Source organism: Nicotiana sylvestris, chromosome 2 (genome assembly GCF_000393655.2).
Source record: "Nicotiana sylvestris chromosome 2, ASM39365v2, whole genome shotgun sequence".
In the NCBI taxonomy this organism is placed as follows: Eukaryota; Viridiplantae; Streptophyta; class Magnoliopsida; order Solanales; family Solanaceae; genus Nicotiana; species Nicotiana sylvestris.
This window is the reverse complement of record NC_091058.1, coordinates 186,217,421-186,278,368: the sequence shown is the minus strand read 5'-3', so window position 1 is coordinate 186,278,368 and position 60,948 is coordinate 186,217,421. Positions and strand designations below refer to the sequence as shown.

The following is a 60,948-nucleotide window of genomic DNA, read 5'->3' as shown; positions in this document are numbered from 1 at the left end:
GTTCTTTTCAGTGAATGAGTTTCTTCGAGTACAATGAGAATGGTGTGATAGCTCAGTTCCTATGTCACTCGTCTCTTTTGATACAATGCCTCACCAATGTTGTTCTCTCTTTCTTCTCTAACTTGTTACACATCAGGTCTTAGAGAGCTACAATGTTTGTTTGCAGTAGAACAAAGAGAGGGTGTTTGGTTCAATCAAAGTATATGTGCTAAGGTGTGATTACAAGTTTAAATACTTTGATAGAGGCTTAAATTCTGGAAAGATTTGCTAACCCAATAGATTTGATCCTTGGAAAGAGATTGATTCTTTCCAAGAATAAATTTGTTCTGCAACGACTCCTTTGAATAAGAGGCTGTAAAGCTTTTCCTTGTGTGTGAACCCAGAATCTTGATCCTCCATATTTAGACGCTTGATTGAATATTCGGCAGGATCTTCAATATACTTGATTTATTTGAGTCCTTTAGTTTAGCCTTGATTGATCTCGTCAGTATCCTCTGATTGATTCCTTTCCTTTAATCGCATCTCTTATCCTTGATGTCCTCTGATATATTCCATCAATCTTGTATATCAATCCATATGTTCCTTGATCATTGTTGTTTGATTTCGCCAATCCAAGAGTTCCTATAAAAAGAGCAAATATATTATTTTCATCATTAAAATTAGATCTAACAGCGGGTACTTGTTCTTAATGGTAACTTTGTTCAACTGGTGGTAATCAATGCACATCTGTATAGTCCCATCTTTCTTTTTTACAAATAACACTAGTGACCCTAAGGCATACACTCGGTCTCAGTAACCCCTTTATTAACAACTCTTCAAGCTGTTCCTTTAACTTTTTCGGAGCCATCCGATATGGTGGGATATAGATAGGTTGGGTACCTAGATCCAAATTAATATAGAAATCGATATCACGATATGGTGGCATGCCTGGAAGATTAGAAGGAAACACATCAGAGAATTCCCAGACTACATGCATTGAATCAATTGTCGGAGTCTCTGCAGTTGTATCCTGAACATAAGCTAGATAAGACAAATAACCCTTCTCGACCATATGTTGATCCTTCATAAAAGAAATAATTCGACTAGGTGCACTGATAGGTGAACCCTTCCACTCCAATCTAGGCAACTTTGGCATCACCAAGGTAACCGTCTTGGCATGGCAATCAAGGATAGCGTGATATGAATACAACCAATCCATGCCTAGGATGATCTCAAAGTCGATAAGATCGAGCAATAGAAAATCCGCTCTAGTATCATAACCAAAGAAAGTAACAATGCAGGACCTATAGATCTGATCCACAATAACAGAATCGCCCACATGAGTGGACACATAAACAAGAGTACCCAAGGACTCACAAGGAATACCTAGGAAATGAGCAAACAAAGATGAAACATATGAATATATAGACCCTGGATCAAATAGCACTGAAGCATCCCTACTGCAGATAGAAATAATACCTGTGATCACGGTATTTGAGTTCACTACATCTGGTCTGGCCGGAAAAGCATAGAACCTAGCTGGAGCGCCACCTGACTGGCCTTCACCTCTAGGACGGCCCCTACCCATCTGCCCTTCACTTTTGGGCGGCCGGACGGCTGATGAGGCAGCTGGTGTTGTAATCATAGGTTGCTGAGCCTGCTGCACTACCTTGCCTCGAAGCTTGGGGCAGAACTTTTGCACATGACTAAAATCCCCGCACTCGAAACAACCTTTCAGTACGGTGGACTATAGACCTGAAGTCTGACCCTAATGGCCTGAATACCCACTGGAAGACCCCTGAATAGCTAGTGGGTGGTAGGAACTCTTTGGCATGGCACTGAATTAGGGTCGCACTAGAGCACCCCGAGGAGGCGGTAGTGCTAGATATGTGGGCATGTTGGACTGACCTCTTACGAACTGATCTCTACCCCCAACCGGGGAACCTCTAAACTCTCCAGAATATCGAAATCGGTTATCCCTCGTAGCCTGCACTTGGCTACACTGACGCACACTCTCGATCCTCCGAGCTATCTCCACAACTAGATCGTAAGAAGTCTCCATCTCAACCTCCCGGGCCATAGTGGCCTGAATACTAGTGTGCGAACCTGCAACAAACCTCCACACTCTCTTTGTATATGTAGGAAGAATCATAAGTGCATGGCGAGACAACTCAAAGAACCTCGCCTTATAGTTGGTCACTGACATCTGACCCTACTTGAGCTGCTCAAACTGAAACCGTAACTCTTCCTTCTGGGAGGGTGGAATACACCTATCCAGAAAGATATGAGTGAATCGGTCCCAAGTCTTGGGAGGAGAATATGCTGGTCTACCGAGGAGATATGGCTTCCACCACCTACGGGCCCTACCCTCCAACTGGAAAGTAGTAAACTCCATCCCGTGGGTCTCAAATATCCTCATGTTATGCAGTGTGTCCCTGCACCGATCAATGAAGTTCTGAGGGTCCTCATGCCGCTCACCTCCAAAGACAGGAGGATGAAATTTGGTCAATCTATCCAATAGCTTATGCAGCTCACTGGCCACAGTTGGTCTGGGCTCAGGTATAGTTGTTGTAATTGGCTGGGCTCCGCCCACGGGTAGTGCGCCCGGGGTCTAATACACGACAGTTGCATGCCCTTGAGTCTGAGCAGTAGGGGTCTGTGCTCCCCCTCCTGCCTGAGATGTGGCTGGGTCAGTTGGAAATAAACCAGCATGAGTCATAGAATCCATAAACCGCATCATACGACCCATGACATCCTGGAAACCTAGCGCGGACATGAAATCCGCTGGGGCTGGCTTCACTGCAAGCACCTCGCCCTGCTTCTCAATAATAGGATCCTTTATTGGATCTGCTGGTGGCATAACTGGAGCAACTCTAGGACGTCATCGTCTCCTACCACGGGTTGGAGCCCTCCCTGGGCCTCTAGCAACGGGGGGAGCAGCTCCTCCATGGTCTGAAACATCCGTTGCGTGCGTTCTCACCATCAGTAAGAGAATGATATAAAGATATTTAGTACCACATCAACTGCACGATAGGAGATGAAGAAAGAGTAGTTTCCTATCACCCTATAGCCTCTCGAAGATAAGTACGGACGTCTCCGCACAGATCCACAAGGCTCTATTAGGCCTGCTCATAACTTGTGAAACCTACGTGAACTTAGTGCTCTAATACCATGTTGTCATGACCCAATTATCTTATATGCCATGATGGCACCTATCGCCGCCGCTAAGCAAGCCAACAATGAACTAACCACGTGATTTCTCCTTTTAATAAATTTTCAGGTAATTAAATTTTTCCTTAATTAAAAGATTTAAGAAACAACAAGTTTAAATAAATAAAACCAAAGTAGCTAGGTGAAATCATAACCATAGTAATATTCCAAAATCACAAGTCTGCTAATGTGTGCCAAGACCTGGTTTCACAAATGTATGAGCATTAATAGATTATACAAAACTCTAACTACTATCTGAGAAGAAAATAGACAAAAATGAATGCAAAGGAGAGACTCTAGGCGCTGCGGAACGGCTCAGGAAGCAGCTCACCACTAAGCCTCCGGGTAACGGGGATGCGTGCCGGTGTGATCGCGAGATGCACTTGCCTCAGCTTCTGCACGGTCAGTGCAGAACCTCGGAGAAGTAGTGACGAGTGGTCGACTTCGACACTTACTATGGGCTAACAATATGAAATACAGAAATTCTAAATAAACATGGGTTATGTAAGTAATAATAATAACTCATTAACAAGCAAAAACAAATAATTCTTTCACAACTTAATAAATTCCAAGTAAATTCCCGTCATTAATAATTGTAACCTAATAATCCACAATAATATCAAGTATGATTAGGCTCCGAGTATTATTAAGCACGATTTATACCGAGGTCATACGGCCCGATCCAGAATAACGTGTACACTGCCGAGGCGTTCGGCCCGCTCCACAAGAAATGAGGATACTTTATAAGCATTTGACTTAAAACGTTATATGCTAATACATAATGTAATATATTTTCCATTAACGGTGAAGTAATACACTCTAAATTCAAGAAAGTAAAATTCGGTCTTTTACAATTTCTCTAACAAGTTCTAATATAATTTAGGCACTTAAATTAACAAGCAGGGTGCAAACAATACAAATAATTCATGATTTGGGTCCTAAACTACCCGGACATAAGCGTAAATAGTAGCTACACACGAACTCCCGTTACCTCGTGCGTACATAGTCCCACAATTAGAAGCAAATATTAATTTAAATCACCTATGTGGTTAATTCTCTCTTATGAGGGTAGACTAGAGACTTACCTCATCTCGAAGCTCACTTTTCGGTCTCAAATTCACTCTAAATTCTCAATTCGGTGCTGAATAATCTGAAACTAGTCAAATATTGTATAAATTAATCAACACATGTTCAAAAGTTCATATTCTAACTATTAGAGTGATTACCCAACCCCAATTGAAAGGTTCCTAAAATTCATCCCCAGGCCCACGTGCTCAGATTCCGAAAATTTTCGAAGAAAGTCGTTACCCATAGCCTCACGAACTCAAATATATAATTTTCACTCAATTCCATAACTATTTTCGTGGTTTAATCCCATTTTTATCAAAACCTAGGTTTTTCATCTAAACCCATAATTTTTCATAATTTTACATGTTAAAATCTACTCATAATCTATATTTTAAACTCATATTGTATAGAAATTACTTACCTCAAAGTGCTAGGTGAAAACCCCCTTCCAAGAGCTCCAAAATTGCCCAAGAGATGAGTGAAAATGAGCCAAGATAAACTAAGTCCTGCATTAAATGGACCATTCTGCCTTCAGGGATTCTCGCTTCTGCGGAAAAATCATCGCAGATGCGTCCCTTGCCCAGTTGGCCTACTTTCGCATCTGCGGACCATTGGCCCACTTCTGCGGGTCCGCTGCTGCGACGCGCGTGCTGCACCTGCGTCTTTGGCCGCTTCTGCGATTTCCTCCATCGCACCTGCGCATTCGTAGGTACGCACACTAACCCGTATTTGCGGTTCTTGGGCTGCTCCTGCTGGGCCGCTTCTGCGGCTGCTGGCTCGCTTCTGCGAGCTTGCACCTGCGGCTGGCCCTCCACTGGTGCGATTACACCAGAAGTTGGGTGCTTCAGCCATTCACCCAAGGTTAAACGACCTTCGCGCATTGTCCGAAAGGCATCCGGTGCCCGCGAGGCCCCGTCTAAATATACCAACAAGTTTGAAATCATAAAACGGACTCGCTCGCACCCTCAAAACACGAAAAATAATATCAAAACTAAGAATTGCAACCAAAAACCAATAGGATCAACTTATGAACTTCCAATTCTTCCAACTTACTCCTAATGTGCTGATTCGTACTTAAACTACTTGTAATGACACCAAATTTTGCGTGCAAGTCTTAAATCACCATACGGAACTATTTCAAGTCCCGGAATCCCAAACGGAACTCAATAATACCAAAACCTACTCCAAACCAAATTTAAAAAACTTAAAAACCTTCAAGGTGCCAACTATCAATATTAAGCGCCAAAACGCTCCCGGATCATCCAAAACCCGATCCGAACATACGCCCAAGTTCAAAATCATCATAGAACCTATTGAGACCGTCAAATCCCCATTCCGAGGTGCAATTTGTGCATATTTGTAGTTGCTATAACTATAACCATGATAATGTGATAATAATGATTTTCAAGGTGCAACATATTCATTGGAGTTAATATGACTGATTTATTCACCAAATCTCTGCCAACATCAACCTTCAAGAAGCTAGTGCACAAGATTGGGATGCGAACGCTTAAGGATGTGAATTGATGTTCTCATCAGAGGGAGTTAATACGAGTTGTACCCTTTTTCCCTTAAAAGGTTTTGTCCCACTGGATTTTCCTTGCAAGGTTTTTAACGATACAATCAAAAAGTCGTATTGTTAGATATGTGTACTCTTTTTTTTTTTTCAGTGGGTTTTATTTTATTTCAAGTTTTAACGAGGCAATAGACACGGAACAAGCTTCTTCCCCTACAAACGCACCTTGAATGTCTGTCTTAATAAAACATGAAATTTATTAGAACATATTAAATTACATTTAAAGATAAAAATCAAGTGTAGATAAGTCAAATCTTTAGCTTATTTATATGCACATCTCAAGCAGCCTTTCAGTTCGTTGCCCCAAGATAAAGGAGGAGTAGAAATCTCCTAAAAATGGCGGATGCCTCAATATCTATTCTTTAAAATATCCATAGGCGTGGGCGTGGGCGTGGGCATGGAGGATATAAATGGATAATATATAGTAAGAAAAGAATGGGAGAGATGCTGACATAACAAGCAACAAGCTTAGGGTGCCAGCGAGTTTGACGGGCAAATCACTAACTCCTATTTATGGCGTCATTGGCACCAATATTTCATGATCATTATTTGCCTCGATTTAAGCACCATTCTCATTCCAATAACAATTCCTTCTTATGTTCCAATCCATATTCCTTCTCTTACCCGTACTGTTGTTCTTCATCGGCGTCCTTTAATTGGAAGAACTTTGTCATCGTTTCTGGTAAATTATTTTCCCTCCTTTTACAGCTTATATCAAATTCTAATTGAAATTTGTGCTTGCTCAAATGAATGCTAACATGAGGTGTTTGTTTGGCCACGCTTATGCATTTTAGTTTGATCATTAATTGGATGCAGTAATGATTCCTTTAAAATTCATTCTATTAGTAAATTGGTTAGTGCTTGAAGGCTGAAGCAACCGATATATGGATTAACACTGTAATACTAAATACAAATGAGATCTTTGTTTTGAATTCTGTGCCTTGAGCAGATATGTGCAGATATTCTGTTGAGGCTGAAACATTCAACTCGTCATCTATAAGTTGAAAGCGATAAACCAGAAATACATATCTGTTTTAATTTGTCTTATTATTGCCAAGAAGCTTTCGTACACCTCAACTATTCCATCAGGGGCCACGATTTAGGTAGATGAGAAGAAATCACTCAACCATTTTGCCTCTGCTGGAATTCAGACCTTGGTCTCTCATGGTCTTCATCCTAGCTTCATTGATCGCTAGGCGGTACCCTTGGCTGCAACTACCTTTGCTTGGAGTAGCTGTGTAGTTCTTCATTTGACTCTATGCCTTATTCTTTAGGTTGTCTTTTGGGACCTTCAATATCAACTACCTTTGCTTGGAGTAGCTGGTATATCATTATAACCTTATTCTGTAAGAAAAACTCTAAAAGTAAACTTGGGTGGGTCAATTCCATAGAGCACCCTAAATGGGGTCATTTGCAGGGTTGGACGAAGCTGGTGTTATACCATAGTCAGCCTAGGACAACCATTTGCACCACTAACCATTTGTACAGTCTCCCTGTTTGTCTACTGGTTCGTGGATGATAGGTTGAACTAAAGAGAATTTCGGTCTGTGGTGCCTTAAAACAACCCTTTCCAAAATATGCTAAGAAATATCTTGTCTTGGTCAGTCACGATACTATCTGGGGGAACCATGTAACTTGTAGATATTTTCTAAAAATGGCCTGCTCACTTGCTGAGCAGTGGAAGGACCTGACAATGGGAGGAAATGAACGTAGTTACTATATCTATTCACTACCACAAAAAAGTATCCATACTCGCAGATTCAGGAGCCCTTCGTGGCAATGTTCGTCCAAACCTTATGAAGCATAAGCTAGGGATACAAGTGAAATTTAAGGAACATATCAACAATCTTGTATCTACTTCTTAATATCAGTCAACATTGAAGGCCAGTAGAACACACCTGTCATCATATGTTGACTAGCAAGGATCCTTGAATGACCCCAACCCTAAGAGATGAGGGGTGTGTAGCACTAAGTAGCTGTCCTCCAAGCTTACAAGTGCTGCCAATCTACGTTTTAACATTCATTTCTGCAAAGTCAAGGATTGCATGCGGGTTAATATTATTGACTGCAACTATGACTTAGCCTGTTTGGTCAAGCTTCTCCGATCCTAGAAGCACTTTTTTTTCCAAAAAAGTGCTATTTTTCCAAAGTTGAAGTGTTTGGCCAAACTTTTGGAAGAAAAAAAAGTGCTTTTGAGGAGAAACCGGAATGGTTTTGGAGAATCAGAAAAAAGTAGCTTCTCTCCAAAAGCACTTTTTTGAAAAACACTTTTGAGAAAAATACACTAAGAAGCAGTTTTTAAAAGCTTGGCTAAACACTAATTGCTGCTCAGAAGTGTTTTACAAATTAATTAGCCAAACACAAACTGCTTCTAACCAAAAGTACTTTTGAGAAAAGCACTTTTGAGAAAAAGCATTTCTCAAAATAAGCTTATTTTTGCAGTTTGGCCAAACAAGCTATTAGTCGTGTCCACATCACCTTCATATCTAGCTAGAACCTCCTGTGTCCAAGTAGGTTGTAATTGAGATATGTTGCTGCATTAATTAAGTTCTGCATGCCTGTGAGATAGAGCATCAGTAGATGAATAGTCCACTCCTCCCTTGTAATGTATTTCATAGCTCGAATCCATAGTTTAGTGAAACCCTTCTACTATGGTTTAGTGGTGATCTTATTGCCATTGAAGTTTCTCAAACTAAAATGATTGGTCTTTGCTGTAAAATCAGTAGGCTGTAAATAATGCCTTCGTGCGTCTATTACAATCCATAAGACAATTAACTTCTTTAATCTGTAGGCAAACCTTGACGTGTAGCACTTAGAGCCATCAAATGCCACAGCAACTAATTCAGGATATTTCTGGTTCATTGTGACGCATAGATAGTGCTTTTATAATTCACTCCCCCTATGTTAGTGTGTAGTTTGTCAAGAAATAATTTATGAGCATGTCCGCTGATATGTGAGGATTGAAATTGCTCTGGGAACTCGATCATTTGGCTCTAGCATGTAATGATAATGCTACGTTCTAAATAAATGGAAATGAACTCTGGTACTCTACTTTAGTCAATGCCATGTTGCTTGTGGTGTCCTTCCACTTGTCGGTGCTGTAGCTTGCTTCCAGCTCATCCTCCTATGCAGGTTGTGTGGATATCTGCTAAATGATAAGAGTTGAAGCTGCTTCAGGGACTTACTGATATACTGAAATCTGCTTTAGGCAGTTCTATATTGCTCGTTATGTGCTTTCAGGTGTCAGCGATATGTACCTACAGCTAGCTTCCTCCTCTACTTTGGGTAGGTTGCTTGATATAAAGGGTGATGTCAACGTTTGAAGTCTTATGTGTTTGTGGTGTCCTTTGGAAAATAATGAGCGTCAAGTTGCAACAGTTTGCCCCTGCTTATTTTATGAATTTGGAATATTAACTTTCTATATCATAATTCAGATATGATGGCAATATGCTCTTTTGCAACCTCCACATCTTTGTTTATGCTACAGATGTTTTGGATAGTATTGCATTCTCTCTTTCTTTTCTTTTTTTTTGCAAATTGTTTTTCTACAGTTTTGAGAAAGTTACCCGCCCTTTCAGCAGGCATAAATAGTTTTTGGAGAAATCGAAGCCTTAGAGCCCAGGTGATGAGTTCAACTGAAAGAAGTGTTTTGTCACCAAGTTGGTTGTTGGACATGGAGGATAAGCCTGAGCATCTTCTTGTTCTTGTTCATGGCATCTTGGCAAGGTAGGCAAATTCTTTGCTCACCCAATGAGGGTAGCATACCTATATCTACTTTCTAATTGAAGTATAAAAGAGTACTTAAAAGAAGGATCAAAAGAGAAAAATAGAAAGTGAATAATGAATGAGTCACTGTTGATATCAACAATTTGAGATGGCAAATGCGTAGGATAAAAGTTAAACAAACTAGTGTGTCACCTGTTTCCATGTTCATCCAAGCATACGTTCGGGCTTAATTGATGTTATCCTTCTGCAAACAGAAAGCATTAGCATTTATAGGGTGCATGTGGTAGAACCTAAGAATAAGTTTCAAGAGGTAATAATGCATGTATCTTCTACATAACTGATAGAAGGTGTGAAGTCTTGAATGCAGTAACAGTTATTAATGGTTCTTATCTCTCATACATATCTCTTAATTGGTTTGTTTGATAGCAATATTTTTTACTTTGGTCAGGCCCAATCTTTGTCATTCTATATTGCTGAAGAGAAAGTATCAGCAGGGAGAAATATCTTTGCAATCGGATAACAAATGAGTACAGTCAGACCTCTCTATAACAACTATCCTCTATAAAAACATTTCGCTATGACGGTCAAGTTTTCTTTGGAACCGATTTTTTACGTGATGTTATATTATATATTCTCTAGTACAACATTTCGTTATTGCAACCAAAAACTTTTCGGACAACGACACCGTTATAGAGAGGTTTGACTGTACTTGATTATTGTGTTTTTTGCTGTTGGTATACTAATTACTAGGTTTGGTTTCAAGTTGTCTTTTTTTCATTATACAACATGTTTTACTTTTTCCCGAATTCCCGAATTCCGAAGGAGCATGAAGTTCTATCTGAGCCTTCTCTCCTTGCTTCTCCATGGGTGACATGCATCACCTTTATCTATTTTGGGTGAAAATGCTTTTGTAGTATTCATGAGTCAAGCTTCTAAAGGTGGATGTACAATTACCTCAATTCATCAGGTTGTCGATGATATTGTAGCTGATATTTTAATGGGTACTATGCTAATTGCTGATCTCGTGCATAGATCTTATAGTAGCATCTGGCACTCAACTAGCTTGTCATGTTGTTTGCATGGGATGCAGCCCAAGTGATTGGACGTATGCACAAGCAGAGCTTAAAAAGCAGTTGGGAAGAAACTTTGTGATCTATGGTATAGCTTTCTGTCCAAATTGTCTAATGTCATACTTTCTTGCTTTTGCTTAATAGTTTTGATTTTCTTGCTTCAATTGCACTCTACTCTGAGATACTGAAGTGCCAAAAAGCTCTTGCTTCCATCACATGAGAATATTATGAATACAAGCTGCCAAAATTTACAAGCTGTGTAAACCAGAATATTTAACTCCAATACATTTTGGAAGCTCGATGCTTAACATTTCAACATTTGGAACCATCTTAATGCATTTTAAATGAAATGATTATTTGATTTGTCAGGAAGAAAGTTCTGGGTCCGAACACTGTACTTATATTCTGGTATAGAGAATCACACTCTGACAGCTTAGTAAGTTATTGTCTATTAAACATAGGCGCTTTTCCATCGCCCTCGTTTTCCCGTCTGAATACAAGATGAAGTCATTGCGACAATTAACAACAAAGTAAGCTTTATGCTTCTCTCTAACTATTATTTTACTAAGGAACGATAAACGAGATTAGCTATATATCCTATGCATAGAATCCAATTCTTTACATCTTTGCATCCCTTTTGAAAAGAAACTTTAGCTCATTCAGCAAGGAAGGATAAGTAATTTCTGCATCGTCTTCTTTCCTCTATTCTTCTTGTCCTTGTGGTCGAGGAAGATTGAATTGCATTGTAGGAGTTACCTGTTAAACAGGATATGGATATTTTTCTCCAACGCAGAACCATATAAAGGGCAGCCCGGTGCACAAAGTATCCCTCATAAACGTAGTGTCCGGGCAAGAACCGTGCCCCAAGGGGTGTGATGTAGACAACCTACCCTAATGTAGAACCAGATCAGTGGGAAAATTTCAGTTATACTTTTGGGAGAATAGTGTTCATGTCCCAGTAGAGTTGTGAGAATATACGGGAGAAAATATGATTGATATTATTCACATATGTTAAACATGATACAATGACCCCTATATATATATACATAACATGTCCTACTCCTAATACATATGGGATTAGGACTATTTTTCCTATTTACATAACTATATTCTAACACTCCCCCTCAAGCTGGTGCATATAAATCATATGTACCGAGCTTGTTACATATGTAGTTAATACGAGGACCAGTGAGGGACTTGGTGAAAATATCTGCAAGCTGATCATTCGACTTCACAAACTTTGTAGCAATATCTCCCGAGAGTATCTTTTATCTGACAAAGTGACAGTCAATCTCAATGTGTTCAGTTCTCTCATGGAACACTGGATTTGACGCAATATGAGGAGCAGCTTGATTATCACACACAAGTCCCATCTGACTAATCTCACCAAATTTCAACTCCTTGAGCAACTGTTTGATCCAAATTAGCTCACATGTCGCCATAGCCATCGCTCGATATTCTGCTTTTGCACTAGACCGAACAACCACATTCTGTTTCTTGCTCTTCCAGGACACCAAATTTCCTCCTACTAAGACACAATATCCAGACGTAGAACGTCTATCAGAAGGTGATCCTGCCCAATCAGCATCGGAGTATCCAACGATCTGCTCATGGCCTCGATCCTCAAACAATAAACCTTTGCCTGGAGCTGATTTTATATACCGAAGAATGCGAACAACTACATCCCAATGACTATCACACGGAGAATCCATAAACTGACTCACAACACTCACAGAAAAGGAAATGTCAGGTCTTGTCACTGTAAGGTAATTTAATTTACCAACCAACCGTCTATATCTTGCAGGATCGCTAAGAGGCTCCCCTGTCCTGGCAGAAGTTTAGAATTCGGATCCATCGGAGTGTCAACAGGTCTACAACCTGTCATTCCTGTCTCCTCAAGAATATCTAAGGCATACTTTCGTTGTAAGATCACAATACCTGAGCTAGACTGAGCGACCTCAATACCCAGAAAATACTTTAGTTTACCCAGATCCTTAATCTGAAAGTGTTGAAAGAGATGTTGCTTCAATTTAGTAATACCATCCTGGTCATTGCCGGTAATAACAATGTCGTCAACATAGACCACCAGATAAATACAGAGACTCGAAGTAGAATGCCGATAGAATACAGAGTGATCAGCTTCACTCCGAATCATGCCAAATTCCTGGATAACTGTGCTGAACTTAGCAAACCAGGCTCGAGGAGATTGCTTTAGACCATAAAGTGACCGGCACAAGCGACATGCAAGGCCACGAGACTCCCCCCTGAGCAACAAACCTAGGTGGTTGCTCCATATAAACTTCATCCTCAAGGTCACCGTGTAAAAAAACATTCTTAATGTCCAGCTGGTAGAGGGGCCAATGACGAACAATAGCCATGGATAGAAAAAGGCGGACTGATGCTATCTTAGCCACGGGAGAGAAGGCATCACTGTAATCGAGCCCAAATATCTGAGTATATCCCTTGGCAACAAGACGAGCCTTAAGACGAACAACCTTACCATCCGGACCAACCTTGACTGCATACACCCAACGGCAACCAACAGTAGATTTACCTGAAGGAAGAGGGACGAGCTCCCAAGTACCACTCATATGTAAAGCAGACATCTCGTCAATCATAGCCTGTCGCCATCCCGGATGAGACAATGCTTCACCTGTAGACTTAGGGATGGAAACAGAGGACAAAAAAGATAGAAAAACATAATATGGTGATGACAAACGATGATAACTCAAACCGACATAATGGAGATTAGGATTAAGAGTGGTCCATATACCTTTCCGAAGTGCAATCGGTGTACTAGGAAGAGACAAGTCCACAGTAGGAGCAGGGTCAGGTGCATAACGTGAATCAGCTGGGCCTGATGCTGGGTGCGGACGACGATGATGTGTCAAGAGTGGTGTTCCTATGGCAGGGAGTCTAGGAGGGGCCACACTAGACTCCTCAACGATTGGAATGGGTAAAACTTCTGTAGCGGAAGGTGAATGAGGAGCTATAGTAGACTCGGGTAAGATTTCTGTGGCGGAAGGTGAATGAGGAGCTATAGTAGACTCCTTAAAGGTCGGTATAGGTAAGACCTCAGATATATCAAGGTGGTCAAAATGGTCAGAAGAGGTAAAGAAAAGTTTAGACTCAAAAAATGTGGCGTCAGAGGACATAAAGTACCTATGAAGATCAAGTGAGTAACAAGATATCCCTTCTGAACACGAGAATAACCAAGGAAGACACACTTGAGAGCACGAGGAGCTAACTTATCTTTCCCAGGGGTTAAGTTATGAACGAAACAAGTGCTCCCAAAAACACGAGGGGGAACAGAGTATAAGGGTGATTGGAGAAACAATACTGCATACGGTAGCTGATTCTGGATGGGAGAGGAAGGCATCCGATTAACTAAATAACAAGCTGTGAGAACTGCATCGCCCCAAAAACGCAATGGAACATGAGATTCAATGAGAAGTGTGCGAGCAGTCTCAATGATGTGCCTATTCTTTCTCTCTGCAACCCCATTTTGCCGAGGGGTATAAGGACAAGAGGTCTGATGAATAATTCCTTGAGTAGTCATAAACTGCTGAAATTGAGAGGATAAATATTCTAAGGCATTATCACTGCGAAAAGTGCGAATAGAAACACCAAATTGATTTTTAATCAGCACAAAAATTCTGGAATATAGAAAACAACTCAGAACTATCTTTCATTAAGAAAATCCAAGTACATCTTGAATGATCATCAATGAAACTAACAAAATAACGAAATCCCAAGGTTGAACTGACTCTACTAGGACCCCATATATCAGAATGAACTAAAGAAAAAACAGACTCTGCATGACTCTCAATACTACGAGGAAAGGAGGCTCGGGTATGTTTCCCGAGCTGACATGACTCACACTCTAATGTAGATAAACCAGACAAACTAGGCACCATTTTCTGAAGCTTGGATAAGCTTGGATGTCCTAAACGTCTGTGAATTAGGTCCGGAGGATCTGTAACTAGACATGCCTTGGAGGAATTGAGTGACTTAAGGTAGTAAAGGCTTTCTGATTCAAGTCCTGTTCCAATCGTCTGCCCTGTATTGCGATCCTGCATAATAAAGGAATCATCAATAAAATATATACCACAATGGAGGGCACGAGTCAAACGACTAACAGATGCAAGATTAAAAGGACAGCCAGAGACATAGAGAACGAAATCTAGAATGACAGAGGGTAGGGGATTCGTTTGTCCAACTCCTTTTGCTTTGGTTTGAGACCCATTGGCTAAAGTAACAGGGGGAAGAGACTGTGAATACGCAATATTTGACAAAAGTGATTTATTACCAGAGATATAATCGGAAGCGGCGGAGTCCACAACCCATTGTCCAAGAGTACTAGACTGGGAAATACAAGCAAAAGAATTACCAACAACAGAAGTATCAGTCTGAGCAACAGAGGCTACTTGTGGAGATGTCTGCTTGCTTGCTCGATACTGAAGGAACTCATTATACTCTCCTTCAGATAAAGAAAATCCCTGGTTACTTGTAGTCTCAGTCTGAGCAACATAAGCATTTTTGGTTGGGCGACCATGTAAAGAATATCACACGTCACGGGTGTGTCCAATTTTATGACAATAAGAGCACTTGGGTCTAGATCTTCCAAAACGACCTCCTCCTCGTCTATTCTCCATAGTATGAGATGCCCGATTGTCCACTGACTGGGATACGAGGACAGATGAGTCAAGTGTCTGTGATGAGCTCACTGGGTGACTTGGTGCTGCAGCAAGGCGAAGTAATCGAGAGAATAATTCATCAACTGTGGGGACAGTCGGACTAGCCAAAATCTGGTCACATACTGAATCAAGGTCATTAGGGAGTCCAGTGAGTGTAAGAACTAGAAACATCTTCTGTCGTTGCTTTTGTTGCTTTTCAATACTAGCAGAAACTGGCATCAATGTCTCAAGTTCTTCCATGACTGCCTGTACTTGTCCCAAGTAAGTAGACATATCCAATTCCTGTTTCTTCAAGCTTGTCATTCGCGATATTACATCATAGAAACGAGATGTCATTAGTGTATAAATTACGAGCCTTTTTCCAAACTAAATAACATGTCTGAAATGGACGGAACAAGGGCATCAACTTGGAATCAATAAATCGCCACAGGATACTACATAACTGAGCATCGACCTTCTCCCACAGTGTTTTGGCCTTTTCATCACCTTCGCTATCCTTTTTTGTTAAATGATCTTGAACTCCTTGACCTTTACACCACAACTCGACAGGCGAAGCCCAAGCTAAGTAGTTTGAACCTCCCATTAAAGGTTCTTAGGTAATCATAACACCGGAACTGCCAGAACCCCGGAACTGCCAGAACCCGAGTTTTTTAGACCCGAAAGCATCGACTCCCAAAGACATCGTTGGATTATCACCAAATAACAGAAATAATCAACTGACAACTCGCTGAAACAGATGAAGGAATCACTGTTTTTGCCGGAAAATTACTGTAGCTACCGGAAAAAATCAGTGTAGTCGCCGGAAAAACTCAAAGTGGTCAGAATTAAAAAATAAAAATATGGATAGGGTCGGAATTTGAGGGCGATCCAACTGCTCTGAAGGAACGAAGTCAAAAACTGCCCAGAAAGTGCTCCACGCGCCGGCGCGTAGAGTAGATCTCGCCGAAAAAAAAACCTTCTGATCGGCGCGTGGAGGCACGTGAGACGGCTGCCGGCGGAGGTGTTTGTTGGGGTTTGGTCACAGGGGGTTGGGGGACCTTGTGGTGGTGTTGGTTTTTTGCATAACAACGATGTAAATTGGTTTGACGAAAAACAGCCCTAAAAAGGTTGCCGGAATTGAAGCACGGCGACTTTCCCGGATATTTTCTCACTGCTGCTCTGATACCATGTGAGAATACACGGGAGAAAATATGATTGATATTATTCACATATGTTAAACACGATACAATGAGCCCTATATATATATACATAACATGTCCTACTCCTAATACATATGGGATTAGGATTATTTTTCCTATTTACATAACTATATTCTAACAAGAGTCAAGAAACTTTAGGTGATTTTTCTCCATCTACCTAATTGGTGGGCCGAGTTATATAGTACCTCTGTTAGTGGGAGGTAGCAGGTATCATATGGAATAGTTAAGGTGCACGCAAGGTCGCAAGCTAGGTGTGACACTACCATTATAAAAAATAGCTTCTCCTTCTCCTTTTTAATTGGAGAAAAGAAGAGGAGAGAGTATGGAAGAGGGAGAAGAAGACAATTAAGAGCGACCAATTTAGTTCTAACGGGACATGAATTCTTATGAAATGAACCGTTGGAATTGGTAACGGTGACTAAACTATAGTTTCAGTTGAATGTGGTTTCTTCTTCATGAAATAATTATGAATTTGAAGCCTGATCTTAGAACTTGAACATATGTTAAATGATGAACCAAAAGTTAACCAGTTGGGATTGCCAGTTGACCCTTTTTCTTCCTTCTTTTCTTTGCAGCAAGTTCATGTAACACTTTCACTAAAACCTTCTCCGGGATTGATGGAGCTGGGAAAAGACTAGCAGATGAAGTGAGTAAAAGAGGTGGTGCATGGACTTAGTTGTGCTTGTGATATTAGTACTACACAGTGTCATGGTGTAAGTTGGGTCCAAGTCTGGTGCAAATAAGCAAATATAGGGGTATACTCAATCAATCAAGCAATCAACTTCCCTTAGTCCCAACCTTGTTGGGCTCGCTATATGAATCGTTTGTACTCATTTTTGCTCTATTCTAGCATTCTTGAGTATTCAGATGTTTACTATTATTTAGACTACTTTTTCATTGGCCATCAACCTACTCTCTCCCTCCTCCTTCATTCAAGCTTGGAACCAATTGTGCTTGCACATAGACGGAGTTTCTAGAGGTATATTTTATCCATCATAATAGATAACTGAAAATGGATGTAATCTGACCTGGTAGCTGCTATCCAGGAAGCTCGGCCTCCTAAGCGGGATACAAATATGGCATAATGCGGAGACTTTTCTAGCAGTTCTGTGGTGGCGGATATGACCCTATTCACATATTTATAAGAACTGAAAGAAACAGACCCAGATGATATATTGTACTATCGAATTTTCCAAGTTATCTGAATATTTTTTCTCCTTTCGTCTGATCTCAAATGGTTCTTTGAATACTAGTAAAAAGACCTTCTCTCTGCCTACTTCTTCGAATTAGCAGTGAACTTTTATTAATGCACCACTAGTTATGCGAATTGGATTATCACCTTCATTTTTAAATAAAAAGTTCTTTCTTGATTTTCTTGATGGAAGTGTTCAATCTGCATTCCTTATCATAATTTTCTTTTAAAAAAAAACTGAATGGTCAAATTGTTTCCAAGTACACTTCTCTGATTTGAAATCATAAATTTTTCCATTCCATGCTTCTCAGAAGTTAGATGCCTATTTTAAAGTTGTCGGATTTTACCTTGTGATTGCTGAATGATTTGCCTTTTATATATGTCACAACTAATTATGAACAGGTCATGCTGGTTGTAAAGAAGCGAGATAGCCTAAAGAAGATTTCCTTTCTAGCTCATTCTCTAGGTGGATTGATTGCAAGATATGCTGCTGGTGTTCTTTATACATCAACCAAGCATAGTGACCCTTCTGATGATGTGGTCGCTTCAACTAACGCAAACTTCAAAATGACATGCTTCTCAAATAAAGGCTTAATTGCTGGGCTGGAACCAATCAATTTTATCACCTTGGCAACGCCACATCTTGGTGTGAGAGGGAAAAAGCAGGTTAGTTCTCATGTTGCCATCTGTTGAATGTCTATGATGCTAATTGTGGTTCTTTCTTATTACAAGGTTTTTGGTAAATGTGATTTCTTTGGATGGTATTTGTGGTAATATATCCTTGAGAAGTTACTCGACTTTTTACCGTGGTAAATCCTTCTTCGGAAATTTTTTGTGGGGCATATAATAAAGTTTATTGGAAAATTGAGTGTTAAAAGAGTTCCTGTTTTCGAATTTCATCAAATCATCAATATATGATTTTCAGTTGTCTTTACACATTTAATCATATACTGGCTTTGTTCTTATCCTGATTCATTTTTTTTTATAAGGTAAAGGTTTTATTGAATCGTACCAAGATGGTCAAAAGAAAGCACAAAAGCAAAGTACAGAACATGCAGCTATTACATTCTCCTTCCTAAGAGATCTATAAAATCCATATATTGATTTAGACTTACTAGAAGGCTACTTTTACACCAGAAATACAAGTTTTGTAAGCATCTATTTTTAGTTCTAGGAATTAAGAATTCTCTGCCATTCAGAACAAGCCTTGTTCCCCTCCAGGCTCCAGCCATATAGTCCAGCAAATGCACAATGGAACAGTCCTCCATATCTGCTTTTTAGGAACCACCTGTTGCTGCCAACTTTCCATTAATCCCTTCACATTTTGAGGCATCACCCAAGCAATACCTCTACAACAACATACTCAGTGTAATCCTACAAGTGGGGTCTAGGGAAGCTAGTGTGTACGCATACCTTACCTCTACTTTGTAAAGGTAGAGAGGCTGTTTCCGATATATCCTCGGCTCAAGGAAAGCATAAACACAATAATTTTGAAAAAGAGATACGGTAGTGGAGAAGCCATGCCATGGAAAGAAAAGCAGTAACAACAGCCAGAAAAATAAGATAATCGAAGCAAAAGAAACAACAGGTTCTAATAAAAGTGTAAGAATAAGGAATACGAAAATAATACTAGTACTATGGGTATGGAAAAAAATTATACGTATGAAAACCTTTCCACCGATGTTCTAATATAACCTTCCGATTCTATAGTTCTCCATGGCTACGAGGCCTCACATGGGTAGAGTTCGATATTCCTTTGTCGATGGCTGACCCCACTCTTTCCTTTCATCGGTCGGTAAGTGAAGCGGGACAGCAGTTGCTAAATAAAAAGGTGTGAAAAATGCTCGACTACCTACAAACCTACTACCCTAATCCTCGACTTCCACACCTTCCTATCAAGGGCTATGTCCTCGGTAAGCTGAAGATGTGCTTTGTCCTGCCTAATCACCTCACCCCAATACTTCTTCGGCCTGCTTCTACCTCTACTTGGACCCACCATAGCCAACCTCCCACACCTCTTCACCACGGCATTTGTGCATCTCCTCTTCACATGCTTGAACCATCTCAGCTTCGTTTCCCGCATCTTGTCCACCATAGAGGTTACTTTCACCTTGTCCCAAATATCTTCTTTCCTAATCATATCTCGTCAATTAGTACTATGTCAACTGTAAATAACATACACCACGACATCTCCCCTTGAATGTGTTGCGTCAACTTATCCATCACCAAGGCACATAAGAACGAGCTGACCGCTGATCCCTACTGCAACCCCATCACGACTCGGAAGTGTTCTGAGTCTCCTCCCACTGTCCTTACTAGGTCTTGGCTTCATCGTACATGTGCTTAATCGTCCTAGTGTATGCTACCCGTATACCTCTAGCCTCCAAACATCTCCACAGAACCTCCCTTGGGACTTTGTCATATGTTTTTTCTAGGTCGATGAACACCTTATGTAAGTCCCTCTTCCTCTCCCTATACTGCTTCATCAATCTCCTAACAAGATGAATGGCTTCTGTAGTTGATCGCCTCGCAATGAATCCGAACTGGTTCTCCGAAATAGACACACCCTTCCTCACCCTTATCTCTACCACCCTCTCCCAAACTTTCATAGTGTAGTTTAGTAGCTTGACACCCCTATTGTTATTGCAATTTTGAATATCAGCCTTGTTCTTGTACAAGGGAATCATTGTTCTCCACCTTAATTCCTCGGGCATTTTTGCCATCCTAAAAATGACATTAAACAACCCAGTGAGCCCACTCCAAACCCTAGGCTCTTCCATAATTCTACCAGGATCTCGTTTGGCTCGGCCGCTCTTTCCCTGCTCATCTTACGCATAGCCCCCTCAACCTCCTCAACCTTTACACGCCTACAATACCCACAACCCTGACTACTCTCGGAGTGCTCCAGATCACCCAGCACGATGTTCATGTCCCTTTCTTCGTTCAAGAGTCTATGGAAATATGTTTGCCATCTACGTCCAATGTGTGCCTCTTCCGCCAATCCTTTGCCATCCTCGTCTTTGATGCACTTCGCTTGTTCTAGGTTTCCGACCCTTCTTTCTCTCGCCTTAGCTAGCCTGTACTGCTTCTTACCCTCGCCTTTGTCCTCAAGTTCTTCATATAAGCATTCAAACACATCCGTTTTTGCCGTCGTAACAGCTAACTTCGCCGCCTTGTACCTCTTCCTATGCGTCCGCTTATCTTCTTCGTCTTGTCCTCTACTAACTTCACATACGCATCCGATTTAAAAATTCCTTATTCAAATTATTACTTTTTTCTTTGTTGGTAGAAATCCACTGATTGTCCAGTTCATTAGGGAGTGTTTTTTGGAGTGACAATAGGGGTATCCTTCTTTTTATCATTTTCCAAAAAGTTGATAAACTTGGCGGGTATGTAAAAGATATTCTTTGTTTTCCATCACTTTTACATGTGTTAAAAAAATATTGTGACATTTCCGTTCTTATGGCCTGTTCAAATCGATTATTCTTTATGTAGCGAAATGGTCGATTCCATCGATTATAATCGAAAAGAAGACTCACAAGAGGCTGTTGAAACCAGAAGAGGTCTTTATTTTCATTTTTTTTATCAAGCAGTTGCAATTTAAAAATTTCTGTATTCCCCGTGTTATTATTATTCAGATAAGAATCCTCATAATCATAAATTGGACTATTACTAGTATTAATATTATTATAGCCTGTCTCTGTAAGGTGAGAGTGGAATTTATCCTTTATTTTGTCCTTTCCATTCACTCGGATTTCTTCCGTTTCATCGATTTTGTCCGGATCCCACCTTTCTTCCGAAAAAAGGGAAGGAGAAGGATAAGGATCTTCTTCAGTGGATCCCTCTTGTTCCTGTTTAGTCCCCTTCATTTCGGAAGCTGTTTCTATTTCTACATCTCTTTCTTCCTCACTTTCCAATTAGCTGTCACAAACTCAAAAGTTTCCGCAAAATCCAAAAGCGAGACTCCTCATTCGTTTCTATCCCCAAAACCAAAACCACCATGCACAACGTTATAACCCCCTAAAGTTGTCCCGATGTGGCCATCAAAATCTCCTCCTATGAATAGCTTCTCAGTGAGCGGTATACCGATCACAACCTCATCCAAATCCTCCCAAAATGCTTCTTGGCCTCCTCTCCCAATCTCGCTTGAGGCGTGTAAACACTAATTATGTTTAAAGTAAGCTCTCCAACGACTGGCTTAATCCCCATCATCCTGTTGTTAACCCTCTTAACCTCTACCACCTGCTCCCTGAGTTTCTTATCAACTAAAATGCCTGCTCCATTCCTATTCCTCGAGCCTCATGAGTACCACAATTTAAACCCGTCCACATCCCGTGTCTTAATCCGTACCCATTTGGTTTCCTGGACTTAAGCTATATGGATCCTCCTTTTCTTGAGAATTTTCACCAACTCTATAGACTTCCCGTCAATGTCCCTATATTCCAAGACCCAACTCTCTTTCTAGAGGCTCCCTTAACCCACTTGCCACCCCTGACCCTCACCCCCAGCCTCAACCGAGGAATGACCTTAATATACCATCGTTCATCAGAGTCACTACAACAGGTGTAAACTAATTAGGGGTTTACTAAAAATGACAAAAAATAAACGGCGATTCTAGAGTTAAAGAAAGGCAAGTGGGACTAAATACAAGCATCGATATTAAAGGACAGGAAAGCAAATACGAATGAGCGAAACAGAATAAAGCAAATCAAGAAAGATAGAACCTGGATTGTAGTCGGAGGCGTCAAGACGATGTTGCCACTCCTTGGGCAGGAGGAATTACAGTAGAGAACACTTGGATGGAGGTCGACGGAAACAATGGAGCTCATCGGAAAACTGACCAGAATGACTGTATCTCGCCGGAACTGGCAGGAACTTGGGTGGGTTAGGTCGATTTGAGGAGGCGACCACCAAAGAGGGAAAATCTTGCCGGAAATCTGACTGCATGGTTGCTCACGCGCCGACGCGTGGCTGGATCTCGCCGGAATAGTCCTGGTTCAGCCGGCCCTGTTCACTGTACACAAATGCAAACACACAACACACACACAAGGAGAGGGAGAAGGAGAGAGAGATGGAGAGAGGAGAGAGGAGAGAGAAGGGGTGGGATGTTTGTCGCCGTCGCTGGGTTGGTCACCGGTGGTGAAACAACAGCTCAGGGAGAAGAAAAAAAAGAAAAGAAAAAGAAGGAAGAGAAGAGGAGAGAGAGGAGAGAGAGAGAGAGGAGAGAGAAGGTGCCTACCTGCTGGGGATGGTGGTCGCCGGCGCTGGGTTGGTCACTGGCGGAGAAAGAGTCGTTAGAGAGTTCAAAAAGAGAGAGAGAGAGAGAGTTTGAAGAGAAAGAGAGGTAGGACCTCACTGCAGATTATGTAGCAATCCCAAGCAATACCTCTAATGGTTAGAAAAAAATCTCAACATTGTCTTGCAAAACTGCAATGGGGAAAAAGATGTCAACTGGTTCCTGATTTTCTTGACATAGATAGCATCTGCTGCATAGAAAAAAACCCCCTCTTCTGCAAGTTATTCTGAGTTAAACATGCCCTGCAAGCTGTTATCCGCCCAAAGCAAGCTACCATGACAGGAGCTTTTGTTTTCCATATCATCTTCCAGGGCCAAGAAGCTTTGCACTGTCCTGATTGCTTAATCAACAGTCTGTAGCAGTTTTTAACTGAAAACTTTTTGTTTTTGCTTGCTAACCAAAGCAAGGAGTCCATTCTATCATGATCGATACAGACTGATTCCAACTGCAGAAGTAACCAACAGAAAAGCTCCATATCCCAGTCATTTAAATTCCTTCTGAAAACAATTTGCCAACCAGGACGAAAATCAGCAAGTGTACCTTCTTTATTTGCTGAACAGCTAAATAGAATAGGGAATTTATCCTTCAGGTACTCGTCTCCAGCCCACAAATCTGTCCAGAATCTAATTTTTAATTCCATCATCCACCCCCAATCTGGTGAATTGATTAAATTCTCCCTAAAGCTTACTTATGTTCTTCCAGACTCCCCTTTTAATATTTCTCCATCCTTCCTCTTTACCATGAATAGCATTTCAGCTCCTTCCAAAACTTCATTTCGTTCCATGTAATACCTCCAAAGCCATTTAACTAGCAAACTTTTATTGTTTAATTTCGGATTTCTTACACCCATTCCACTCCCTTCTTATCCCTCAGAACCACCTGCCGTTTGACCAGATGAATTCTTTTCACGTCTTCATTTTCATCCCATAAAAACCTATTTTTTATTGAATTCATTTTTTTCTCCAATGCTGCTGGCATTGAGAATATGGACAGTAGGTAGGTAGGCATACCATGTAGCACACTTTTAATGAGAGTAAGTCTGCCCCCATTGAGAAATATTGTTTCTTCCATGGGTTAGTTTATTAGCACATCTATCCAGAACACCTTACCAAATGTTCTTATCCTGATCTATTTATCTTGACTGGAATCCTCTTCATGGGTAATCCTATGTTTAAATGGAGTAGTTGGTGCTTCATTCAATCAATCAGCTCTGCCTTGAGCCAAAAGAAGTTAGGTCGTCTATGTGAATCCCCTTAAACTATTATATTTAATTCGGATCCAACTTGTTCCTTGCTTACATTCCATGGAAAATCAAGATTCTCCAAAACTAGAGATTCTCTAATTCTCACATATATATACTTACCAATATACTGATCTATAAGTCCCTTAATCAGGCTAAACTGCCAAAATGGCGGATCTAATGCAAGTGTAACAACAATAACTAAAAGCCTTAATCCAAACAAGTTGGTGTGAGTCATTACTTTTATTGTGTTCTTTCCTCCGCCAAATGAGCGTTGATGATGAATAATTGGTGCTTGTGGAATGAAAACTGACATCAGCTTTTGACAACTCATAAAAGAAACTAACTTCAGTCTTTGACAAGGTAAATCAACAGATTTTGTGGTATTCCATTTTAAAGCAAAATTTTGACTTTTGGAATAGTATCTTGGTATTATATTCTTTCGCTGGGGTACCTCATGATCTCTAGAATAAGGCACAAAGATATTGATGGTTAATTAAGGTTTGTGTACTTTCCCAGGAGAAATATAATCGTTTTTGTTCCCAAATTTGATAGTTAACCCAATAGAATGTCAATGCAACAATTGTATTAGGAGAAAAAGATCCAAGTCTCATGTTAGCATTTGCTGATTGTTTTCTTTGATACTTCTTTTCATTACTGAGAAAACTCGGGGCCAGCTGCCGCACGGTTTGAAACTCGGTTGGTAATGGTCCACTGCTCTATCCTTCTCCACTTAAAATACCATGATTTTGTCGACAACGGTATTCGAACTCGTAACGTGTGCCTAACCCACACATAGTTTTGTGCTCTTACTACTTGACCAAAGCCTTAGAGACTAAAGTTTTCTTTATCTTCACGATTGTTTTTTGAAAATTATTCAAAAGAGACTTGTTACTCCCATTTTATTTCTGTCTAGGGCCTCTCCGTAAATTGAAATACTCTAGAGTACACTTTCAGCTGGTACAAAGAATTAGAAGTGATAGGCACTCATTTCCATAATTTTCTACTATGATGTGTTGATCTTCTTGTCCTTAGTTAACTGCCGTCTTCATTAAGGCCCATTTCTATATCAATGCTGGTAACTACATTATTTGATACAAAAACCGAAGAAGTACTCATGTATTTTATTTCTTATTGGAAGGCAAAAGAAGCACAAATTAATAGTTTACATTTAAAAAGTACTCCAAAGAAACTAGAAATTATCCTTGTTTCAGGAAAGTAGATGCCATTTAGGGATGTCAAAAGTATAAATGATGACTCTTATTATGCAATATATAAATGGTATGTAACCAATATAATTGAGTTATTGGTATTATTCAAGAAGGAAATATGACAGACAAAAAATTAAATAGCTTATCATATCTGCAATAAATTCTTTAGGTCAACAAAGACCCCAAATGGGTGATGTTTTAGGGTCCTGTTATCTTCCCTCCTTGCGTCACAGGATATACAAATCCGGGAAAGTAATTGGTAGGTTTTATTCATCAGCAAGTGTTTTTATATAATCCAACTGTAAGATAATGACTCCAGCAAGATTTGAACAATCTTTGTGATTATTTATGTTGGCTCTTGACATCCCGACTGTTGATTATCTTTTATTTTTTAGCTTCCATTTCTCCTGGGAGTTCCTATATTAGAGAAACTTGCAGCGCCAGTTGCTCCCATTTTTGCTGGTCGAACTGGTAGTCAGCTCTTCCTCACAGAGGGCAAGCCCAACAAACCACCTCTGCTACTTAGAATGGCATCCGACTGTGATGATGGTAAATTTATGTGAGTCAAAAAATCTTTCTACCATTCCCGAGCAGCAGTTTCCTATTCCATCCTTAAGCTTCTTACACATGTTTTTTCCTTCTTGCAGATCGGCCCTCGGTGCTTTCAAATGTCGTGTTCTTTATGCTAATGTCTCTTATGACCGTATCCTTTGCATCTCCTTGTAGTTTCTCAAGCTTCATATTTCCTTTATATTATATATATATATATATATCAGCTTTCTTTTTTCTCTTTTGGCTAAAGTAATTTTTTTGTTTCTATTATTAATTTTACTTCCCTTGCAGTAATTGCACTAATTTCTTGACATAATCTAGATATGGTTGGTTCTCTTGCAGTAATTGCACTAATTTCTTGACATAATCTAGATATGGTTGGTTGGCGTACATCCTCTATAAGAAGGGAGACAGAACTTTTCAAGGTGATCTTATAATTATTAAATACTCTATTATTTTTCAAGGAGATAATCATTCATTCTGATTAGATGTCTACAATATCGCACTATGAATTCGGGTAGTTAGTCTGGATAAATTGGTGTGAGGTCAAGTATAGCTACTGTTTCAGGTAAAGAGTAATTAAACAAGGTTCAGATCTAAAGTTTAAGCTTTCATTATGTTTTGAAATAGACATATTGATTATTTGCAATCATGAAACACTCACAGAGTGCTGAGGTTTTGATGACTCAGACAAGGGCTTTCCTTTCTGTCATGCAAACTTTGTTTCCTTTCTGTTCAAGCTGTGTTTCTCTTAGAGGCTTAAGTTGGTTAACTTTAGTGGTAATTTTTGTATTAGCATTCTATAGTATGATTCTATTCTCGTGGGCTTTCTGATGCGAAAATGATTTAATGATAAACAAGACCTCATAATGTAATTTTCATATTTTACTTAAATGCTAACCTCTTTAATGCTTTCCGCAGCTCTGTGGTGGATAGAGATTCAAGTATTGTAGGTCAACCTTTAGATTTGTCGTCTAGTGGTTAGGACATTGGGCTCTAAAATCCTTAACCCGAGGTCAAATCTTGCTGGAACTTTTACCTTGTTGTACTTTTAGTTTCTACTTGGTCTTTTTTTTTATAACCCTGGTGTCCAAGCCAGCTTGCACGCACCTCGACTAATTCCACGGGATACCTGTCACCTCCCACTAGCAACAGGTACCAGGTAACTCTATCCACCAAGACTTGGATAGATGGGAAGAAATCACCTAGTGTTTTTTGCCTCCGCTGGAATTTGGACCTAAAACCTCATGATTCTCACCTACTTCATTAACCACTAGGTCACACCCTTGGGTGCTAGTTTCTACTTGGTATAGCAACTAAAGAATTACCCTAGTTGCTTTAATGTGGAGAAAAAGATGCGAGAGGCGAGGCTAAGATGGTTCGGGCATGTTAAAAGGAGAAGCACAGATGCCCCAGTCAGGAGGTGTGAGAGGTTGGCCTTGGGGGGTACGAGGAAGGGTAGAGGTAGGCCAAAGAAGTCTTGGGGAGAGGTGATCAGGCGGGACATGACGCAGCTTGAGCTAACCGAGGACATGACTCTTGACCGCTTTCTTGGTGGCCAAAGGTAGCAGTCCGAGACTGAAATCGGCGACGAAGTCGACCAAAACTTGTGATTTGATCGTAGTCTTGGGTTTATATTCGATGTCAAATTCACTCATTTCGACTGCCCACTTGGCCAGTCGACCTGGCAATTCCAGTTTGTGAAGGACATTCCGCAGGGGAAAAGTTGTCACCATGGCTATCGGGTGACATTGAAAGTAAGGCCTAAGCTTTCGAGTGGCGACTATGAGAGTTAAAGGCCAATTTTTCGAGGTGCGGATAACGAGTTTCCGCTCCCGTTAAAATTTTGCTAACATAATAGATCGAAGACACTTTTCTGATAAAATCCTTTAGGAGTTCATTATAACAGGATGAATGTGTTTCTCTACCAGTCTAAAGATTTCTTAAACTTGCAGCCACCTCGGCGATCTTTGGATGGATACAAGCATGTTGTAGATATGGAATATTGTTCAGCCGTTACATCTGAAGGTCCCCATTTCCCTCCCGAGGCAGCCAAAGCAAAGGAGGCAGCTCAAAATGCACCCAGCGCACAGACCACATTGGAATACCATGAAATTATGGAAGGTAATATTACTAAGAAGCTGTTTCTGACAGTTGAAAATGAATCTCAAAGCCCTTACATCTGCTTATTTTGCGGCACACTGAATCTCAGTACTCTTTTTCGAACAGAGGAAATGATAGGTGGCTTGCAGCAGTTAAGTTGGAAGAAAGTTGATGTTAGCTTTCATTCAGCATTTTGGCCTTTCTTCGCCCATAACAATATCCATGTAAAGTCCTGGCAAATATGTTAAGGTTCCAACCTGTCCATCTGTATCTAATTTGATCACTATTCCTGGTAACAGGTAAAGAATGAATGGTTTCACAATGCTGGAGCTGGAGTAATTGCACATGTGGCAGACCACATAAAGCAACAAGAGAAGCAACGGGAATACTCCTTATTTTTAACTGCTAGTTTGTAGTTCATGCAGCTGTTCAACAATTGATATTGTTTAGAAAGGAATGACGCTAGTTACTTCCTTCTAATAGCTATAATTGATTGCAATGTTACTCTGTTTTAAGTTGCTGTAAAGTACTTGGGCAAACTGCAAAAACTTTAGGAAGTCTTGTGGAACTGGACAATGTTATACTAAAATGGTGTTGCTTTCGTTGTGTAACTGAAGGAAGAAACTATGATGCCAACATTTTGCTTACAAGACGAATAAATCAAAGAAATGTGAGGGCAAGAACTTCCAACCTGGAACTGTTTGGAGGAAAATGAATTCTGATGAAAATTTGAGAAGATATGGCAGGGAAGGCACTCTAGAAATAGTTTGGGGTAAAACTATTTCCCATCGTTTGCTGGAAAACAAACAGAAGAATATTGTTGACAAGCTAAGAGTAACTTAAGCTAACCATTGACCAAATGAAACATTGCACCAAAAAGAACACAGCATGTTATCCACTCCTAAGATAACATAATGCAGTTAGGCCTCTCAATATATTTGGTTTACAATCTTCCGGAGTGCGTGGTAAATCTAGGATTCAACCCTACAAGTAGTTGTGACCAAATATAATCAAGGTACTAATGGACATGCAAAATAAGCTCTTGATTTGAAAAACAAATAGGGGCGCAGATCATTTTTAGTTGGTCTACTTTTTGGAATGACAAGTAGGCTGCAGTCTTGATCTTAGAATTTGCAAATGGCAAGCATCATGGGTATTACTAGAACATAAAGGTGTCAAATGTCTTTGTCCAGTACAATATTATCAGTTTTTTGGGGGTAAAAAGGTAGAGAAGATTCGAGTACATTCAACTAGGTATTTTTAAAAGTTTGCTAGAGATAGGGGTAAATTTAGCCGAATATTATAGCAGCACGGGTAAATTTAGCTAGATAATCTAGGTAAATCTAGGTAAAGCTTATTGAGACTTGAATCTTAACTTCGGTGAAAATCAGAAATCATGTCGTTGGAAAGGTACATAAGCTGACCAGTTCTTCTTTACTAAGTAAGAGAAATGCCACAACAGTTCAAATAACAAAGGTCAAGACTTACATATATGTAAACCAGGTAAACTTCTACTAACAGATTGAATTAAGCGAAATAAAAGGAGTGGTGGTTCGGGAATTCCCTTTAAAGGAATGTCATGACTCAAAATTTCACTCTCGTTAGGCAACCTAACATATAGTAACAAATGTAGAATCTAATTATTACGCCATTAATTATTTCATGATATAAATAACAATGCGGAATAAATGCCAATTCAGCATCATAATTGTAAAATCAAAGATAAGGTCTAAATACGACCACAACTGTCCAACAAACCTCCAAAATCCGGTGTCACTATATCACAAGCATCTAATAATTAAGAGTAACAAGTTTCACCTGAATGATAACATATGTTTGGAAAAAAAATACATAAACATAAATGAATAAGTAGGAAAGGGGGATTCTATGTGCTGCGAGTCGGATCAAGTATAACAGCTCACCACGAAGTCTCCAATTAAATACTCCTAATCAGCTCAATGGGTACCACAAATACCAGTCTCAGAACCTGCACAAAATATATAGAAGTGTAGTATGAGTACAAAACCACAATACTCAATAAATATTAAGTTTAACCTCGAATAAGTAGCGGCGAGAGATCAATAGTCGGACCGACTAACAACTTAATAATCACAAGAGGTATAACAACATATGGAATAAAGCATGATATTATCAATCAAGTTTACCAGTACAAGCACATAAAACTGGAATGTAAACATGCTTTTCAAATAAGAGATAGCACATAGTATCAGATATCTCAAATCTTTCACAATCATGATATGCGCCAAATAACAGTGAGATAAAAGTAAGAGCCATTGCATGAGTCTACGCTACCAATGCACGCTCACAACTCCATATACCCGACACTAACAGAGTGTCCAAATCAATACCAATTTCAGTATCGTATGCCACTCGATCCATACATATTTTTGTGGCAGAGTGCTACCCAATCCACACCTAATAATACTGTTACGGTATGCAATCTGATCCGCACAACATCATCAATAACCAATATCCACTCATAATATCTGTGGTGCCCAAATTCTCAATTTTCCCATAATATTTAACTCTCAAACTCATAGATATATGTATGAGACAACATAATTAAAGGCACCAAATTATAATAATAGAAATGCGGATAAAAGTACATAAGGCTAAAAGATGGCTATGGCTAATCTTATAATTCAATTCATCTCAACAATTCAATAAGTAATTTCATCATTCAAAGGTCTTATTATAATATTTATCATGAATGAGATAAGCTATTTAACTACCAAATCATGAATCAATAAGACAAGTATATGACTACGGCTCCACAAAGAAGCTCAATATGACAAAACAATTATATATGCTAAATTTGACAAGTCATAAACTTAAGCATGTTCCCAAGATACAATTACAAGTCATCACGTAATTATATAACGAGTTCATATAGTCCAAATAAGGCATAATCATAAGCCAAACATTTACCGGATATGGCCATAACCTAGATATGCATATACACTCGTCATCTCACATATATGTGGCTCCTAAATGAAGCAATAAGTATCAAATAGATCACCTATAGAGAGAATTCCCTCTTATAAGGATAGAATAGAAGACTAACCTCCACACCTGGCAAGCTTTAATCAACAACAAACCGTGTTTTCATTCAAATCCAACTCCAAACGACTTAAATCTAGCCAAATACAACACAATAACATCAAACAAAGTTATAGGAATCAATTCCAAACAATAAAGTTTCAATCTTTAATCAAATCTCCAAAAGTCAGAAAAGTCAACCCGGGCCCATATTGGGAAAACCCGAGTCAATGGATAGATCCAAAATATCCACAACCCTACAAGTCCAAATATTTAATTAAATTCTAAAATAGGGTCCAAGTCGGCTTCCAAATCTTCAAATTACACCCTCTTAACTTGTAAACAAAAAATCCCAAAATTCACTTTAAATTCTAATTTTTAAGCGTAGAAATTCACGAGAAATCGATATATAAAACAAAATCGGTGTAAAAATTATTTACCTATAAAGTAATAGAGAAATGCTTCTTTAAAATCTCCTCATCTCGAAGTCTAGGGCTTAAAGTATGAAAGAATATGCTAAAATTCCGTAACAACTTAAATATTCTGCCCAGAAGTACCCTTCGCGAATGCGATACCTGCTCCATGTTCGCAAAGCACAACCTAAAGCCGCTGACAAAATACACTTCGTGATCGCGGCCTCAACCTCGCGATCGCGATAGCCAACAGTCCACTCTCTTGCGAACGCGAGCAAGACCTTCGCGAACGCGAAGTCTAAATCCTCCCCTTCTAGCTCTATTTTTATGCGTGCAAATGCAGCAGAAACACCTCACAAATGCTACTCACCTCCCGCAATTGCAAAGCTCATCAGATACACTAGAAATCAACAATTCCAAACTCAACCGAAATAGTCCAAAATCACTCTGAAAACAGCCGAGCTCCTTAGGACCCCGTCCAATCATACAAACAAGTCTGAATAGATTATCCAAAGGTTCAAAACACCATAAATAATATCAAAAACAAGAATTAAAGATCAAAACATTCTCTTAACATTCAAACATTCAAGCTTCGCCGAATTAGTCTGAATCATACTTAAGACCCTTTTGTCCATAAATGTTTTTTCCTTTTTTTTTGTCCCAATTTTTTTTTTCAAAAAATGTGTTTGTCCATGAAATTTTATAAATTTTTGGAGATTTTTAAATAATGAGTTATTCACAAACCAAAAAGCAGCTTTGACTACTTTTTCAGAATTTTCAAAAGTTATTTTTTCCCCTCATAAAACTGCAATATCTTTTCAAGTGAAATGAATGTACAAATACAATTTCAAATACCATTTTTCAACGTAACTCCAAATACTGCTTTTCTTAAAATTACATTTTTATGTCCAAACTCTTATTTAGGCATTCCAGATCATAAGCAAACTTCGCACACAAGCTCTATTTCACTAAGTGAAACTATCCAAGGTCTCAAAACCACAATCGAACCCCGGTAACACCAAAGTTAATTTTTGGTCAAACTTAAGAAATTTCATTTTTTCAAATGCCATCTTTCGGAAATTAGAGCCAAAACCTTCTCGGAACCTCTGAATCCAAATCCGAACACACGCCCAAGTCCAATACCATACAAACCTATTGAAACCATCAAATCCCGATTCTGAGGTTGTTCACTCAAAAGTCAAACCACGGTCAACTCTTTTAACTTAAAGCTTTCAAATTAAGAATTACTCTTCCAAATTAATAACCTCATGGAAATAAAAAACAACCACACACGCAAGTCATAACACATCATATGAAGCTACTCAAGGCCTCAAACTACCAAATAGAATGCTAGAGCTCAAAATTATTCTTTAGATCGTTACAGTCTCCCCACTTAAACATACTGTCACACTCCAAACCTGGAGAGGCATGGCCGGCACCCGGTGCCATACTTTGTCACAACCCAAATCCCACCATAGGGGTCGACGGATTGTGACAATACCTATTCTCTAAAATTAGGTAAGACGTTCACTTAACAACATCTAAATAAACAAAACATGATATATAATGGGACAAAGTGTTAATATAATAACAGAAATAGAGTCAACACTGGCCAAAATGGCAATACTCAACATAAATCTCCAAAACTAAGTAGTACAACGTCATGAGCTCTAACTGAATACATAAGAATATCTAAAATATACAATAATATTCGAATATAAAAATAATAGTATAAATATAAGGATATGACTCCAAGGGACTGCGACGGACAATGCGGTTCTTCCTTGAATCCTCACGGTCAATAAGCTCTCACTGCCTAGATCCTCTTCCTCAAACACCTGGATCTGCACAAAAATATGAAGAAGTTTAATATGAGTACACCACGGTTGGTACCTAGTAAGTATCAAGACTAACCTCGGTGAAGTAGTGACGAGGTTCAAGTCATGTAAAACTCAATAGTCAAATAACATGTGTAATAAATCAAAGACTGACAACAAAAGTATAGCAAAAAACAATTACAATAATCTCATCAGGATAAGTGACAACAATTCAATGCAAGTAAAGGCTCAGCTTTAATAACAAGTCATCAAATAGAAATACAGGAACCTCGTGCCCACATTTTTATCACAACAACAATAGCCACACGTATCGCTCCACCCTGATAAAATCACAATAGCCACTCGTATAGCTTCGTCCTGAAAATATCACAATATCCACCCGTGTCGCTCCGCCCTGACAATATCACAATAGCCACTCGTATCGCTTTGTCCTGACAATATCATAATTTCAAATCCCTATTTTTCATTTTATCTAAATCCGACTCCGAATCGGGGTTCAAATCCTAATTTTTCATTTTAAAAATCTTTTTCCAAAACTCCTAATTTCCCTCACATAGATTCATCAATCAAACGTAAAAATCAAGGATGAAATCATGAATAATAATCAAATCCGAGTCAAGAATATTTATCCTAATCCAGTAGTGAAAATCCCCTAAAAAATCACCAAAATTCGAGGTCCCAATCTCAAAATATGATACAATAACTCACACCATCGAAAATGGTATTTTACAACACTTCCCAATTATACACTTCGCGATAGTAGGACCTACTTCGCGATCACGAAGGTCAAACTCTTGCCCAGTTACTGCCCCTTCTTCGCGAACGCAAGCCCCTACGTGAATGCAATGCCTACACCCGCTGAGCCTACTCGAATGATGTAGCATACACACGATTTCCAAATGCATGCCACCTCCTAAGCACGAACTCAATGCCTAGGTCGCGAACACGAAGGCAACTGCCCACCATGCTCCGCAATAACGACATCCTGACCGCGAGCGCGAAAAGCAAAAATGTCATCCACCAAAACACCCTCTGCGATTGTGTGACTCCCTCCGCGATCGCGATGAAGGCACCAACACCAGAAAATCAACAACTCCAGACATGAGAGAAATGGTCCAAAACCCATCTAAAATACACTCTAGGCTTCCGAAACCCCATCCAATCACACCTACCAATCAAAACATAATACGGACCTACTCGAGGCCTCAAATCACACAAAATAACATCAAAACCATGAATCACACACCAATTCAAGCGTAATGCACTATTTCAAATTTTTAACTTTCAAACTTACGCCGAACACACCTAAACAACTCGGAATGACCCCAAATTTTACACACAAGTCATAATTCACCATACAAACCTATTCTAAGACTAGGAATCCTAAACAAACATCAATAACCATAAATTCAACTATGGGTCACACCTATGAACTTCTAAACCTTCAATTTCCCAACTTTTGCAAATTGGAGCCAAATCAACCTAGGGACTTCTAAATCCAAATCTGGACATACGCCTAACTCCAAAATCACTATCCGAACATAACAAAACTATCAAAACTCCGATCCGAGGTCAAATACACTAAAGTCAACTTGGTTAACACTTCCAATGTAAGCTTCCAAACTAGGAACTAAGTGTTCCAATTCAATCCAAAACCTCCCTGAAATCAACCCAACAATCCCCGAAAGTCTCACAATAATAGATACACATATGGGGAGCATCGGATAGGGGAACATGGATCAAATACACAAAACGACCAGCCGAGTCATTACATTCTCCCCCTTATAAATAAATGTTCATTCTCAAACAGGTTTAGAATCATACTTGAAGTTCCAAAAAGATGAGGATATCTGCTCCGCATATTATGCTCGGTGTCCCAAGTCGCCTCCTCGACCGGTTAACATCTCCACTGAACTTTCACCAATGCAATATTCTTCAATCTCAGCTTAGGAACCTACCTATCTAGAAAGGCCATCAACTTCTTTTCATAAGTCAAATCATTGTCCAATTACACCAAGCTAAAATCCAACACATGTGACGGGTCCCCATAATACTTCAGAAGCATGGAAACATGAAAAACCGGATGAACCCCCGATAAGATGGGTGTCAAAGCAAGTCTATATGCCACCTCACCAACTCTCTCTAGGGTTTAGGGTTTAGGGTTAACACCTCGAAAGGACCAATATACCAAGGGCTCAAATTGCCCTTCTTTCCGAACCTCAACACACTTATCATGGGAGAACTCTGAGTAGAACCCTATTACACACCATGAATGCCACATCATGAGCCTTCCTATCAGCATAAATCTTTTTCCTAGACTGTGTTGTATGAAGCCGCTACTGAATCAATTTCACCTTCTCCAAAGCATCACAAACTAGATAAGTTCTCAACAACCTAGACTACCCAGGCTCACATCAACCAATCGAAGAATGACATTGCCTCCCATATAAGGGCTCATAAGGAGCCATTTGGATACTCGATTGGTAGCTGTTTTTGTAGACACACTCTGATAATGGTAGAGATGGATCCATCTAGCCCCCAAAATCAATGACATAGGCTCTTAACATGTCCTCCAAGATCTAAATTATACGCTCCGACTGTCCATCCATCTGGGGATAAAATGTTGTACTCAACTCGACTTGTGTTCCCAACTCATGCTGCACAGCTCTCCAAAAATGCAATGTAATTTGAGTGCCTTGATCCGAGATAATAGATATAGGCACCCCATGAAGGAAAACATTCTTTCTAAGAAAATTCCGAGCCAACTGCTCCGAAGTGTAGGTAGTCATGATTGGAATGAAGTGTGCAGACTTGGTCAGCCTGTCCCCAATGAAACACACAACATCCAATGTACTTAAAGTCTGCAGCAGCCCAACCACAAAATCTATAGTGATATGCTCCCACTTCCACTCTGGTACTAGCCTCTGAAGCAAACCACAAGGTCTCTGATGCTTATTATTAACCCACTGATAGTTCAAACATCGTGCCACATACTCAACAATGTCTTTCTGCATCCTCCACCATAAATAATGCTGCTTCAAATCATGGTACATATTCGTGGCACCTAGATGAATGGAATACCGTGAACGATGGGCCTCCTCAAGAATCGACTCTTGCAACCCATCCACATTAGGCATACAAATCTAACCCTGAAGCTGCAGCACACCATCATCACCAATATTCACCTCCTTAGCATCATCGTGCTGCACCGTGTCCTTAAAGACAAGCAAGTGGGTATCATCATACTGACACGCCTTGATTCGCTCAAACAAGAATGACCATGATACAACACAAGGACTCTGCTAGGCTCCGAAATATCCATACTCACGAACCTATTGGCCAAAGCCAGAACATCCAAAGCTAACAGTCTCTCCTCAAATAGAATAAAAGCAAGACTCCCCATACTCTCCACCTTCCTACTCAAGGCATTGACCACCACATTGTCCTTCCTCGGATGATAAATAATGGTGATATCATAATCTTTTAATAGCTCCAACCACCTCCGTTGTCTTAAGTTCAAATCCTTCTGCTTGAATAGATGTTGAAGACTTCGGTGATCCGTTTACACCTCACAAGACGCACCATAAAGATAATGCCTCCAAATCTTGAGCACATGTACAATACCTACAAGATCCAAATCATGCATTGGATAGTTCTTCTGATAGGGCTTCAACTAACGCGAAGCATATACAATCACCTACCATCCTCCATCAACACACACCCAATTCCAACCTATGAAACATCATAGTAGACTATATATGAACCCGATGCCGAAGGCAAACCCAGAACTGGAGCTGTAGTCAAGGCAATCTTGAGCTTCTGAAAGCTCTCCTCACACGAATTAGACCACCTGAGTTGGGCACCCTTCTGAGTCAACCTGTTGTATAGAGCCGTAATAAACGAGAAACCTACCACAAAGCGGCGTTAATTCCTAGCCATACCCAGGAAACTCCTGATTTTAGTAGCGGTAGAAGGTCTAGGACAACTCTGATCTTAGTAGCGTTAAAAGACATGACTCATATTGCCCGTAATAGGTCATGAAAGTCGTCTAACGAATATATGAAGCCCTGATCTTCAACTGATGATATCTTGATCTCAAATCAATCTTTGAGAATACTCTCGCACCCTAAAGCTGATCAAATAAATCATAAATACGCAATAAAGGATATTTGTTCTTGATAGTAACCATGTTCAATTGCCTGTAGTCAATGCACATCCTCATCGATCCATCCTTCTTCTTTACAAATAGAACCAGAGCACCCCAAGGTGACACGCTTGGCCTGATGAAACCTTTATCTAGCAATTCCTATAACTGTTCCTTTAATCACTTCAATTTTTCTGGAGCCATGTGGTATAGTGGAATAGATATGAGCGGAGTGACCGACACCTAGTCAATACTAAAATCAATATCCCTATTGGGTGGTATGCACGGTAGGTCTCTCGGGAACACATCTGAAAACTCACTCACCACAAGGACTGGATTAACCGTGGGAGTGTCATCACTCACATCTCTAACAAAGTCCAAGTATGCCAAGCACCCCTTATCAACCATCCATTGAGACTTCAGAAAAGATAACACTCTACTAGGAACATGACTCAAGGAACTTCTCCACTCCAACCTCGGCAATCCCGGCAAAGCCAACGTCACGGTCTTAGGGAAAAAAATCAAGAATAGCATGATACGGAGATAGCCAATCAATACCCAAAGTCACATCAAAATCCACCATATTAAGCAACAAAAGATCAACCCTAGTCTTGTAATCCCCAATAGTGACCAAAAAAGAGCGATAGACATAGTCCACTAACGAGTGGTGATTTTACCATTTATTCTAGTTTCTTTTCATTAGTTTTTGTGTCCTTTTATTATAAAATGAGGTGATTTATAGTGTGCATTGCTAGATTTTCAGGTAAATGATGTCATGAATAGATTTGAAGTCAATTGAAGCGGAATTGAGAAAAAAGAGTAACAAAAGTGCAAAATCCTTCAGTGATTTCGCACCTGCGGAATACTGTATGCATCTGCGATATTGCATCTACGAGGGGAGAGGCCATATCTACGAAAATTGGCTACCAGGCACTGGGACCGCATCTGCGGTCAATTATTCGCACTTGTGGAGCTCACATCTGCGAGTATAGGTCCGTATTTGTGGAGAAGGGAATTCTACACAGGCTTCACACCTATGATTGGATGTCAGCTTTTGCGGAGCTGCTCCTTCGAGGATTCTTCCGCAGGTGCGGTCAACGAGCTTCAGGTATGGGTAATTTTGGTAAATCATATTTTCTCCATTCCAAACCCACAAATACACGACCTAGCTCATCTTTCGCTTATTTTCAGTCTTTAGACTAGAGAGAACAAGTTTTGGAACTAGGGTTCTTGCACACACACTTTGGTCTTGAGGATTTGAAGCTTTTGGTTGAGAATTTCTTACCCATTTATGTTCATTTCTTCATTTTCTTGCTTTGTATTGTATATCTAAATGTATAGTATTTATTCCAACACTTGAATCTTGTTTATGGAAATATTCATGTTTAAAGTGTGGATTAAATATCTTGTTGTGCTTATGTATTGAATGTTTTTTTTATCTTTTATGAAGTGAGTTATTATTATTTTAATTATTCTTGTTCTTTAATGTTTCCAAAGGGATTAGCTAATCCTAGGATTCGCCCATTAACTTCGAATTAATTTTGGGAAAGATTATTTGGTGTTGGGAAAGATTAATTAACAAGAACTTGAGACTTTAATCCTCATTTTATAGATTCTACCTAGGGATAGGATTGAACTACTTGTAGCCATAATCGGGTGTGCTTAATCTCTTAATTGATTTAGGGATAATTAAATTAGGAAGTCTTATTAGTCTTTGGAAGAAGCTAATATAGAATTATTACCCGAGGCTAATTAACATAAACTCGCTCATATTTGTAAAATCGTGAAATACATTGGATCGTTGAGTATAATTCCCTGTGTATCCATACTTGTAGCCATTGGCCATTTTACTTGATTTCTAGGTTAGTTTACATTTCCGCATTTAGCTATAATATTTTCACAATCACCCTTCTAAGTGTTTGGCATTGCATAACAAGTGATAATTCTCTTACATTCCTAATCGCCTACATATTGTTCTCTGTAGGATTCGACCCCGACTCATAGTTGGGTAAATTATATTGCATGCGACCGTTTCCATTTACTTTTTAGTAGTAGATTTGGACATCATCAAAATTGGCGCCATTGCCAGGGAACAATTTGGCGTATTTAGGTTGTTTGAGAAATAAGCGTAAGTGTTTTGGTCTAAAGTTGTGAATATTTGTGTAATTATCTTTCTTACCTTGGTCTATTTTTCTTGTTTGTTTCTTCTTTATTTTCTTAATTTTTAAATAAATGGCATCATGTAATGAAAATTGGTCGGATGGTAGTTGTTCGTACTTTGATGACCCTTGTCCTTATTGTTGAGGACCACACTCGTGGAAAAATTATTTAAATTCTCCCAGGGGCAGATTGTGCGCATAATGTCAAACCCATGAGTGGAGTATTTGTGATAAGCGCGGTCGTCAAAATGGTCATTAGGAGTATTGTACTTATTTGTCCTTCCCGTCCCCAAACCCCCGCTATGATGATTCTACTTTTTGTGATGAAATTTATAGGGATATGGAGGTGGAAGAAATTGAGCATGGTCAAAATGGAAAGTTCACGCTCATGTTAGAATGCCTACTTGAAGGAGGAAACAAAGAGCAAAGTGCCTTGGAGGAGCTTTTGGAAAATAGTCTCCAAAATGATTTGGCGCTTGAAAGGTTTCACTCACAAATGGGAGAAATGCTTGAAGCTTTAGAGGTCCAAAAAGCCTCGGAAGTGAATGATAACCAAGAATCTTTCTTAGAGGTTGAAGCCGAAAATCCTTCTTTGGAACTTGTTCCAAATCAAGAACTCTCAAATGCTCAAAATGAGAAGATGATGCTCATGGTGTAGGCCATTCTTGAAAATGAGGAGAAGCACAACTTTTCACTTGAGGACTTGAGCAAGCCTTGACTCAAAATGATGAGAATATCCACACTTCGGAAGATCAAATGAAAATGTTGAGGCTCACTATGCCGATCATGATCATTGATCGTGAGAGTTATATAAATATGATTTCTAAAGAGACGGTTACAAAACTTGGCTTGTCAACAAAACTTCATCGATATCCTTACGACATTGAAGTTGAATATGTTGATAGTTTAGAGGTAACTCGTCAATGCCTAGTATCTTTTTCTATTGGTAAGACGTATAAAGACCAGATTTGCTGTGATGTGGTGAAGATGGATGCTTTTCACTTATTACTTGGAAGGCCATGGGTGTATGATAGGTGCGCTAAACATGAGAGATACCATAATACCTATTCTTTTACAAAAGATAGACGTAAGTTATTTTAGTACCATTGAATCCTGAAGAAATTGCTAAATATTTGAAGTTCAATGATGATTCGTTTCTGACCACATTACAAATAATTGGTCCAATCACTAGGAAAAAATTCTTTAAACATTGGTCCAATCAAGGAGGAGGATCATGAACTGGATCTATATAACTTACCTCTGTATCTCAGCCATTCTGGGCTCGATCATAGGCGCTCGGTCGCAATAGGCTCGGTATATAGCTTACCATCTGATTGGAAGTTGCCCAATAGGGGCCTGCCCACTGATTATAGCTCGATGGTGGTAAAAATACTGTGGTACTGCCTAGTAGGGGCCTGCCCACCGATTATAGCTCGATTGTGGTGAAAATACTATAATACTGTATATATATATATATATATATATATATACCCTCTGCTTTCTTGACTGGAAGAAGACAATACTTAACTCAATATAAAGTCTGTATAAGGAAGGATATTGTAACTTATGCGACTATGATAATGCACATAAGTTCAAGAATATGAACATCTCCTTATATCTCGTTATCAAACACATGTAGTTACGAGATCATGCCAAAATGAAGGAAAGATTTAGCTTTAACATACCTTATCACAATCTATCCAATAACCATGTTAAACTTGTCTCGTTACACCTTAATCTACAACAATAATAACAATACTATCATCAAGTTATGAAAGGTATAACGATCGCACAACGAACGACAAACTTATTTTATAATAAAACGGACAGCATCTCCCCTATGATCTTTACTTCCTCCCAATTCGACATAACACCAACAACAACATGAACACAACAATAACATATATACATCATTTTCCAACCTAATATCCATCACAAAATACCAAAAAACAGCCCAACATACCCCTATCACTTCATAAACAAAATGACAACCATAATAGTGTCAAATAATCCGAAAATGTTATGACGAACGACCAGCAAACCATCCTGCCATTATGTGGTACCCTTTCTCCTCCCAAACTCCATAAAAATAGTAGCAAAAGAGACAACCCAACAACAATATAAAACAACCCACAAAATAGTCCCACAAATTTGTCAACTCAAAATTGATTTTTTAGTTACTAAAACATGTTTCGCCTTGTCTTTTCTTTCAAATTGAGAAATACAACCAACAATACATAATTAGGCCACTTATCCAATAAACCAACTATGAATTCAACTTAAACATAAGTTTACAACCAACCAACAATGATGCAACAACAAACAACATACCACTCTTTCGAAACTCGCTAGGTCTAGTCTTTACGATCGAGTTATAATCGTAAAAGCATAGATAGTGGAAGGAGAAGCATAAATTTACCTTGGACTGAGTATAACTCATGAAATCTAGACCTTCTTCATCCAAAATCAGTCCCCCAATGCAGCTACAAGAAGAAGAAAGGGAAACTAGCAAGCTGTCTGGGTGTTTCGGCACTAGAATCACATCGTAACACCCAAAATAACCTAGGGTTTGTGTGGGATTTTTGGGGAGGAGTTGCAGGGGTTCAATATGGTTTTCTTGGTCTGAAAGATGGATGAAATAATTGAGTTGATAAGCCCTTAAAAGTCCCTTCTTGGCTGATTTTGGAGCTTTTAATTGAGGCCTCTCATTTTGGCAAGTAGGTGATGCACCTACATGTCACCTACCACTCTGCGCAGTCCCGCAAAAATGTGAATATCTCTCTACTCCAATGTTGTATCAATGAACGGTTTACTCTGTTGGAAACTCTAATAGTTGGATAGGCCCAATGTACATGGAATTACGGGATGATCTACCTACCAAATTGAATATCTATGAGTTTAGTTTTCAACAGAGTAAACCGTTCATGTCACGACCCTAAACCTAAACCCGATCGTGATGGCGCCTCTCGTGAAGACAAGGCCAGCCGACACTTCCCATTTCAGTTTTAAGCAATCAAACATTAAAAATTAAGTCTAAAACATGATAATTAATCCAAAAGAGAACAGTTAACAGTACAGTTGCAGAAGATAAACCCAACACAACCCGATATCGGGGTGTCACTAGTCATGAGCATCTAAAAATCTGGAATAAGACAAGAAAGTCTACAGAGTTCAATACAAATCTAAAACAAAGAGAAATAAGATAAGGGAAGAAACTCTGGGCTGCGAACGCCGGCAGCTATCTAGAGAATCTTCGGATCCGCCTGAGCTAGAAAGGATCAACACTCGGTAGCGGGACCAGATGCGCCTGAATCTGCACACAGGTTGCAGAGAGTAAAGTGAGTACTCTAACTCAGTGAGTAATAATAAAAAATAAACGACTGAGAGATATGCAAACATGTAAGGCATATCACAGGTTATAATGAAGCAGTAAAACAGGCAAGAACAGTGATTCAGTAAAGATGTGTAAAATCATATAAGTTCAGTTTAAACTTCATGAAATGCCTATTCAACAATTAAACAGGTAAATGACAGAAAAGCACATAAAGGATTGCCCCTCGGGCACAATGTCAACAATACCAGCCCCTCGGGCTATATCTCACATCACAATGGGTCCCCGCGCTCACTAGGGGTGAGCAAACTCCTGGAGGGGCCCCTTTCTGCCCAAGCGCAATATCAAGCCATCTCATGGCATCATCACTAGGCCCTCGGCCTCAGGTCAACAAGCCACCTCGTGGCATACATATCTCAGGCCCTCGACCTCACAATCATAATCAGTGTTTCCTCACAACATAGGCCCTCGAACTTACTCAGTCAGAATCTCACAGCCACTCGGGCAATAGTAAAACATAGTGCTCAGCCCAAAATATCATTTAAGTGTTAAAGCAGAGTAAACATGGCTGAGTTATGAAAAACAGTAGAATATAGCATGACTGAGTTTAAGTATAAAGTCAAAACAGTGAGGAAATATCAATAGAAATCCCCTAACGGTTCAAATAGTTGGCACGAGGCCCAATTATGGCATTCAGCCCAAAACATGATGATAACAAATAGTTTTCATTCAAGTACGCGGTAAAATAGTCATTCGGGACGGACTAAGTCACAATCCCCAACAGTTCATGACTCCACGCTTGTCATCTAGCATGTGTGTCACTTCAAAATAACACAACAATGTGCAATCCAGGGTTTCATACCCTCAGGACATCATTTACAATCACTAGTCACCTCAATCCGGTCTAAACTCTAGCCCACGACGTCTTTACCCCTCGAATCGGCTTCTACTCGCGTTGAATCTATCCAAAATCAGAATCACGATATCAAAATATGCTAAGGGGACGAGCCCAAGCGAAAATAATCAATTTACAACTTAAATCCCAAAATTACCAAAACCCGACCCCCGGGCCCACGTCTCAAAATTCAATAAAATTCACATCAATGGATTCCTTATCTCCCCACGAGTTCATACATATCAAAAGTACCAAAAATCCGACCACAAATGGTCCCTCAAATCCTCAAGTCTAGGTCTCCAATACCAAGCCCTAGTTTCCCCCCAATTTTAACCCTTAAATTCCATTAATTATAGCTCTAATCCGTGAAATAATACCATAGGGATGAGTTTTAGGTCCAAAATCCTTACCTCAATGAAGTTCCCTTGAAATCCTTCTTCAAAATCGTCCAAAAAGCTCCAAAGCCGACTTAAAAATGGTGGAATAGCTCAAAAATTGCGAAGGAAACAATTTATACTTTCTAGCCCAGGCATTTTCACATCTGCGGTCAATCCACCGCATCTGTACCACTTTTGCGGTCCAAGAGCTGCTTGTGCGGTTTTCACTTATCCTCCAGCTTTCCGCATCTGCGATGCACCAGCCGCACCTACGCCATTGCAGGTGCGGTTCACCAACCACTTCTACGGTCATAGCCTCCCATCCACTTTCCTCTTTTGCGACCTCCCTTCTCGCATCTGCGGCATCGCACCTACGGTCCCCAATCCGCAGGTGCAGAAATACTAGAAGCAGAAAATCTGCAGCTTCAACAAAATCTCAAACTCTCCGTCAACCATCCGATATCACCCCGAGGCCCCCAGAACCTCAACCAAAAGCACCAACATATCCCAAAACCTTATTCAAACTTATACCAATCTTCAAAACACCTCAAACAACATCGAATCAACCAAAACACATCAGATTCAAGCCTAAGTTTTCAAAATCTTCCGAATTCCGCTTTTGATCAAAAAACCAACCAAACCACGTCCGAATGACCTGAAATTTTGCACACACATCCCAAATGACAGAACAGAACTACTGCAACTCTCTTAATTCCATTCTGACCCCTATATCAAAATCTCACCTATCAACCGGAAAGCGCCAAAAATCCAATTTCGCCAATTCAAGCCTAAATCTACTCCGGACCTCCAAAACACATTCCGATCATGCTCCTAAGTCCCAAATCACCTCCCAAAGTTATCCGAACCATCAGAATTCACATCCGATCCCTCTAACACATAAGTCAACATCCGGTTGAATTTTCCAACTTAAGCTTCCTCAAAAGAGACTAAATGTCTCAAACCTTACCAAATCCTTCCCGAACCCGAGCCAACCAACCCGATCACCTATAGAACCGATAGACAAAACAATAAGAAGCAGAAATGGGGGAAACTGAGCAGTAACTCATAAGACGATTGGCTGGGTCGTCACATCCTCCCCAACTTAAACAAACGTTTGTCTTTGAACGAGTCAAGAAACGTACCTAAAGCCTCAAACAGGTGAGGATATCTACTCTGTATCTCCCAAGAGTTCGATCTCATATTTCACCTGCTGACAATTGAGACACCGAGCTACAAATCCCACAGTATCTTTCTTCATTCTTCTCCACCAATAATGCTGCCTCAAATCCTGATACATCTTCACAGCACCCGGATGAATGGAATACCGCGAGCTGTGGGCCTCCTCCAGAATCAACTCCCGAAGCCCATCCACATTGGGCACACATATCCGGCCCTACATCCTCAACACTCGATCATCACCAATGGTCACATCTCTGGAATCATCATGCTAAATTCTATCCTTAAGGACAAGAAAATGCGGATCATCATACTGGCGCTCTCTGATGCGATCATATAAGGAAGACCGAGAACCACACAAGCCAATACCCGACTGGGCTCTGAAATATCTAACCTCACGAATCGATTGGCCAAGGCCTGAACATCAACTGCAAGAGGTATCTTCCCAACTGGAATATATGACAAACTCCCCATACTCACCGCCTTTCGGCTCAAAGCATCAGCCACCACATTGGCCTTCCCCGAATGGTATAATATAGTGATATCATAATCCTTTAGCAACTCCAACCATCTCCGCTGCCTCAAGTTAAAATCCTTCTGCTTGAACAAGTGCTGGAGGCTACGATGATCAGTAAACACCTCACAAGACACACCATACAGATTATGCCTCCAAATCTTCAACGCGTGAACTATGACAGCTAACTCCAAATCATGAACAGGGTAGTTCTTCTCATGAGGCTTCAACTGACGAGAAGCATAAGCGATAACTCTACCCTCCTGCATCAATACACACCTAATACTAACTCTTGAAACATCACAATACACGGTATATGAACCTAAAGCTGATGGCAAAACTAACACTAGAGCTATAGTCAAAGCTGTCTTGAGCTTCTAAAAGCTCTCCTCACACTCATCCGACCATACAAATGAAGCACCTTTCTGAGTCAACCTGGTTAAGGGCGATGCGATAGATGAGAATCCCTGAACACACTAGCGATAATGACCCACCAAACCAAGAACTCATAATGACCATATCGGGTCCTGAAAGCTGTCTTAAGAATATTCGAGTCCCTGATCTTCATCTAGTGATAACCTGAACTAAGATCAATCTTGGAGAACACTCTTGCTCCCTGAAGCTGGTCGAATAAATCATCAATGCGAGGCAAAGGATACTTGTTCTTAATTGTTACCTTGTTCAATTGCCTATAATCAATGCATATCCTCATAGTGCCATCCTTCTTCTTCACAAATAGAACTGGCGCACCCCAAGGTGACACACTAGGCTGAATGAGCCCCTTTTCAAGGAGTTCCTGAAGCTGCTCCTTTAGCTCCTTCAACTCCGCTGGTGTCATACGATACGACAGAATAGAAATAGGCTGAGTGCCCGATACAAAGTCAATACCAAAATCAATATCCCTGTCCAGTGGCATGCCCGGAAGGTCTACAGGAAACACATCGGGAAAATCCCTCACAATTGGAATAGAATTAATACTGGGAGTCTCAACACCGACATCTATCACAAAGGCTAAATACGAAAGACAATCCTTCCCAAACATACGCTGGGCTTTCAAGAATGAGATCACTCTATTGGGAACATAATCAGTCACACCTCGCCACTCAATCCGTGGCACACCTGGTATAGCCAATGTGATTGTCTTAGCATGACAGTCTAGAATAGCACGACATGGAGATAACCAATCTATGCCCAAAATGACATCGAAATCCACCATACACAATAATAAAAGGTTCACTCGGGTCTCCAGACCCCCAATAGTCACCACACACGAGCGGTACACACAGTCTACAACAACAGTATCGCCCACCGGGTAGATACATGAATAAGTGAAACAAGAGACTCATGGGGCATACCCAAATAACGAGAAAAGTATGATGACACATAAGAAAATGTGGAACCGAGATTAAATAATACAGAGGCATCTCTGTGGCAGACTGAAACAATACCTGTAATTACAGCATCGAAAGCAATAGCATCAGGTCTAGCTGGAAGTGCATAGAAACGGGCCTGACCGCCACCTAATCGACCTCCCCCTCTAGGGAAACCCCTAGCTGACTGACCTCCACCCCTAGCTGGCTGGGCGAGTAGTGGTGAAGTAACTGGCGCTAAAGCCAATGATTGACCCCTCTGCTAAGATGAACCTGCAAGATGACGAGGACACTGCCTCCACATATGGCCCATCTCTCCACACTCATAACAAATCCCAAGTGCTGGATAAGGGGGGACTGAAGGGAACCCCTTGCACCGGAGTGACTAACAGATGCACTTGGCATAGAAGAACCCTAAACTAATGGAGCACGGGACAAACTCTGAGTTGGAAGGCACTAAGTGATGATTGGCCCAGATGAGAACTATGAAAACCATGACCTGATGAATCCCTACGATAACCTAGGCGAGCTGGCTGAGCATGCCTAAATGGATGGCCTCTACCGTGCTGAAACTAACCTCTCGATGGAGCACCACTATAACTACCAGATCCTCGAGGTCTCTTGGCCTCCCTCTCCTCTCACTCCTGACGACGAACAGATTCAATCTCACGGGCAATATCCACAACCTCCTCGAAACTATCACCAGTCACCCTCTCCCTGGTCATCAGAATACGAAGCTGATAAGTGAGGCCATCAAAAAACCTCCTAATCCTCTCTCTATCTGTAGGAACCAACCAAATCGCCTAACGAGCTAACTCGGAGAATGTAACGACCCGACTAGTCGTTTTGCTTTTAGAACCCTGTTCCCCTAAATAAAACTTTTTGCGCATGCTTTAACTAATTTAGAACCTGCGGGGATGGTTGGTTTGAGATTTGGAAGAGTTTAGCTTGAAATATGCTCATTTGATTCCTTAAAATTTTCTTAAAAGGCTAAGGTTGATTTTGGTCAACATTTTTAGAAAATGGACCCGGATTCGTGTTTTGACGGTCCCGGAGGGTCCGTGGGAAAATATAGGACCTAGTCGTATGCCTAGAATTGAATTTCGAGGTCCCTATCCCGAGTAATGAATTTTTATTAGAAATTGTTAAATTTAAATTCTAACGATTTAATGAAAAGGAATAATGCTTGATCATGTTGGTATCGGGCCCGTATGTTGGTTTCAGAGCTCAGTACAAGTCCAATATAATATTTTAGTCTTGTCTATGAAATTTGGTGAGAAACGAGACTGATTTGACATGATTCGGACGTCCGGTTGTAAAGAGAGAAATTCGAATTTTCTTAAGGAATTCATGCGTTTTGGTGTTGAATCCGTGGTTTTAGGTGTTATTTCGGTGATTTGATCGCTCAAGCAAGTTTGTACAATGTTGTTGGACTAGTGTGAGTGTTCGGAGTGGAGATCCGAGGGTTTGGGTGAGTTTCGGGCATGGGTTGGGAGTAGAAAAGCACACCAGTGTTTTGGTGTTTTTGCTGCTACTGCAGATCTCGCAATTTCGAGATATTGATCACAATTGCGAGGTTAAAATCTAATTTGTGATGAAACCTGTTGAGGGGTAGTGGTCGCATTTGCGACTTTTGCTTTGCATTTGCGAACCCAGCAGGGTCCGCATTAGCGACCCCTCTATCGCAATTGCGATCAAGGCAGAGGGAGGCCCAGTTCGCATTTGCGAACATATTGTCGCAACTGCGACTTTGCATTTGCGAGCCTGGTGTCGAAAATGCGACATCAGAGGCCTGGACACAGCTTTTAAAAATGGGACTTAGGCAATTTATTTCATTTCACTTCTACACTTGGGCGATTTGGGAGCTTTCAAAGAGAGGATTTCAACCTAGCATTGTGAGGCAAGTTATTCCTACTTAATGTGAGTTTAATACTTGGGTTTTGGGTAGATTAACACACCAAAATTAGTGAAAATCATGGGATTTGAGTGAAAACCTAAGGTTTTGATCCTTAGGTTATAGAGAACAACTTCCTTCGAAAAATTTCGGAATCCGGGCCCGTGGGCCCGTGATCGGATTTTAGGAAACTTGTGTTTAAGGTTGGGAAATTTCTTAAATAGCTAGAATACGATCTTGTGAGCTTATATTAACTAGTTCCTACCTCATTTAACTAGTTTTGGATCGTTCGGCTCCAAATTGGGGTTTGGGCTCATTCTTGGTATTGGAAGTGCACTTTGGAGCAAGGTAAGTCTCCTTTCTAACCTTGTAAGAGGGAATTGTCCCCATAGGTGTAATAATTGAGTAATTTGCTACTAAATGCGGGGGCTACGTACGCACTAGGTGATGAGAGTCCGTGCGTAGCTACTATTATGTTAATTGTTCGGGTAGTCTAGGACCCGTATCATGCTATATTTGTGAATGTCTCTATATTTTCTTGCTAATGTGATCACTTAGGATATGCAAGAGACTTGGAAAGGAATACAAGCTAACGTATACACTTGTTGGATACTTGTATGAAATTGTTTGAAAATAAATGCGCCATCATGTGTTTTCTTGATATAAATTGATATTTGTGGATCGGGCCGATTGCCTCAGTAGAAATAGATGCATCTATGGTTTGCCCCATTCGACCCTATGGCAGTGCACAGTTTATTTTCTGTTGGATTGGGCCGTTGACCTCGACATAATGTGCGCATAATATCTGTGTGAAATCTTATCCATGACTTGTGCTGCTAAATATTTGAAATGTGAATGGCTAACTGCAAAATTGTTGAGACTATGACTTACTACCTCTTGCTACAAACTGTTAAATGCTTGTGACTCCCATGTTTTGAATAACACTTTATTATATTATTTGACCCTAGTAAGTATCAAGTCGACCTCTCGTCTCTACTTCTTCGAGATTAGACGGGATACTTGCTGGGTACATGTTGTTTATGTACTCATACTACACTTCTGTACTTAATTGTATAGGATCTGAGGTAGGTACATCTGGCTATCAGTCTGGTGCACGCCCCTAATTCATAGTTCGAGACTTCCATAGTGAGATGCTCCCTTCCTGTGCCGTTCAGCAGCTTGATGGAGTCTTTCTTTAATTTTGTTGTCTATTCTATCTCGGACAGTAGGATAGATCTATTCTTTTTTACATTCTACTAGTTGCCCACTACTTGTGACACCAGGTCTTGGCATACATATTAGTAGAATATTATTTTGGGATTGTATAACTATTTTCTTGGCACATTACTGATCGTTTCTGGTTTAAACTTTAACTTAAGAAATTGCTGCACTTATTTTGGCAAATGTAAAAATGAGAACTTAATTGTATTTCCGCGTTGGCTTGCCTTACAATGGTGTTGGGCACCATCACGACCTATTATGGAAATGGATCGTGACAACATGGTATCAAAGCACTAGGTTCACGTAGGTCTCACAAGTCATGGGCAAACCTAATAGAGTCTTGCGAACGGTACGGAGACGTCTGTATTTATTTTCGAGAGGCTATATGGTGTTAGGAAAAGCTACTCTTTGTTCATTTCCTATCGTGCACTGGTTAATATACTAAATTTCCCCCTTCTATTCTCTCACAGATGGTGAGGACACAGACGACTGATGTCCCAAACCTGGGAGGAGCTGCTCCCCCCATTGCTAGAGGCCGAGGCAGAGGCCGGGGGAGGGCACCGGCCCGAGGTAGGGGATGAGGGCATCCCAGAGCTATCCCAGTAGCACCACCAGCAGATCCTGCGGGAGATCCTATCATCTAGGAGTAAGGTAAGGTGCCCACAGCTGAGCCTACCCTAGCGGACTTTATGACAACATCGGGATTCCAAAAGGTCATGGGTCGTATGCTATGATTCATGAATACCATGACTCAGGCTGGTTTATTTCCAGTAGATCCAGCTACATCACAGGCAGGAGGGGGAGCCCAGACCCCTACTGCTCAGGCTCATGGTCATGCAGCTGTAGTGTATCAGACTCCGGGTGCACTGCTCATAGATGGGGCTCAGTCCATTGCTGCAGTGGTGCCCCAGCCCAGACCAACTATGGATGGCGACCCGTAGAAATTATTGGATAGATGGACTAGACTTCACTCTCTTATCTTCGGGGGTGAGCGTCATGAGGATGCCCAGGATTTCATTGATAGGTGCAGGGACAAACTGCACAACATGAGGATATTTGAGTCGCATGGGGTTGACTTCACTACTTTTCAGCTAGAGGGCAGGGCCCGCAGATGGTGGTAGTCTTATGTTCTGGGCAGACCTGCAGGTTTTCCTACTATCACTTGGAGTTAGTTCACGCAGTTGTTTCTAGACAGGTATATTCCACCCTCTGAGAGGGAAGCGCTGCGATATCAGTTTGAGCAGCTTGAACAGGGTCAGATGACTGTGACCGATTATGATGTGAGGTTTTCTGAGCTATCCCGCCATGCATTGATGATACTTCCTACTGATGTAGAGAGGGTACGGAGGTTTGTTGCAGGGTTGCATTCTAGCATCAAGGCCAACATGGCCCGAGAGATGGAGATGAGGACTCATTATCAGTTAGTAGTGGAGATTACTCGGAGGTTTGAGGGCAACCGTTTGAGGGGTAGGGAGCAGATGCAGCAGGATAAGAGGGCTAGATTCTCCGGAGAGTTCAGAGGTGCCCCGACTAGGGGCAGAGGTCAGTTTGCGAAGGGATAGCCTAGCAGGCCCCCATATTTAGCACCATCACATGCTCGGGGTGCTCCAATGCGCCCCTATTTCAGCGCCATGCTAGAGAGTTCTTATCGCTCACCAGCTATTCAGGGTTCCTCCGATGGATATTTAGGTCCTCAGGGTTCTTCTGATTCTTATTTCAGTGCTATGCCGGAGAGTTCATACAGTCCACCGACTATTCAGGCTTCTTCTAGTAGGTCTACATGCCATCAGGGTTAGCCATCAGGGCAGTAGGCCATCACACCACGGGGTTGTTTCGGGTGAGGGGACCTTGGTCATATGAAGAGATACTACCCCAGGTTTTAGGGCAAGGCAGTGCAGCAGGGCCAGCAGCCTATGATTTCAGCACCGGCTGCCTGCCACCTAGAGGTAGATGGTAGAATGGTAGGGGCCATCCTAGAGGTGGAGGCCAGGCAGGGAGAGGTCAGCCAGCTACTGCTCAGTCAGGTGGAGGCCAGCCAGCCGACGCTCCAGCCAGATTCTACGCCCTTCCGGCCAGGCCAGATGCATTGGCCTCAGATGCCGTCATCACAGGTATTATTTCTGTCGGCGGTAGAGATGCTTCGGTATTATTTGATCCAGGGTCTACTTATTCATATGTATCATCTCTGTTTGCCCGTTTCTTGGTTATTTCTCCTGAGCCTTTGGGCACTCCTGTTCATGTGTCCACTCCTGTGGGCGATTCTGTGGTTGTGGATTGGATCTACCGGTCCTGTGTGGTCACATTCTATGGTTTCGATACTAGAGCGGATCTCCTATTGCTTGATATGATAGACTTTGAGGTCATCTTGGGCATGGATTGGTTATCTCCATATCACGCCGTCCAAGATTTCCATGCCAAGATTGTTTCACTAGCGATTCCAGGGTTGCCGAGGTTAGAGTGGAAGGGTTCCACAGTTGATACGTCTAGTCGGGTTATCTCTTTCCTGAAGGCTCGGCAAATGGTTGAGAAGGGGTGTTTGGTGTATTTGGCTTATGTTCGGGATACCACTGCAGAGTCTTCGACGATTGATTCGGTTCTAGTAGTTCGAGAGTTTGCTGATGTGTTTCCTTCTGATTTCCCTGGCATGCCACCAGATCGTGATATTGATTTCTGTATTGATTTGGATCCATGCACCCAACCTATATCCATTCCACCGTACCATATGTCTCCTAAAGAGTTGAAGGAGTTGAAGGAGCAGCTTGATGAGTTGTTAGCGAAGGGGTTTGTTAGGCCCAGTGTATCACCTTGGGGTGTGTAAGCACGTGATTTTTGCCATATATGAGAATTACTCCCAAAAAATTCAAAAATAAAATAATTTTTCTTGGTGTGCAATTTTTTGTGATATTTTGTGATATTTTGTGTAACTATTTGTATGTTTGTCTATGCATGTTTATTTGATTAATAAAAAATACAAAATATGTCGCATTTTTGCATGTAGGATTTAATTCTACAATTGTTAGTAATTAAATTTGTTTACAAAAATTAAAACTTACAAAAATAGGCATCTTTTGCATTTTTAGAATTTAATGTCCAAATGAATAATTTTATGCTTAATTATTACTTAATTGTGCGTTAATTGTTATTGGAAGTTAATTTGCGCTTTTATAACTTAATTTAGTTCTTAATAATAATTTAAGTACTTTTATAATTTAGTTTTAGAAAAATAAAAGAAGAAAAGAGAACAAAAATACAAAGAAAAATCGGATTGGGCCACTTCTCCAACTTTCCCCATGACCCGGTCCACTTCAAACCGGGTCGACCCGGTCCGCTCCATTAACCCAACACCCCTTCTTCATTTTTGTCCAACACAAAACAAAACCAAAAAAATAAAAAATAAAAGGTGAATTATCACTATTAATAGTTTTATTTTTTGTTTTTTTTATATATAAAAAATCCGAAAATATTTTATTTTAATTTTTTTTTATTTTTTTTAAAAATATATAATAATTTCGGGAATGATTTAAAAAAATAAGAAAAAGGGAAGTATTGAATAAAAAAATATAAAAGTAAAAATAGGTGAAATTCTCTTTTTTTTTTTAAAAAAAGTAAAAGAATGTAGAAAATTTAAAAAAAATAAAAAGTTTTGTGGAAATTTTTAAAAAATTTAAAAGTAAAAGAAGGTTGGAATTAAAAAATAAATATAAAGGTATCTGAAAATTTAAAAAATTTAAAGTAATTGAAAGTAGCATTTTTAAAAGAAAAAGAAAAGATAGTGGTTTGTTTTTTAAAGAAAAGTTAAATAAAGTGAGATTCTCTTTTAAAAAAATAAAAAGTGGGATTTTAAATAAGATAAAGTAATTAAAGTTGGAATTTTAAAAATGATCAACATCAGTTAGTTGCACTGTACATCAATAATGTAAGCTAGTCAAGATACTGTGTTCATAAACATTTAGCAAAAAACTACATATCACTAATATCCCGCGATTGTAATGTAAAATTTTCTTGAAATTCCTAGCAAAATGATGGTTAATCTGTATGTCGTCAAAAATTTGCTTCTAGTAAACTTCAATATTGAAAACATGTAGAAGAAATAAGAAATTTCAGTTAGAAAAACTATATATAACAGTGTAGATGGAACAAAATCAGGGGTAGACAGAAGATTATAAAAATAACAAAGAAAAAAGAAGCAACAGAAAGTTAATGGCTAGACACCATTGTTCCCTTTCATCTTATTAACTTAGATTGGTTTGTCATAATTTTATCATAGCCAAGTTCATGATACATATTGTCAGCTTAAGCCTAATAGATCTCACTGATTTTCTCCGTGAACTACGCCATTATCGAGGCGAAAAACATGCATACTATGTGATATTCGCGTAAGATATCATGTGCACTCATTATTCTGAAGCATGTGGTATTATTTTAATATCTAAATTACGGTAGAGGAGAAGAACAGTAGATCTAGTAGGTATGGGAATTGACAAAAAGAACAGTAAGTTTAGTAGGTATAAAAGTGCATAATTTGGGTGATAGAGACCTCTCTAGAAATAGACCCAACGTAGCTCTAGCTTAGAAAATGAATAAAAGATGTCAAAATAAAAAAGCAACAGTAGCAGATGAACTACCATTCACCTGTTCCTATCCTTGCTTATGAGAAGAGAACCTAGAATATATATTCATATACTTGGATATTCGTAGGCATTTACTTTTGTTCTTGATGTTTATATTTTGATGGTAAGCTAAAGTCTGGAAAAGTAAAACTTGTGTATCCTCTAGCTATTCTCTTGATTGTTTATTGGCAATTTAGGAATCATTGCATGGAAATAACTAAATGTTATTATATGTTATTGCAGTAGTAGACTTTATTTCCTATTTTGAGTTCATCCAATATTAAACAAGAAAGTTCTCAATGTGTCAAACAGATCAAGTATGAAATCGAAGCTGGTATATATAGGTAGGGAATTACCACATAAGTCATTATAGATGTATTTTCTCTGAATCTGCTACATTATCCAGCAGCAACATTACGAACCAACTATCAGACATTTGAGCAGCCAAGGTCCTCCATCCACTGCCGACGTAGAAATGTATTAATCGGACATTCAGGCAACTGAGGAATTTTTTCACAACCAAATTAAATTAAACCATCAGGCGGAACCTCAACAAGTACCTGTATTATATAGTTACTTGAAACACCTCCTAATCAACCACACACAAAGAAGTGGGCGATTGCTGAATAAAGTTGCCCTTCTTCAAATGATTTTGCCACATAATAATCCATCCCACACTTCATGCACTCTGCATCTGTTGCTTGAATAATATCTGCTGTTATTGCTAATATTGGCAAAACCAATAAGCTGAGGGATAATGTTCTAAAGGACAAGTATAAAATTCAACAATCAAGTAACAAAACTTGTTCACCAAGGCAAGCAGAGGTAATCATTGAGTTCTTTATCTCAATTATAGGACACAACAAAGGCATTGAAGCAATTCATATCCCAACTCATAAGAATGCAGGTGTTCTCAAGAATATAGCATTAGCTTTTTCTTTAGCCCACAAAAAGCCACCCTGATCCCTTTAATTTTATTAGTTTATATGCACACAGAACAACTATATATGATGATAAGAATGATCAAGAAACAAATTAAGTATTTACCCTTCCATTTATGGCATTTGGAGATCCATAAAGCAAGTATCATACTTATGTGGTGGCATGAAAAGTGCCAAAGCAGCCTTCCTACTATCCACACAGGTTGATATAGCTCTATACTTTTTGAGAGCACCTTCTGCCACTCTTCTGTTTACAACATTATCATCTATCCCCAGGATATGTATGCCCTTTAACAGACTTCCACGAGTTGGAAGTTTCCCCCTTTTTATATGCCTCTTGTTTCCGAAGCCAAGGGTTTCTTGAAAGCATGAAATTAACACACTTGGCCGAAGAGGCTTTGTTAACACGTAATCCACCAAGTGAGCTGATTTAAGCTCATCTCTCTCCATGGAGTTTTGGGGGCACTGTCAAAGCAGTCACTGAGTCAGCTGGTCTAAGCTCTTTCAGCATATCACAAAGCTTAAGAGAAGTTTTTTCATCCCAATTGTCACTTTGAACAACCAGTATGGGTTATCGACCACCAAATTCAGAATTAATAGAAGAAGAAATTCTGCAAATGATATATAATAACATACACTTAATACACTTAAATCAACAAAATAAATTGAGGTTTCAGGTAAGTTGTTACTCACTTGGTATCATCAAGGATCCGAATAATCATTCTCCTGAACTGGAGGTAGGAAATTAGTTTGTTACACTAATACTAATTCTTTTATTTGCTTAAGTTCTCTCATTTCATTTTCAAAGTTAGACAAACGATCCTTTAAAGACTGGTTTTTATTTTCAGTTGAACGTAGCTTAGCCAATAATTTGGTTTTTGAGGCAGTTCCACCAGTCAAATCTTTCGCCTTTAATCCACCCCCAAAACCAAATACATGACTATCACTTTGAGGTCCAAAACATTTTTCTACAATCTCTATTCTAGGAAGTGATGGTTCAGACTGCACCAATTCCTGGATTTGAGCCTACAAAGCATATAGAGAAATTTTTATCATATCCCATAATAACTAAAAGTAAAGAACATGTTCAATTAACCAAACACACATGTTTCTCAATTGTTTTAGGATCGACATAGTTCTAAAATGAGGCTTGAATTAATTTGACCAAAGTTTAGTATATACCTTATCTTTATTTCAATTTTATGAATTTAAAACATAGAACAGGCACTAGCAGTAGCTACATCATCAATTGTTGCACCAGCAGTAGCTACGCCAACAGAACATGCAATACTATAGACATCTGAATACCTGTCAATATTCTTGGGGTACCCCATATTTATTTTCATCTTGATTCAATGCAAATTTGTACCAACCATATGGTAGGCTGAAATTACACAGGCGACTTCAATGCTATAGACATCTGAGAAGCTCTTGCATAAGAAACAACATAAGTGCAGCATACCATCAACCTCAATGCTCCTTCTCTTCTGCCAGTCATCCTTTTTGCCAATTAGAGCTATTACACATATCCAGAATCACTCATAACATACGGACACAAGTTGGAAGCAGTAAGTCTCCAAGTAAGTCTATAAATATCCATTCACAAATATAAGCCAGAAAAAGAAATATATGATTGCACATTAAATGAGTAGAAGATAACATCTCCCGAGTAAAGTTTTTGATGTACTAATTAATTTAGGTGGTAGCTATAAGCCTATAACAAATATACAAGTTTTATGACTCAAAATCGCACGTAACAATGTGTGAGAGCTAAAGCACATGAATTACTCTCCAGTATGTATTATATCATTAACTAAGAACTTGTTGATTAGAATATGATGCAAATTAAAAAAATATCCTAATGGTCATGCGCAATCTAGTGTCATAGTAATCTATATGGGTTTGATAGGCTAAATTATCTAGTGTTTAACAAACTTTAGTTTGCACAAGATAGACACTTAAAGAAGTTAAAGGTTTCTAATGCCCAACTTTAATGATATTAATTCAACTGAAACTTAATGAAAATTAGCTTTCAGATATGAAGTTATTCATAAGTGCTACATAAGTCGGGAAAGAGTCATTGAATAGGGGTACTTACACTCAATAAGATAGACACTTGTGTAAATGTGTATTTTATTTTTTCCATGTTGATGAAAAGTACATGAAGAGGTAGTGAGGATGGTGTTTCTATATCTGGGCTAACCAATTCGGGCATTGAGCGATTAACTGACCTGTATCTTGGCATGGCAAGCCGGTATACCCGGTGTTTGCAGCCTTTGCGTGGCTGGTTTCTCTTTGCCTTATCATTACTCACATTTGAGCCCCATTTGCTTGAAATACAAAAAAAGTAGAATATATTCCATGACTAAATGTTGGGATATGATGAATCAAATTATATATCATATTGTAGTCCTAATACGAGCAACCAATACCCATTTTTATGAAATTTTAGTTCTAGGGTATTTGAAATTCTCTGATGTCCGATGATTTTACGAGCAACCATACAACCCTTCTTTTGTACAAATTTCTCCTCACACAACAAAGATCACCCAATTTTAAACCTAATAATCTTACTTTTATCACTCACAGAAGAAAAATCAGTATTCAAAATAGCCAATTGCAGAAAACAACTAAAGAAACAAAAAATTGCAGAACCCTTTTTTTGATTTCTGATTTAATCGGGAAAAAAAAGCATGAAGAAGAAAAAAGAAACAGAATAGATTAAAGAGACAGAAATTAAACTTACCCCTTTTTAGGTGGATAATCCAATGGTAAAATTTGTGTAAAGTCTCTTAGAGAGTGATGAATTTTAGACACTAACCTACCTTCTCAGTTCTTTGCAACCTTGTGCATTTTGATGAAGTTTTGCGGCCAACTCTTAAGGATTTTAGCGTATTGGAGGGATTTTAGGGTGAAAGATAATTTGGAGGGATTAACATGAAATTTTTGGAGCTTTACTTCTTTTTTCTTTTAACTTTAGTTTTCGTCAATTTCGCGCCCCTATCCCGTTGAAATTGATATTAGAGACCAGATATTAATTTTTGTATAGACCATAATAATAGCCTGTTTGGCCAGGTTTCTTTTTGGATAATAGTGCTTTTTATTTTGTCAAAAGCACTTTTGGCCAAAAATTGAGGTGTTTGGCCAAGCTTTTGGAAGAAAAAAGTGCTTTTGAGGAGAAGCAGAAGCAGTTTTGGAGAAGCAGAAAAAAGTAGCTTCTCTCCAAAAGCACTTTTTTGAGAAGCACTTTTGAGAAAAATACACTTAGAAGCAGTTTTTTAAAGCTTGGTCAAACACTAATTGCTGCTCAGAAGTGATTTCAAACTAATTAGCCAAACACAAACTGCTTCTCACCAAAAGTACTTTTGAGAAAAACACTTTTGAAAAAAGCACTTCTCAAAATAAGCTGATTTTTGCAGCTTGGCCAAACGGGCTATAAGTCTGGTCATGTATTTAAAAGATAAAATTACATTTTAAAGACCAAAATAATTCTCATCCCTATAAGTACACTTTTAAGGATCATACTTAGAACTTGTCGCTAAATGCTGGTCCCTAATAAGGCTTTTTCTTATAGTGTCCCCTGACCCCACTAGTGGTATTTTACTAGATATGTTGTTGTTGTTGAAAGTCACCTTAATCGGGTCCCAACATTCAGTCAACAACCTTGTCAATACCATGTTGTCTCATACCTTTAATAGTGCAGTCAATACCCCATATGCCTTCTAATCTCATCCTCATGTACCCCCCGAACATTTGTCCATCACTGCTTCAGCTTGTGAGGAGCTTTTGTGACCATGTTGATATATGTGAGGTTGTTTTTGATTTTCATTTAAGAAAGAAAAAAAGGGCAAGGTAAATCCTGTTGTTCTGAATCCATTATAGTTTCCTTAAACTTAGATTAAATTATTATATTCACATAAAGGTATATGTCACTAGATGCGGAACCTGTTGATAAAAGGGAGCCTAATGTACTTTCAAAGTTTTGCACATCTCAAGCACAAAGAAGAAAGAAAAACAAAGCACCCTGCTAAAGTGTTTTACAAATAAGCAAAAGCATTCTTCAAACTCACGTGTATCACGACCCAAATCCCACCATATGGGTTATGATGACACATAGTCTCTAAAAAAGGTAAGTCGATCACTTACAATATTGAAATCAACAAAACACGATATAATAAAGTAGAATTTAATATGAAAGCAGAAATAGAGTTAACAACAGCCAAAATGGCAATACTCAAACATCTCCCAAGGACTAGGTAGTACAGAGTTATCAGCTCTAACTGAACACATAAGGATATCTCAAAATACAATATTGTTGATATAAAAATAGCAGTATTAATAAGAGAGATGAGATTCCAAGGGATTGCAACAACATGCAGCTCTACCTTGAATCCTCATGAACAATGCTAGCTTTCACTCTCAGGATCCGCTGCCACCAACACCTAAATTTGCACAAAAATATGCAAAAATGTAGTATGAGTACACCACATTAAGTATCTAGTAAGTATAAAGAGTACCTCGATAAAATAGTAACGAGGTTCAAGTCACATGATGCTTACTAGTCAAATAAACCTGTGCAATATATCAATAACTGGCAATATAATATGTAATGGAAAAATTGTACCAAAAATCTAGTTAAAACATATGATAACAACTCAATGTAGAAGAATCCACCTTGGTTAACAAATCATATAATAGAAATGGGCATATAAAAGTATGTCAAATTCAACTAACAACTCATTTAAAATACAAGACAGAGTTTTAAGAAAACACGCATATGATCTGAATATCAACCCCTTTTCAACACATAAATAACATCAAGAAAGACACCCCCAAATCATCACAGAACATCATCAATAATGTCACCCTTATTTTTGTTGCATGTG

The 60,948-nt window shown here is 39.6% G+C and overlaps 3 protein-coding genes across 4 annotated transcripts; 2 read left to right on the top strand and 1 right to left on the bottom strand.

The window, feature by feature from the left end:
- Window positions 1-484: 484 nt before the first annotated feature.
- On the bottom strand, window positions 485-1,624 carry LOC138886065 (uncharacterized). The gene is made up of 2 exons (XM_070167092.1): window positions 880-1,624; window positions 485-621 (listed from the first exon to the last, which is right to left on the bottom strand). The coding sequence occupies exons 1-2, from the start codon at window positions 1,622-1,624 to the stop codon at window positions 485-487; spliced, it is 882 nt and encodes a 293-aa protein (XP_070023193.1).
- Window positions 1,625-6,077: 4,453 nt separating this feature from the next.
- On the top strand, window positions 6,078-28,730 carry LOC104225071 (uncharacterized). 2 transcript variants are annotated; one of them, XM_070168383.1, is made up of 11 exons: window positions 6,078-6,515; window positions 9,412-9,559; window positions 10,650-10,717; window positions 17,101-17,171; window positions 18,120-18,383; window positions 25,860-26,023; window positions 26,112-26,167; window positions 26,389-26,441; window positions 27,972-28,140; window positions 28,246-28,343; window positions 28,419-28,730. In XM_070168383.1, the coding sequence occupies exons 1-11, from the start codon at window positions 6,347-6,349 to the stop codon at window positions 28,533-28,535; spliced, it is 1,377 nt and encodes a 458-aa protein (XP_070024484.1). In that variant the 5' UTR covers window positions 6,078-6,346; the 3' UTR covers window positions 28,536-28,730. The 2 variants fall into 2 exon arrangements, with proteins under 2 accessions (XP_070024484.1, XP_070024485.1); XM_070168384.1 differs by having other exon boundaries at window positions 6,089-6,515; window positions 9,415-9,559.
- Window positions 28,731-51,257: 22,527 nt separating this feature from the next.
- On the top strand, window positions 51,258-53,329 carry LOC138886064 (uncharacterized). Its single transcript, XM_070167091.1, has 4 exons — window positions 51,258-51,413; window positions 51,693-52,053; window positions 52,171-52,302; window positions 52,506-53,329. Exons 1-4 carry the CDS (start codon window positions 51,258-51,260, stop codon window positions 53,327-53,329), a joined length of 1,473 nt encoding a protein of 490 aa, XP_070023192.1.
- Window positions 53,330-60,948: the final 7,619 nt, after the last annotated feature.

Bases quoted from the DNA above. Each gene is read 5' to 3' on its own strand.
- LOC138886065 (XM_070167092.1), bottom strand. From the start codon at position 1,624: ATGATTACAACACCAGCTGCCTCATCAGCCGTCCGGCCGCCCAAAAGT. The intron at 622-879 runs GTACCCAACCTA...CTCTTTTTATAG, and splicing joins CTATATTAATTTGGATCTAG to GAACTCTTGGATTGGCGAAA.
- LOC104225071 (XM_070168383.1), top strand. From the start codon at position 6,347: ATGGCGTCATTGGCACCAATATTTCATGATCATTATTTGCCTCGATTT. The intron at 10,718-17,100 runs GTATAGCTTTCT...TTTTCTTTGCAG, and splicing joins AAGAAACTTTGTGATCTATG to CAAGTTCATGTAACACTTTC. The intron at 26,024-26,111 runs GTGAGTCAAAAA...TCCTTCTTGCAG, and splicing joins TGTGATGATGGTAAATTTAT to ATCGGCCCTCGGTGCTTTCA.
- LOC138886064 (XM_070167091.1), top strand. From the start codon at position 51,258: ATGACTCAGGCTGGTTTATTTCCAGTAGATCCAGCTACATCACAGGCA. The intron at 51,414-51,692 runs GTGCCCCAGCCC...TAGTTCACGCAG, and splicing joins CTCAGTCCATTGCTGCAGTG to TTGTTTCTAGACAGGTATAT. The intron at 52,303-52,505 runs GTTAGCCATCAG...GAGGCCAGGCAG, and splicing joins TAGGTCTACATGCCATCAGG to GGAGAGGTCAGCCAGCTACT.